The 72,089-nt window shown below is 37.9% G+C and overlaps 2 protein-coding genes across 2 annotated transcripts; one reads left to right on the top strand and one right to left on the bottom strand.

Annotated features, from left to right (window-relative positions):
• Nucleotides 1-23,274: 23,274 nt before the first annotated feature.
• LOC111887133 (NADH dehydrogenase [ubiquinone] iron-sulfur protein 4, mitochondrial) lies at nucleotides 23,275-25,235 on the top strand. The gene is made up of 5 exons (XM_023883297.3): nucleotides 23,275-23,510; nucleotides 23,989-24,077; nucleotides 24,170-24,299; nucleotides 24,706-24,735; nucleotides 25,035-25,235. Exons 1-5 carry the CDS (start codon nucleotides 23,337-23,339, stop codon nucleotides 25,092-25,094), a joined length of 483 nt encoding a protein of 160 aa, XP_023739065.1. The 5' UTR covers nucleotides 23,275-23,336; the 3' UTR covers nucleotides 25,095-25,235.
• LOC111887132 (uncharacterized) lies at nucleotides 25,156-26,479 on the bottom strand. Its single transcript, XM_023883296.3, has one exon. It carries the CDS (start codon nucleotides 26,377-26,379, stop codon nucleotides 25,306-25,308), a length of 1,074 nt encoding a protein of 357 aa, XP_023739064.3. The 5' UTR covers nucleotides 26,380-26,479; the 3' UTR covers nucleotides 25,156-25,305.
• Between the last annotated feature and the right edge of the window lie 45,610 nt (nucleotides 26,480-72,089).

The raw sequence follows: 72,089 nt of genomic DNA, 5'->3' as shown, positions 1-72,089 counted from the left end.
GGACCACACCACCTTTTGACACCATTTTGAGAGATCAAGTTCTAAACTTGGTGAAGTTTCATTTAGAATTTATGTTGGAATGGTTTTTGGTCCTTTTTATCCCAAATGTGGAGATTCATGAACATAGCATGTTCTCGAACCATTAAGTTGTCCTTTCAAACCTTTGGAAGGATCTTGGGTCATAAAAATGGGTTCCAAATGGTTGGTTTTTTTCAATGCATCCTTTAGAAGGTCTTAATGGATTAAGAAGTTGAGTTAAGCACTTAATCGACATGCAAAGTCATAAAGTTGGAAATTTATGACTCTTGATATTATTTTAGCCATGGATCTGAAAGATAGACATGAGAGCTTAAGCCATTAAGCTCTTAATGATGACTTTGGAAATCTAGGAGTACGCCCCGCGTACCTGGAGTACACATCGCGTACGAGCTCAACCACCCTGATGGTGGTCAACGCTCGAGTACGCTCAGCGTATGTTTGGAGTACACCTCGCGTACTCACTGTGTGTTGACTCGACTGGGTTGACTCAATTGAATTAATTGGTTTGACAAGTTTGAATTTGACTTTGACCAAGTTTAACCAAGTTTGACTTAAGGGTGTTTTGGGTATTTTAGGATTTTTATTGATACTGGTCATTTGGATGGATAGCTGACGGTTAGAGTTGAGATTCGGAGTCGAGACCTCATCTACTTTTGTCCAGTCTGTTAGGTGAGTTTTCCTCACTGTACTTACGGGTCGAAGGCACCAAGGCCGGCCAATTGGATTAGAAATCATGTTATGTGATAGTATGTTATCTTGTTGTAGTGACTTGTTAGATCGGTATCCTGGTATATAGGATGATGTTATGATTAGTGATTTGTATATCTGCTTGATTGTCTGTTGACTAGTTATATGTGTGTTTATCTGTTATGTGTGTGTCTGCATATTGTGTGTGGTTAGGTTGAGGCGGACCAGTGTAGACTAAAGGCCAAGAGATCTAGGGTGACCCGGATAGACTAAAGGCCTGAGAGACGTACTAGTCAGGACGAAGGCCCAGAGAACGATTCAGATAGGTTAAAGGCCCGGTGAGGCGTTCCAATCATGCCGAAGGTTCTATGAGGAGTCTAGATAGTCTGTAGGCTAGTGCGACATTCCAGTCAGGCTGAAGGCTCTGTATGCATGTTATTTGTTATTTTGTTTATATGGTGATACTTTGGGGGAACTCACTAACCGTTGGCTTATAGTTTTTCGGTTGTGGTTTCAGGTACATCGGATGATCGCGGGAAGGCGAAGGCGTGACCGTACACATCCACTTGTTTATGGCTTATGATTTTGGGAGACTCTGACGTTTGGAAATATTTTGAAAACTATGATTTGTAAATAATTTATGATTTTGATTGATTTTAAAAGTTTAAATTTCGTGTGATTTTTATGGATGTTACATGGTAGGAAAGCTGATTTGAAGATTTGGAAGCCAAGGAAGATTGGATATCCGATTGACAGAATTCATTCAGTGTTACCTAATCTTGGCGAAACATATTTCTTAAGAGTTCTTTTAAACAAAGTGAAAGGACCAAAATCATTTGAAGAAATTCACACAGTCAATGGTGAAATATATCCTTCCTTTAAAGATGCTTATTATGATCTAGGCCTCTTAGATGACGATAAAGAATACATCGACGCCATTAAGGAAGCAAGTCAATCTAGACCTGTTATTATCTAAAGTTCTTATTCGCTACAATGTTTTTTAGAGATACATAGCGAAACCAGATTCACCCTCTAGATCCGATCTGATCCAAAAACCGGATTTCGTCAAAACTGGTTTTAACCGAACCAAATCAATTTCAAACACCGGATTCAAACCGATTTTAGTTTTCGGATACCAAATCGGATTTACCGTCAGATCGTAAACCGGTTTCTCGCCGAACCGAATCATAAACCGGTTTTTTGTTACCTTTAAAAGAAGGGAATTTTCAAAAAAAAAATTATATTTGTTAGAAAACGGTAATAAACGGCAATAATGCCATTTGTTTTGTCTTTTTTAACCCCCTTAACACATATAAATAGATGGTATTTGCTAGATTTCAACCTACATATATTATCAGATATTCTTAACAATAAAAAATTGAGTTCAAGAAATTCTACCACCGCCGGTGGTCAAGAATCGGATGTATTGGTGGTGAAAATCTTACCAACCGGTCGAAATAAAGAAGTGTGAGAACATTTTGATACGTTGCTATTTTCGAATGGGAAGGAAAAATTAATGCAAGTGCGAGTAGTAATCGTTAAAGATGGCAATAGTAATTTTAAGAGTCATGCAAGTAAAACTTGTCCGATTGTAAAATGTCAAGGCGATTTGGATCAACCGAATATTACTCCTCGCAGGGCGATTTTTATGTACAACAATGATGATATTCGTCAAAGATTTTGCAAGTTCGTGATTCAAGAAGGATTGCCTTTCAACCACTTCAACAACCCACGGTTGACATGTATTTTGCAAGAAAAAATGCAACCTTAATATCCGTAAGTAAGTCGCACTACTCTTAGACGTGATGTTATAAAGTATTAGGGTATAGCCAAAAAAAGATATGCAATTGAGATTTTTAAATATAAAAAACGGTGTTTCTTTAACGTGTGATGTTTGGTCCTCTACCGGAAGTTATCCCAAAAGTTATCTTGCCGTCACGACATTTTGGATAGACCCCTCTACTTGGGTAATGAACTAATGAGTTATTGGTTTTGAACTTTTTGTGCATCCTCATATGGGGGCACGATCATTTTCAATTTTAGTAAGCGTTATAGAGACTTATAATTTAAGCGAAAAAAATCTTCTCTATTTCTTTTGACAATGTAAGTAACAATACCGTCGCCGCAAAAGATTAATTGCAAAATATAAACCTATTTTGGATGGCTCATTTTTTCAAACTCGATGTGTTTGTCATATAATTAATTTTGCGGTACAAAATAGTTTAAGAATGATAGATTCTACGATTGAAATTTTCCAAAATGTGTTAACAAGAGTTTTTAGAAAAAATAAAGCGACAATGAAAAATATCGACATTTTGTACTTTCCATCAACGTAACTGTCCTCATGGGGATGTTGACACTAGATGGAGTTCAACATGCATGATGTTTGAAAGTTTGACATGTCAAAGAATCTCTTTGAAATTATTTTACGATACAATTTCAAAAGGAAAAAACCGGGTTTGAGATTTTGATTGGGACTTGATGGAAGAATTTGTGGACATGTTAAAAGTTTTTAAACAATCAATAATTTTTTTTTATCGGGCATGTATTATCGTACAAGTCCTTTGTTACTAAATGAGTTATGGTTGACGTCCTCACAATTAGAACGTTTTGAACAAAGAAGTGAAATATTTCTTTTGGTTACGAAACCAATGAGAGCAAAATTAGTCAAAAATTTTAAAAAGATGCCACCACTTTTTATTTGCGCCGCGACTTTAAACTCTTGTATCAATGTTACGGCGTAGAGGATTTAGTTACCAAAATTTCCATCTCTTTAATTTTGCAAAAAGAGGATTCTAACTACATTCGTAACCAAATCAATGATTTCAATAATATTTTTACTAATTTGTTTGACATTTATGCAAGAATATTTGGCGAAATGCCAAACTCTTTTACCGATGAATCTGACACTACTAGTGGTGCATCGGGTAGTAGTGGAGGTCGAACAAATTTTCATATCGACCTCTATAACTACCTTTTGGAGGAACAAAACAAACGAGCATGCATATTAACCCCTAGTAGTGAACTTGGAATTTATATGGGTTTAAACTTTTTAAAATTCATGAGTGTACCACAATTTAAAATCTTGGATCTTTTGGCTTGGTGGGGAGAAAAAGAAACACACTTTCCTATTCTCTTCTTCATGGCCCACGATTTGCTAACCGTCCAACCTTCCATGGTAGCTTCAGAATCCACTTTTTCTTTTAGTGGTAGGGTTTTATCAAAGTTGAGAACGAATCTTACCTCGGTTGCGGTGGAGGTTTGGATTTGCTTGAAGGATTACATAGATTCGGTGGAACGTATACAACACTTGGCATCACTAGAAGGCCCACTAGCGGATAATGTTGAACCGGAGATAATGGAACAAGAATATGAACAAGGCTTATAACCGCCTCCAGAACTAAACAAAGACGATGATGATAAAGAGAAGACGAAGATGAAGAAGATGGTATTGACGACACCCATATCTATTTACATGGCGGTTGAAGAACAATTTAGTGAAGGAGACACGAAATAGAAGACCACAAAAATTGAAGACTATTTGGTAAAAATGTTATAACTCCACCTTATTATTATTATTAGTTAACTAGTTTGATATGTGATATCAAAACTCTTTATATTTCAATGTTTGATGTATGCTTTAAGTATTCTAATGAATCTATGTTGCATTTTGTGTTATATTTGAATGTTTAAAAATGTTTTTTTTTTCAAATTCAAATTCTGGATCAGATTCAAAACAAATCGGGTTAAACCGATTCGGATCAGGCATCTTCAAATCCGGTCAAAACCGGTTTGAAACCGGTTTGGATTAAGGTCAAAACGGATCGATTGTGACATCAACAAAACCGGATCAGATCGGATCCTATTTAGCCTTTATACATCTGTAATATTATTATCTAATAGCTTGTGTAGACTGGATTTTGTTTGGGAAAATACATGTGAATACTTGTTGGATGGAATTCTTTACACTCAACAACATAGATTAAAATCTCCAGGCATTATATTATTGTCTATTTACTTTCACCTAAATATTTTTATTTTAATATACACAATTATTTTATAATACTAGAAAATGTATTTTTTAATCTATTGTAATTATTCTACCATTTTCTTACCGGTTTATACTTAATGAAGATCAAATGAAGAACCTGATTTATTTTGAGATTGAAAAATTTTACTTCATAACTATTCAAGTCTCAAAAATTATACAAGGATGCCTTACCTTAATGTCGATTCTATGTAACACCCTGTTCCGAATCGTTACCCATTTGGGTGTGGGTGATGAAATGTTGATGTTCCGGGCATTCGGATTTGGGTTTGGAGCCAAGGGGTATTTTGGTAAATGGCAACGGGTTGTTATGGAAATTGGAATTCGTGTTCCGAGAACTTTAAACCAAGTATAAGTTGATAATGGTGTTGAGCTTCTCAATACCTTTTCATGGATATAAGGATGGTCGGAATCAGAGTTGTATCAAAGAAGTTATGGCCTTCGGAATAAATTAGGGTTTGAGGGAAGACCCTAGTATGCTAGTATGTGGGGCGTACCAAGGGAGTATATTGGGCGTACTCAAGCGAAGGGGACTATGCCATGCGTAAGGGGGAGTACGCCATGTGTAAGGGGGAGTACGTGTAGTGTACTGCGAGGCTAGGATCGGGGTGTGAGACCTCGTACCTAGTACGTTGGGCGTACGAGGGTTAGTTTGAAACCCTAATTGTTAGGGATGTACCCTATATAAGCTTAATCTTAGTCCCTTTGGTTCATTTCGAAGCTAGCCTCCACACCCTAAAAACCCTAAATCGACCTTGTAGCCTCTTGGTGGTGTTCTTGAGCTCTTGGAAGGCATTAGTGCTCATTTTTACCATTGGGAAAGAAAGAAGAGAAGTGTGAAGTTGTTTTACTTTTTGGGAAAGCTTTGGATCCAGAATCATCATCTTGTGGGGAAGCTTTTTGATGTATCAAGTTCTCATCTTGGCTTGTGTATGATTAGATCTATTCATGGCTAGTTTGTTATGATTTTGGTCTCCTTTTTGGGTTTATGGATGACTTAGGTTACTTATGAGTTTATCCTTTCAGATCTAAGTTTGTTTTGGTATCCTTGAGCTTAAAGGTGCAAGCCTTATGTATATTACGGAGTCATTCATGCATTAAGTTAACCATTAAGTCCCTTTTAAGCTTCAGAGCTTCTTTTAGCCATGTATGAACATAAAGTTGGCAACTTTACGTGGTATTCCAGCTCAAGGAGATCAGATATGTGTTTTGGAAGCTTTTTCTTAATGGATTTAGTGAAAATCAAGTTTGGGATGAATAAAGGTGAGTATGATGGGCGTACAAGCTGGTACGCTTAGCGTACAATCCTTCAAGCGAGTAAGCTGTACATACATGCCTGTACCCCCCGCGTACTCGGTCTGAATAGGCTTGGTGTCTTTCGGCTATCTTTTGGGCTTGGTTGCTTGGGGATTTTTGTTGGACCATCTGAGAATATGTGTTTTGGATTAGGAAAAGTTAATGGGCTTTAAGGTAAGGCCCATGTAAGGGTTTCGGCCCAATTTCGAAAATTGGGCCATAAGTGGGCTTTGGATGGTTATTAGTTGTAGGCCTTTATGATTGGGAATTTTGGCTTTAGTCTTGGTCCAAAATAAGGGAAGGGTAAAATGGTATTTTTAACCCATATATGGACTATTGTATTTGGTTTGGAACCAAATTATTAATTGGGTGTTATTTGCTTGATAGCATGAGGATTCTTGCGGATCAGCAGCCAAAGATTTATTCATGGGTTCAGCTGTCGTGGTGAGTCTCCTCAGTGTTTAATGGGTCGAAGGATCCAATGCCGACCCATTTGGTTTATGTATTATAAGAAGACCAAGGGGTTCCCCTTGGCATTTTCATGAAAGACTAGGAAGTGGCTCCTAGCAGATCTTTATGCAAGACCTGAGTTTGGACTCTGGCAGTTAGATAGATAAGTAGATGTAGATTAAAATGCTAGCTGTCTTTGTGATGCTTGCATGGAAGACGATTAGGTGGCTCCTAGCACTTGTCTGTAAGACCCATGGTTTTGGTCCCCAACTTGGCAAGGAAAGACCATGATACGTCTTGTGGCATAATAGCTAGACTATGGTTGGCACATAGCACCTCCTATTGAATGTGGGATATGCATGTTACGTTTGGCTCGTATGTTATGTATGGTATGTGGTATTTGGTGAACTCACTAAGCTTTGTTCTTACAATTTGTGGTTTATGGTTTCAGGTACTTCCGGTTCGAAAGGGAAGGGATCGGCTTGATCGTTGCGCAAACACCCATGTTTTCTGCAACTCGTGATTTTGGGAATGTACTATGATAATTGTTTTTATTTGAAATACTTTTAAATGTTTGAATAGAGTATAAATGGGTGTTTTGATTGTATTAAAAAAAAATTTATATTGTGATTTTCGAGACGTTACAAGCTGGTATCATAGCCTTGGTTTGAGGGATTCGGGCATACTCTTGGGTATGTATGGACTCAAACTGAGGGCTTGGAGAAAATTTTCATAAAATAAATGTTTATTAAAAGGGGTTTCTAATCAAGGAAAGGGGTGTGATGCGTGCAATCGGCCGAGCACAAGTAATTGGTTCCCAAAATACCAACACATGTTTATTATGATATGTGATATGATTATAAGAAATGTATGCTAGATTAGGGCTAAGGATCTACTCAAGATTTTATTATGGAAGAGATACCTTTATATGCCTAATTGTATGAGCGTTTAGAAGTGCATGCTTGTTTGGTTTCTAGATAGGTGGATAGAATGGCCTGATTAGTGTATGTTGCTTGCTTTGTGCTTTATGGGACTCTTAGTGATGTGAATTGGCTGCTAAGTGAATATGCTAAGTCACAAGTGGCACAAGTTAAATAATCTAAGAGTGATGGATTTGACCCTATTAAGCATCTCTTGTTTGAGTCCATCCCTTCTAGGGTTGAGTCTTTTACTCGAAGGATTATCTGATCTCTGTTGCATGTGACTATATTCATGAGGTAGATAATTGACATTGGTGGGAATCTTTTAGTAACTAAGGGTTGGGTGAGGTCGGGAACCTAGGAAAACCTAGGATATGCTTCAGTGGGTTTGGTGACACTGTTTAGTGAATTTTTGGTGCATCAAGTTGGGTAGGTGACTTAGAGGATTTAGGATGATCCTTGAGGAAAGTATGGATAGGTATGGAAGGTAGTATTGGGCCCTTACTACTCAAAGTGCAGGATCCATACTCGAATCGGGGGGAGGAATCTCGGGTATGTTCTGATCATTTGCATGTTGTATTTCAGTTTGTTGATGAGCACTCAAGAAGGAGGTTCTGGTTCTGGTTCCGGCTTAGGTGCAGGTATTGAGCCGATTAGCGAGAAGATGTGGGAGTTCATCTCATTGGAGATTACATGCGGTATTTTGGAGTAGACTGCTGTGATATTTGATTCGGTCAAGGAGGGGATTCTGGAGATTCTGGATGAGCTCTTGGGTGCGTTTCGTATTGAGGTTATGGCTATCGTTTGAGCTCTCACTCTTTCTTTCCGTGTGTTTCGTGCTTGTGGAGCTCACACGTTCTCTGGGGAGAAGGACCCCATTTTTAATAGGATATGGGTAACGGATATGGTTAACGTGTTCAGGATGTGTTTCTACCCCAAGGAGGCGAAGGTCAGATATGCTTCCTACCTTTGAAGGACAAGGCATGTGATTGGTGGGAGGAGGTAGGATGTGACGTCGGTGATGATGCAGTTGATTCCATGTCATGGGATGATTTTTCGACCAGGTTCCAAGCTGAGTTTGCACCGGTGATTGAGGTGCAGCATTTGGCATGAGAGTTTCAGGATCTCTGTCAAACAACTGAGACTATGGAGGAGATCAATGCCAAGTTCCGGGAGAGGGATTTTTTTGGTTCCGCGGTATGCAGTAGATGAGGAAATGAAGAAGGTGAGGTATTATGATATGTTGCAGGATGATATCAGGGAGTTTGTGAATATTTCAGGGTGCAAGACCCTAAATGATATGATTTCTAGAGCCCAAGAACAGGAGATCGATTTGGAGCACATAGGGAAGAGGGGGCCAGATCAGGTGCAGGTAGTGGAGGGTCCTGGGTAGAGACCCAAGACTTCAGATCAACGATTGATGGGCTAGTAGGGCCAGAGTCAGGGCATCACGTGCGAGAAACTACATGATGGGGTTTGTCATTCTAGGGGTATGGGATGCTACAAGTGTGGCAGGGTTGGTCATGTCAACAGGGATTGCCCTTAGGGGGCAAGCCCGTTATGCTTTCACTACAACCAGGTGGGCCACAAAAATGTCGATTGTCCGATGTTGATGGGAGGAGCAGTGATTGCACCTGCTTCGGCTACTTTGAGATATACCGATGGACATGAGGGTAGGTTCGGAGCCCCAACAGAGAGGATTCAGATATTATAGTGCCAGACAGGGGAGGTCAGGACTCCAGTAGGCATCATTGTGGGTATGTTATCTTTTTCTTTCTTTTTGGTTATTATCAGTATTTATGATGTTTGGAAATTTTTGTATTGGTTTGGGTAAGCGTCATTTGTGATTTAATTCCCAGTCATTGAATGAGTTGTATCATTAAGAATGGTTATATGTCGTTTGCATGCCATGAATGATTATTGGGTCAGAAGGGGGTTTCATCTTGTTGAGTGGTTTTCAGTATGTTCGGTTGTTATTGTGGTTCTTAGTCGAGATCGGCTCAGGGGTATTGTGTGGAAGGTTTATGGTCGGGTTTGTGACAACCCAAGTTGTTCCGTTATGTTTCCCTGTTACCATTAACAGAATATTCCACTGTATAAAAGTTCCGTTAATTAGAGGGCGTCAATTTAATAAACATTCCAATTGTTTACATTTAACATGCCGTTAAGTCGTGATAAAAAGAAATAAAAACAAATAACATACATTTTCCATTTAATTGGAAAAAGTTAGTTTTTATTATCACAACCACTAAATCAGGTGCGACCAAAAGCCCCGTTTAACGGCAGTATCGGGTAAAATTTCACTGAGCCCCGACTCGGAAACCTATATAAAGGTGAGTGGAGTCCATTAGAGACTTTTTACACTCTCTCTCTATACTCTCTGACTAGACCCGTTTTCGCCCCAAATTCGCAACCAAACGCTTCCAAATTGTAAGTCCGCTTACCCTAGCTTAATCTAAACATATGGATTTGTGTTTATAGCTAAAAATCCGGACTTACAAGCTGTTAGAATGGATTTTACGGCCTAAGCCCCTCATTAGGTCGTAAACCCCTTAAACAAGGCCAAAATGACCCAAACTTGTCTCTAATGGCTTGGAAATAAATAGAGGAATTAGCCTAGGAGTGTTTGCACATTTAAAACATTCATTTTGGGGCATAAAAGAGAGTTTACGGCCCAAGCACTTGCTTAGGCCGTAAACACCTCTGAACCTTGTCTAAATGTCCCAAATACACTCCAAAATCACCCTAGGGCTTAACACATAAATTAGGGGCTTATCCTTTTGGGTTTAGAACACTTAAACATAAAGAATGAGGGTGTGAAATGGAGTTTACGGCCCAGACTCTTTCCAAGGCCGTAAACACCTCACTAACATGCAAAGGTGCCCCTAACACACTCCTAAAACACCCTTAGACTTCATACATAATTTAGGGACTTAGTATTTGGGGTTTGGATCAATTAAACTCAATAAAATAAAGGAGTAAAAGGAGTTTACGGCCCAGACATGTGTCAAGGCCGTAAACACCCTTAAACATGCTCAAAACATTGATTTAATCCCCCAAAATGGCATCATACTTCATTATAAATTACTAGCAAGGCAATAAGGGCTTGAAACTTCACCAAACTAAAGGGATGAGAGTTTACGGCCGTAAACTCCCTTAGGAGTTGTCCCTAGGCCGTAAAATCCAATATAATGCCCTTAGGAGCCTTAAAACCACTCATGCCTTTTTGGAAAAGTACTTAGAATAATCCCATGAACAAGTAGAAGCCTTAAAACACACTAGATACCCTCACCATGAGTTTACGGCCGTAAACTCATGGTGAGATGTCCCTGGGCCGTAAACACAACTTTGGGAGTTTACTCTCGGATAATAAACTCCATTCCTTAGCCATACACACCTTTAGACGCTACCCGGGACACCCAAACACTTAACCAAAGTGTTTTCCGCTCCTGTGAGCGCGTATATTTGTTTAATTAGTATTAAATATACTAATTGTATGTGAACATATGTTATCATATGTTAAATAGGTCATTGTGTGTGTTCAAGTCCTTGCATGACACCGAACGCCCAAACGGCACCTTCGTCGGACCTACTTACACCAGGTGAGTTCATACCCCTGAATGAACCTTTTAAATGTTTTTACATGTTTTATAGGGGGGAATACAAGTTAAACATGCCAGTTATCATATCAATCACATGTGATTGATAACCCGCATGCACAAGATTTTACCACTGTACGCTGTTTTACTGAGTAGGACACTATAATGGTTTTCAATTCTTTCAAAACTCTTACTTATACTGTTTTATCTAAATTCATTCTAAAATGGTTTATGAAAGATTTTCAAACATATTTTACAAAAGAATACAAATTGTGATTTTCTCCGGATATAAAGGTTTTTCATCAAAGTTTCCCTTTTTCGACGTATACTTTTACTTGTTAAGTACTGCTGCTTCGCTTATACTTATTTTATACTCCTACTCTGTAACGCTTTCACTTATACTTGAAGTCACTTATGCCTGATGGACGCTTATACTTATTCACACTCTTACTTAGTGATACGATTCTATTTCGCTTATACTTGATATCGACTCTACTTCACTTATACTCGATAGGCGCTCTTACTTCACTTATAGTCGTCTCTACTTCGTGATACGCTTATACTTGATCGACACTCCTACTTCACTTGTGACCGTTTCTACTTCACTTGTTCGGCACTCATACTTCACTTGCGACCGCTCCTACTTCACTTATTAGACACTGCTACTTCACAAGAATCACTTCTACTTGATACAAACTCAGTCGTAGTTAGATATATGTTTGTGCTTATATAGGTACATATAAGTAATGATTGAAAGACTTAGGAAGGCTCGTCCGCCCTATTTCCTTTTCTTCGTTGAGATGTGGTCTGGTGGGATCGGATGGCCGTCCGAAGGTCGTTTGAATCATTAGTTATATATTATGTATATGAGTAGGGACATATATGAATTCTCTATTCAGTTCAGTTAAGAGTCTCTACCTCTAGTCTACACTTACATTAGAAACCCACTAGTTGGAAGTCTCTACCCACTATTTGGGATGCATCTTCAGGACACGGCCTTCTCCGTCGTCTAGTTAGTAACCAGAGTCTCCTGTAGGGAGAGTGGACATTGTGTGTATAGATCTATACGGGATTGACAACCCCGCACCTACACTGCTAGCTACAGTCCCGGCCTACCAAGCCAACGGGTGACAAATGTCACATTATAGACGCTTGTAGGGCGTCTGGTACTCTAGTCAGTATGGTTACGAGTATCCCGGGTTACCTTATAATTCATTAGCTTTAAGGTAACGGTATTTCGCCAGCAATTTACACTGTATGCTGGTAATTCATTTTTAGAGTCACACTGTTTTGACCTTACAAGACGTATCTTTCATTTGATACTGTCTGGGGTCTGTCTCCTCTGTTTTGACCTTACAAGACGTATCTCTCATATGATGCTGTCTGGGGTATGTATTCACTGTATTAATTGAATTCACTGTATTCATGGTATTCACTGTTTAGACCTTGCTAGACGTATCTTTCTTTTGATATTGTCTGCGGTCGGTATTCACTGTTTTGGACCTTACCAACTGTACCTTTCATTTGGTACCTTCTGGGGTCTGTGTCTCTATTTGTTAGACTGAACCAGGCGTGTCGTTCGTTCGATACTCTCTTGGAGTCTATGATTCCTGGCCTTAGTCAGCAGTCCTCACTGCTGAGGCATATGTTATTCCTTGATGTCATTTGCTTTCCTCGATAATCAAATTCAGTATTTTGATAATGATAGCAATTTAGGGAAAATAACTTTTTACCACATAACACTGACCAGTTTTGGTAGAAGGCTGCTTTTATTAAAGAAAATATAGGATTTTCTGCAAAGGACTCTAATACACTGAAATCTCTTAAACTACTACTTTTATTAAAGTTATTTGAATGAAAACGTCACTAAATGCTTATGAACTCACCAGCATTTGTAAAAATGCTGATACTCGCTTTTCAAATAACTTGTATTCTCAGGTTAGCATTAGACAGGTACATCTCGGAGCTGTTGATGAAGATAGCTTAGTATCATGTTGTATTTATTCTATTACTTGTATTACTTTGATGTATTAATGTAACCATGTAAAACTATTACTATTAATGCAATGTTTTTTTTGTACTTTGATTACTATAATGCATGTGTTGTGATACTTGACATGACGTCATCCACCTCAGAACGTTTCCGCCATTCCGGTTTTGGGGTGTGACAGGGTTCAACGAGTTAGTTCTCTGATATCGTCAGGGTTCCGTGGTATTAGCTTTTATGCTTGGTTGTCCACTAGGAGTGCCAAGGGAAGCGATCTATTGCTAAAGTTTTGGGTGCTGTCATCAGTGTAGTTATGTCGGGATTTCAGGGAGTGTTCATCTGGTCTTCAAGGGGTTGTGCAGTTTTTGGGTTTGGCTTGTATTAGAGCATTAGCATAGGTAAGTGCAGGTTGTCAGCGGTAAGATGGATTGGAAATCCTTCAAATCTTATGGGTTGGAAGAGGTTTGTTAAATCAAGTAGGGGAGAATTGTCTGGATATTCGGGAGTGGAATCAGGTGTGAAACTAGGATGAGTTTCACTTCCCCGTCGGGGAGGACGACGGCTCGAGTGGTTGTCTGGGTTGAGGATTGTGCGAGTTGGGAGTTTGGGAAACATCCCAATAGTTGGTTAGTGCCTTCTTGGTGATGGGTAGTAGGCTTTTGGTGGACCCAGGTTGGGGATTCCAGTCATGACTCGAGTTCAGTTTGGGTGCATGGTTGAGTGCATGTTCGAATCTAGATGTCTTCGGATTGATAGATGAGCGGTAAGGCCATAGGCGATGGTAAAGGAAGTTAGTGTGGAAGTGTTGTAAGACTGTGGGGTGGCCCGTAGCATTCAGTTGTTGGCAGTTAGAGTAGAGTGTTGTAAAACTACGGGGGAACCTGTAGCATTCACTAGTTGGTAGTTAGAGTAAAGTGTTGTAAAACTGCGGGGTGGCCCGTAGCATTCACTAGATGGAAGTTAGTGTGGGAGTGTTGTAACACTGTGGGGTAGTCTGTAGCATTAAATGGTTCCTGTGCAGCGGTGAGGTTATGGCAAATCCATGATTGGTCGTGGGTTCGTCCAAAGGATTCGACCAGGAGGGTCCGTTCGTAAGACTGTGGGAGGGCCACAACATGCTTGGAATTAGGAAGTGGTAGTTCGTTGGAGACCGGATATGATATAAGACTAAAGTTGGTCGCGTAGCATTCACTTTTAACATTGGATTTGGAGGCGAGACGGTTTAGGCAATTGTTTCCAGCAGAGATTTTCTTTCAATAGACGCGTGGGGAGAATGTGTGTGTGTGTGTGTGTATCATTTAACTCGGAAACCGGGAAAGAGTCCGGTGTTTCAGATAGTTGGTAGACAAGTTGGGATCAAGGAGGTCTTAGATGCTTTTGGAAAGCAGCTAGGGGCAGCAAGATGAGTTGGGGGTGGTTTCAGTGATTTGGGATTTGTGTGTGGAGTCGCTTGTTATTCGGGGCATATGCTAAGTCACTTGCAGTTGGATTAAATAATCTTAGAGTGGTTGATTTGACCCTGTTGTGCAGCTCTTGTTTGAGTCTAACCGTTTCAGGGATGGATCTTCTACTCGAAGGATTATCTGAGCCTTCTGTTAAGTATAGGTGTTCTGCGACAGTATATGGGCAGTGATTTTGGGTTCCCCATGGAAGCCTCAAAGGTTGGAAGTGTTTTGTTTTGTATGGAATTTAATGTGGAAATGGCATGGTAGTGGTTCAGTGTGGGCAGTCTGTCGGGGAGTCTGACCAATTTTAGATTTCGGGTTTCGGGAAAGGTTGAAGTGGTTTTCTACAAGGGTTTAAGGTTCATTCTTCTTTGGGTTAGGTGAGTGATGTTAGGGTTGGTTTTGGTTGCCTCGGGAAGGGTGTGGTATTCTCAAGATTGTGGTTGTGTTGCTCGGGATGTTGGCATGTTGGGAAAGGTAAGGGCTTATTTCGAGGACAAAATATAATTTAAGTGAGGGAGAGGTGTAATACCCTGTTCCGCATCGTTACCTATTTGGGTGTGGGTGATGAAATGCAGATGTTTCGTGTGTTTGGATTTGGGTTTTGGAGCCAAGGGTTATTTTGGTAAATGGCAATGGGCTGTTATGGAAATTGGATTTTGTGTTCGGGGAACTTTAAGTCAAGTATGAGTAGATAATTGTGTTGGGCTTCTCGATACCTTTTCATGGATATAAGGATGGTCGGAATCGGATTTGTATCAAAGAAGTTGCGGCCTCCAAATTGTCACACCCCAAAACCGAGAACGGCGGAATACGTTCTGGGGTGGAGGACGTCATGTACAGTATCATAACAATTTCATAATAGTAAAAACAAGCGACAACAACCATTGCATTCATATAGTAAGTTTAATTACAAGCGTGTTCTGTATAAGTTAATAGACACCAAAAGTATAATAAAAATAAAAGATGGGTCTTGTATATGCTCCATCTTCTCCAAAAGCTGCACCAGTACCTGTCTATCTTTGACCTGAGGATACAAGTTATTTTGAAAACGAGTATCATCATAAAGCTGGTGAGTTCATAAGAATTTAGTGTCGTTGTCTGTGTAAAAGTGTTTACAAACATGTAATATAAAAACTAAAATTTATGTTTGTGAGTAGTAGAAATCCCTAGAAAATCCTATATTTTCCAGAAATGTACATTTTAAGTTAAATCCTTTGAGTGTGTATAGTATTATTATTGAAACCTTCAGTTATAAAAATGAAGTAATAATCTCATTTAAGTAACATAGATGAGAAAAAGTTATGCCAACTGACTGTAGTAGTGTTGCAAACTTCAATTAGTAATAGATAATTATTTACTTCGGGATATTATCTTAGACTTTAAGTCTTGGTGTGTTAATTTAGATATGGGTGTAACCCTTCATGTAACCAATTGTATGATAATAGAGAGCCCGATGACCTTCCCGGTCATACGTAGTGTAGTGATGTAGTGCCACCCCTGGGCCTAGTCGGCTCGGACTGTAGTTAACAGTCGGGATGTAATAGCATTCGTCCTGTATAGATCTATACATGTAGTGTTGCTTTCCTTCCGAGAAGCCCTTGTCACATGGTGTAAGCGCGGTAGAGTGCCTTATAGAGGGATAGTGTGTTATACTCTGGATTAGTGTCTTCTCTTGTGTTATAGTATAGTAGACTTTCAGTATAGTACATAGAGTGTTCTCTTATACGTACATTAACTTGTAATTGTAGCATTTATAGTGAGTATAGTAGTAATAGAGTTAACGAGCAGTTAAGATAACTACACCTATTATAGTTAACTAGAGTGTGTGAATTCCTGCCTTTGATCGACAAAGGTATTGAATACGATGAATACTTTCATATCTAACACAAATATATATGATATATAACTAAGAAATCAACGACAGTCGGATGGATAACAGATACCCTAAGACCACATCAAACAAGAAGAGGAAATAAGGCGGGCTATCGGTCCTAAGTCCTTCAAGTCTTACTTATATAAATATATTAGTGTAGATATATATTTTAAAAGAAAATTGGTTTAAACACGGTTTGAAAATAGTTTAACAACAATTTAATCTTAAAAACGCATTTGATAACTATTTAAAACAGTTTTATTGGTATGTAGCTAAAAGTATAGAAAATCCCTTTTTGATGGTAGGTTTTCACATATGATTTGATAATAAAACTTGTTGCATTATACTTGTATCCCCCCCTAAAACATGTAAAAACATTTGAAAAGGTTCATTAAGGGGTATGAACTCACCTGCAATTGAGTAGATCGGGTGGAAGTGTCGGATGAGCGTTTGGTGTCAAATAAAGATTTGTACACCCTTTATGACCCTAGTAACATATGAAGACATATGTTTGCAAGTAATTAGTGATTTAAACTCTAATTAAACACATATATACATCCTAATGTTAATAAAAGCTCTATGGTTGAGTGCTAGAAGGCTAATGGGTTGCTAGGAAGGAGTTTTAGGCCTCACTATGGAGTTTACTCCTCACAAACCCACCTTTGGTGAGTTTACGGCTGGGAGACCACCTCCCCCATGATTTTACGCCCGTAAACTCATGGGAGGAGTGTAATTGAGTGATTTCAATACTCTTGTGGTTCTAGAAAGGATTCCAAGGCAATATACAAGGCTATAGGGGTGTTTAAGGTTCCAAAAGAGGACTCCCTTGGAGTTTACGGTCCTAGGACCACTCCTTGGGAGTTTATGGTCGTAAGCCTCATGGCTTAGGCCGTGAACTCTTGGACACCCTCCATTCTTCGATTTTGAGGTCCTTGGCTCATTCCTAACAATTTCTAGTGAAGGTATAAGGCTATTTAGGGGCTTAAAGGTTCATTTGGCATGGTTTATGGGTGTTTACGGTCTAAGCATATGCTTGGGCCGTAAACTCTTGTTTACCCTTCAAGTGATAGGATTTCGGTGTTCCAAGTCCGAAATTGCAAGTCCCTAAGTCATATCTAAGCCTAAATGTGGTTTGGGAGGGTTTTGAGGCTTGATTTGCATGTTTAGAGGGAGTTTACGGCCTATGGATGTTCTTGGGCCGTAAACCTTTCAAGCCCTCAAACTTGTTGATTCATGACTCAAACACTTCAAGGTTTAATCCTAAACTAGTTTCTAAGTCAAAAGGGGAGAATTCGGGCATGTTTGGCATCATTTTAGCGGTTTACGGCCTAAGGATGTTCTTAGGCCGTAAACTCCTTATCTATGGCCTTCTTGAATGATTTTTGAGCTATAATGACATGCAATGGGTTGTAGAACAAGTTAGGGTAAGGGAACTTACGTTTTGGAGGCTGAAACTTGCGGTTTTTGGAGAAAATGACCTTGAGGAGAGAGAGTAAAGAGAGAAAGAGTGTCTAGTGTGGTAAAAAGGTCCAAAGGAGTGTCCACTCTCCCTTATATAGGGCTTGAGTGTTGTACCCGGTATACAACTACCCGATACTGATGTTTAACGAGGTTTAAAGTTTTACCCGGTTAAATGGTCGTAATTAAAAATAAACTTTTTCCAACTAAATGGAAGGGTAATTCACGTGTTTTTATTTATTTCATTACGATGATAATAACATGAAATGAAAATTAAATAAAACATTTATTGATTTTTCTACCCCAAATTAACGGAACGTTTATAAAATAGGATATTCTATTAACGGAAACGGGTTATAACGATGGAATAAATTTTGGGTTGCCACACAAATGAAGTAGGGTTTAAGGGAAGACCCTAGTATGTAGGGCGTACTCAGGAAAAGGGGGCTACACCATGCATAAGGAGGAGTACGCGTAGCGTACTACGAGGCTGGGATCGGGGTGCGAGACCTCGTACGCTGGGCATACGAGGAGTACACTAGACGTACGAGGATTAGTTTGAAACCTTAATTTTTAGGAATATACCCTACATAAGCTTAATGTTAGTCCCTTTAGTTCATTTGTAAGCTAGCCTCCATTCCCTAAAACCCCTAAATCAATGTTGCAGCCTCTTGGTGGTGTTCTTGAGCTATTGGAAGGCATTGGTGCTCATTTTTACCCTTGGGAAGGAAAGAAGAGAAGCTTGAAGTTGTTTTTCTTGGTGGGAGAGCTTTGGATCTAGAATCATCATCTTGTGGGGAAGCTTTTTGAGGTATCAAGTTTTCATCTTGGCTTCTGTATGATTAGCTCTTCATAGCTAGTTTATTATGATTTTGGTCTCCTTTTTGGGGTTATGGATGAGTTAGGTTGGTTATGGGTTTATCCTTTCAGATCTGAGTTTGTTTTGATATCCTTGAGTATAAAGGTGAAAGATTTATGTGTATTATGGAGTCATGCATGCACTAAGTCAACCATTAAGTCCCTTTTAAGCTTAAGAGCTTCTTTTAGCCATGCATGAACGTATAGTTGCCAACTTTACATGGTATTCCAACTCAAGGAGGTCAAATTTGTGTTTCAGAAGCTTTGTCTTAATGGATTTAGTGAAAATCAAGTTTGGGTTGAATAAGGGTGAGTACGCTAGGTGTACAAGTAGGTATGCTTAGCATACAAGCCTTCAAGCGAGTACGTTGCACATACACGCCTGTACGCCCCACGTACTCGGTCTGAATGTGCTTGGTGTGTTTAGGCTTCGTTTTGGGCTTTGTTGCTTGAGGATTTTTGTTGGACCATCTGAGAATATGTGTTTTTGATTAGAAAAAGTGAATGGGCTTTAGGGTAAGGCCCATGTGATGGTTTGGGCCCAATTTTGAAAATTGGGCCATAAGTGGGCTTTCGATGGTTATTAGTTGTGGGCCTTTATGGTTGGGAATTTGGGCTTTAGTCTTGGTTCAAACTAGGGGAGGGGTAAAATGGTTTTTTTACCCCATATATGGACTATTGGATTTGGTTTGGAACCCAATTGTTAATTGCGTGTTATTTGTTTGATAGCGCGAGGATTCTAGCGAATCAGCAGCCAAATATTTATTCGTTGGTTTAGGTGTCAAGGTAAGTCTCCTCACTGTTCTATAGGTCGAAGGCACCAATGCAGGCCCATTTGATTTATGTATTATTGGAAGACCAGAGGGTGACCCTTGGCATTTGCGTGAAAGACCATGAGGTGGCTCCTGGCAGATCTGTATACAAGACCATAGTTTAGACTCTAGCAGTTAAGTAGATAAGTAGATGTAGATTAAATGCAAGTTATCTTTATGATGCTTACATGGAAGACCAGGAGGTGGCTCGTGGCACTTGTCTATAAGACCCATGGTTTTGGTCCTCTACTTGGTAGTAAAGACCATTTTACGGCTCGTGGCATAATGGCAAGACTATGGTTGGCACATAGCACCTCCTATTGACTGTTGGATATGCATGTCATGTTTGGCTCGTATGTTATGTATGTGGTATTTGGGGAATTCACTAAGCTTTATGCTTACAGTTTATGTTATGTATGGGTGTTTTGATTATATTAAAAAAATGAATTTTATATTGTGATTTTTGGGACGTTACATTCTAAATCTTAGGGGTGAGCGCTGTGCGGTTCGGTGCGGTTATTAGACAAAACCTCACCACTAACCGCAAATGCGGTTAATCCATTTTCAAAACCGCTTGGTGCGGTTATTTTTGCGGTTCGGTTTTGTTTTTTCTGTGTTGCGGTTATTAACCGCATGGATCTGGTGCGGTTATTTTGTGTGATTTTTAACCACAGTTTATAGCTCAAAAAGTTTTAAGAGTTCAAATATATTACTTGTAATAATAAAAAAAAACCATAATGTATAAGACACTTAACTTAAATCACAAACAATTAATATTTTAAAAACGTCAAATCAATAGTAATTAACAATAGATTTCTTAAAATTGTCTAATTTCATCATTTTTCAAAGCTAAACATAACAAAAAACCATACTTTTGTCTTCTAGTATTTTATTCATTTTTCATCCATGAAACTTGTCTTATTTTTAATATTTAATATATTAATAATTAATTAAAAAAAAACTTGTATATAATATATGCAGTGCGGTGCGGTTTTTTTGCGGTTATTGAAAACTAATAACCGCACCACACCGCAAATTTGCGGTTTTTGAAAAACAGGAAGCCTCACCATCGGTTTTTATTGCGGTTGCGGTTTTTGCGGTTTACTTTAGTTGCGGTGCGGTTTTTGCTCATCCCTACTAAATCTTCTTCAAACAATCGTCCTATCACTTAGGAGCCAGATTATGGCATACCAAATTTAAAGAACAAGTTTGATCAGGTATCTATTGCATTAACATATGAACAATGACACATTTTTGATGATATCATGACTGCAAATAGAATAATAAATGAGGTGTTTTCTTTGTCTACAGTTATGGTGGAACATGTAAAACCTATATTTGGAAGACATTATCTTTTGCAGTTAGATGTAATGCTGAAATTATTTTAAATGTTGCTTCAAGTGGGACTGATTCTTTATTATGAACTGAAGACTGGACGACACACTCACAATTTATAATTCATTTGGTTCTTTATTGAGGATTATGTTTGTTCCATAACACCAAATGGTGAACTCGTCAGTTTATTATAAAAAAAAAACTCATTGATCATTTGGAATGAAGCACCCATGATTCACAAACATGTGTTTGAAGCTTCAGATCTAACTTTGAGATATATTTAAATGTCATAATCCTAGAAACTCAAATTTTCCATTTAGAGTAAAGGTGATTGTTTTTAGAGGAGATTTCACACAAATTCTACCTATTATCCTAAGTGGTAGTAGACAAGGCATTGTTAACGCTTCTGTAAGTTCATCATACTTATGGTAACAATGCAAAGTCCATTAACTAACCAAAACCATGAGGCTAACTATCGGAAGCGATACATCTGTTGTTCAACAAACAATATGTTTTGCAAAATGGCTTTGGATATAGGAGAAGGCAAACTTGGTGGTTCTAACGATGACGAAGCAAATATTGATATTCCACGTGATCTTCTCATTAATGATCCGTGTGATCCTATAGGTTCATTAATTGAGTTTCTATATCCTTCAATTCTTGAATATTCCAACATTCTAGGATATTTTCAAGAAAGAGAAATACTTGCTCCAAAAAATGAAGTTGTCAGAAAAATAAATGATCGATTGCTATCATTATTTCCATGAGATGAAATCGAATATTTAAGTTCAGATAAACTATGCCGATATGAGTTTTTTCATGATCAATTTGATGTCAATTTATACTCACCTGATGTTTTAAATGGTCTTAAAGTCTTATGTCTGCCTAATCATAAGTTAGTTTAGAAAGTCAGGGTTCCAGTTATGTTACTGAGAAACATTGATCAGAAAAATGACTTATATAATGACACTAGACTACATATGATATCTTTGGCAAGATGTGTTATTGAGACAATTATCATATCTGGAAGTAAATATTGGAAATCAGACCTTTATTTCAAGAATGTCGTTGACATCATCTAAAAAAATCTCATTCAAATCCAAAGAAGACAATTTTAATTAATCGTTTATTTTGCAATGATAATTAATAAGAGCCAAAGATAGTTCTTATCTAAGGTTGGTTTGTTTCTCAAACATTCGATTTTTACACATGATCAATTGTATGTTGCCTTATCTCGAGTTCAAAGTAGATAATGATTAACATTGTTAATTGTAGATAATGATGATAGACTTACAAATAAAATTTGTAATGTTGTGTATAAAGAAGCTTTTAGAAATTTATAAATAATTTGTAGAATTTTATTTATTATAACATCTTTTATTATTATTGTAATAAAACTTTATTGTTAACTTTTATTTGTAATTTGTTATATTTTTTCAAATATATTTATTTTAAAATTTTAGTTTTCCAATTCGTCATATATCAATTTTCATTTACTTTACTTGCGGTTGTTTTATTTTTATAATAAATTTAATATTTCATTATATACTATCATTATTATTTTCATTGATTCATAAATAAAAAAATGTCTTATATATCTTGAAAAATAATTTCATATATTTATTTGGATAACCGATTATAAATTTACGCAACTAAAAAAACATATATTTCTTAATTAATAATTTATTATAAAAATTTAATTAATTTTATAACCATAATGATTTCTATAGGTTATAACCTAATAATCATTATATTTTAATATTTCAAAAAAAATGACACTTTGATAACACCGTAATATTTACACAAATCAACTCCTATAATACTCTTCAATCTATATAGCAAGATTATATTTTGTTATTTATAAAATTGATGTTGCACATGTACAAAATTAACAGCCAAATATATATATATATATATATATATATATATATATATATATATATATATATATATATATATATATATATATATATATATATATATATATATATATTGAGCTTATACATAGAAATATATTAACTTAACCCTTTGTAGTGAAACAAGACATTAATGGTGTAGCTTTTATTTGTTATATGAGTGTTTGACAAAAGTAGGTGAAAGCTTTTGAAATATATAAAATTACATAAAATGATAACTGTTTAAAAATAAATAAATATATAAATAATTTTTAAAGGTAATTATGAAAATTGATTTCAAAAACTCAATACCGTTTTGTTAAACGCTACATAAAATAGCTTTTAAATTTAAATCGTTTTGTTTAAAGTAAAATCTGAAAGCTCGTATTCGTAAACAAAGTTTTTTGTTTAAAGTTTAATACACTTTCAAAAATTTGGTACCAAACGCGTCTAAATAAGTACTGCTTTTGATGTGAGTGGTCGATTGATCATGTCATGGATCGGTCCCGAAAAAGAAAGACTATACAGAGCCCAGGAATTGAGCCCAACGATATGAATATACACTAGAACTTTCCATCAAAGTTGACAGTTTGCAACCAAAAAAAAAAAGAAAAAAAATCCCAGGCAGGAAATGGCGAACATACTACGACGTGGTTTCGGAGGTGCCCGGTGCCGGTGGGATCATGGATCGGTGGTTGCCGCCGCGCTGGGGAGGAGATCTTGCATGTCTGACGCTTTGGTGGAAGTCAAACCCGGTGAAGTTGGAATCATCTCCGGCATCCCTGAAGAACAGCTTCGGCGAAGGGTCTGTTCGTTATCACCTTCTTTTTAATTATTAGAATTGCACTCTATTCATCATACCTTTTTACTCAGAACATGTTTACCTGTAGATGTAGGCATCATATACTTGCTACTCATTGCTCAATTGAGAGTTATGTGATTGATATAATCATAAATCGAAAATCCGTGAAGATTTATTCCATTTGAGGCCTTAGTAGAGCAAAATCACATCAACGTAGAACTATTTGCGACAGATATTTTGTATTTTTCAAAATTTGGAAGGGATTTTTTGTCGGTTTAGGCAGTTGTTTGTCAAATTGGTATTGCATCCTGATTAGTATTCCTCATTCTCATCTAACAGTTAAATCCACAGATTTTTTTTTATGTGAAATTGGGATTTCTATCAAATATAAAGATCTAATTTTAGTAAAAACCTTCTGTTAATCTTAAGATCTGCCTCAAACTTCCCTAAACTGCTTGAACTTTTTAATTATGCCTTTCAGGTCTTGATTTATTCACCTGCGCGAACTGCATCTCAACAAGGCTCTGGCAAAGTCGGAAAGTGGAAAATCAATTTTTTATCAACACAGAAGTATGTATTTAAGAATATGGATATCTCTCCTATTCTAATTCACCTATAATTCTTGATATATGACTTTAATTAAACCCTAAACCCTATTTTAGGTGGGAGAATCCATTAATGGGGTGGACATCGACTGGAGATCCGTATGCTAATGTTGGTGAAGCGGGACTCAGTTTTGAAAGTGAAGAGGCAGCCAAGGCATTTGCAGAGAAGCATGGCTGGGAATATGTGGTATATATATATATATATATATATATATATATATATATATATATATATATATATATATATATATATATATATATATATATATATATATATATATATATATATATATATATGCTCTTACCATTCTTCTTTTACTCAAAACAGAAAAATATAAAAGTATAATTGGTTGATAAATGTAAAAAAAATAACAATTTACTTTTGTTGATATGTTTATTATTGGATTTGGATCCCACTTGCATTTCTGTTTTGTTACAGCATTATACTTTGAAAATTCCATCCAATTATAGCAATGTCAATTTTAATGATTATGTAAATTTGACATTCTTAAGTGATGATTCTGTAGATTTGTTAAAGTATTATAAGAGAAAATGAACATACAATGCTGACATATCTTGTATCGTTTATACAGGTCAAGAAGCATCACACTCCCATAATCAAGGTGATATTTCAAAATCAATTTGTTTTTTAAAATTATGATTAGTTAAATTGTTATACATAAATTTCCAAAACGTTTTTTGCTTTTAGATGTTGGTAAGTTAAAAAAGTAACGTGTATTTTTTCATGTTTTCAAGAATTTCGACTTCAAAGAAAAGCCCAAAAACCAAAAATAGGTTTTTAGCTAGAAATCATTTTTTTATGGCATCATGGCTGCTTATTTTTTTTCTACTGTTTATATCTGAAAATAACCATAGATTGGATGATAGCTGACTTCTTTTTCAATCCTCTTTCTCATTGCAGGCTAAAGCATATGCAGACAATTTCAAATGGAAAGGACCACCAAAAATCAACCAAAATTAGAACTCCTCATATTTCTAGCTAGTACTTTCAGGCTTCGTGAAATAAAAAAACTATCGACAAAAATAAAAGCTGTACCCTTTTTGATGTAACAAAAAAGTATTTATCATCATCCTCTAATATAATTATAATTATAATATATAATATATATATATCTACTTTTTATAATCTAATATAATATACACCCTACATAGATACTGTCTTTGACTTTGACTTATATCAAGTCTCTTTCAGACTCCGAAGCTTTGAGTTTGAACCTCCATGCGAATGCATAGTCCTTTGATTCGCATGTTAACCTCTTCGCATCACCAAAAGCATTCACCAAATTCTTCTTCCCATTCACTCCCCATTCGATCCTCGCCCAACACGAAAACCCACTTGACGAAATTGAAATTGGATTCCGACCATCGGAATCTTTCAAATTAAGCACCACCTCGCCGCAGATGCTCTTGCATGTATCACCGCCGCCGGCGCCGGTCATGATGGACTCGAGCCACGGGCACTCCGGTTGCCCTACCATTTTCTTGTAGGCTGAATTCACTAGTCGGACTTTGTGTTTGGAGTCGGAGACGAAGGCTGGTAACACCTCTGATTCCAACTCTTTCTCGACTTCCTCTGCTTTTTTTACTCCGGTCGACGGAGACGGAAACCCGGTGTTGTTTTTTATGGTTTTGATACTGACGGTGGAGGAGATGAGTCGGATTGGCTTTGGGGAGATGATATTTGTGGTGGGGTTTTGTAATTGTGCGAGGAGGTCTTTCTCTTCTGGGATTTCCGCCGCCGTGTTGAGGTCGATGACATTTGGTCGCTGCATGTTGTGGTGGTGGTGGGGTGAAGAACAAGGGAGAAGAGGGAGGGTGACGAGGGTGGGGTGGGTGGTCGGAAAATTCGGAATCGGAGCAAACCCTTGAATTGATAGGCTTCTGGGGGTGGTCGGTGCAGGAGCAAGCCCTTGGAGGAGAGTCCTAGGTCTTTTAAAAGCAGGCGGCGGCGGTGGTCCAAGCGACGTCCGCCCTCTCTTCCTGGTTCTCGTCGGCCTTGACTGCAAATGAGGCCAGATGTTTCTCAGGTAAGGCGACTGCCTGATGGTCGGAGACATTGCCGTCGGCGATGAGGAGGACCCAGGACCTGAACCAGAACCAGAACCAGAACCAGATCCCGATCCCGATCCCTCCGCCTCACATCCACCAGCACCGCCGCCATTCGGCCTTGGTGCTATTGGCCGGTATCTGGCCATGATTTGGGCGGTTTTGGCGGTGGAGTTGTAAGGATTCAATGTCTGCAACATTTTTTTTTTCCGGTGGGTTTGATTTTGGAGTTTTGAGTTTTGATTTGGTTGGTGAGGATGTGAAGGAATGAATGGGGGGTTTGTTTTCTTTAAGGGTGAAGGTAGGCCAATAGGATTAAGGCAACATAAATAAAAGGGAAAAGGAGAAGGTGACACTTGGAAATGTAATGTGGGTACGTGTTTTCTAAAACTTACACATGCCTTCATGCTCTCACTCTTACTCTTCATTCCTTCGGTTACATAAATTACACTCTCATCGCATCCATCCAACCAGATTAAAACACGACCACTTTAATGTTTCTTCATTAACTCCGTACATGCATTTTGTCAATACTTTCTAAAAAAAAGAAATCTAACTTTTTACTAATTTGTTTTAACATTTGTATATCCATCTTGGATATAATCTCATACGAATTTTGATTGTCAAAAGACAAACACAAGACAAGTAAAATCATAAAATAAATAGATAATGAAATGTGATTTAGTTTTTGGTGTTTGAAGAAACCAAAAATTAAAAAAGAACCAAAATGGAAGGCCCAAATAAACATTGTTTATGGTAAAATAAATTAGTTATTTGAAATGTGATTTATATTTCCACTTTCCATTCCAATTGTCATAATCCTATTGTAAATTAAAACGAATGAAACTGTAAACATGAATGAGAGTATAAACATTTGTTGCATAGTAAATTAATTAGTTTAGAATGCAAATGTATTTTATAGGTGATATCCTTGACTAATTTGTTGATGATTGAAGCAAACATCGAAAGATTGAGAAAGAAAATTGAATGATGGAACAAATTGGTTTTCGTGGGTAATAGAAATTAATTATTTTATTTATTTATTTTAAATTGGGTTTTGGTTTTAGACAAAAATATTGAAATGAAATGGGTTCACTGATACTCGAGAGGATAGAACAAACAAACTGAGAAACTTGTCAAAAGAATTCGGTTAAAACTATATGTTGCGTAGGGCAGCTAGAACAAATATAAGTTGTACACATAAGTAAGAATGTGGAGTTCATTTCCTATGTTTTCTCTTCGTATGTTAAATTGCGAAGTTTCATGGTTGCCCGAAGATGTGACCAACACGACAACTTAAGAATATGCACAATAAAAACATTGATAATAATGCATTGGCTTATTGAATTACACACAAAGTACAATCCAAGTTTTATCCTGGAGGTAACTGCACTGTAAGTCTCATTAGAAAGAAAACAGAACAAATATTGGGTCCACAACAAATGCGTTCGTCTTTTAACTGGAGTAAAGATGCGTCAGGTAAAGTAAATTGCTTCATCTGGCGTGCAAAACAAGACAAAATCTCTTCGGTAGTTGCTTTATTATCAAAATGAATTGTTGTAAACTCATCGTATTGTAGTGCATGCATTAGGGGGAGGAGAATGCAAACCATATTTTGGTGCAGTGTCCGTTTGCCCCAGTGATTAGAGAGAAATTGTTCTAATGATGCTGAATACAACATACATCATATAACTCGATCAATGAATTATTGAATTTCGTGGAGTCATGGGGTGGTAGTTTGAAAAAACGTAATCGGTTCCTCACAATATGCTATGGATTACTATGGAATGTATGGAAATACCGTAACGATTGTGTATTCAAAGCAATGTTTATCAATCCTACAACCGGGATGGAGCTTATCAAATCGATGCTGTATTTCTGGATCAAATTTCCCCTTTCGATAATTTGTAGCATTGTACCTGTTCTGTTTTTTGTTTTGTTTTGTTTTGTATTTTTTTTCTTTGTTTTTCTCTTTAGTACTCTCGTTGTATTGTTATGTTCGGTCCTCTTCTAGTTTCTAGCTAGTTTGGGGGACGTTTTATTAATATATTTGTTGTTAAAAAAAAAAACGAAATAATTAAAGTATGGACTAATTTATTAGTTCCTCGATAATAAGACGCTACTTAATTAGAGACCAAAAGTCGATGGATTTAATATGTAGTTAATGATATAGTTTGGATAGTTACCATATATTAATTAATATTTATCATATTATTTGAATTTCAAATAATTACTAATCAAGGGAACAATAAAAATAACCCCCCCCCCCCTTGCTCCATTGTTCACACGTCACCAAAAGAATAGATACTTAGAGAAACAAAGAGCAAACTCCATTTCTGGTTATCTTGCAAATTCAACAATCATATCGTTGTTTCTATTTTGTGTTAGACAACAACCTTAGTGTGGATTTAGTGTGCTTAACTTATGAGCGTGGACTAGTACCTACAAGAAGACTGATTGATATTTTGGTGTGCATGCATAATAGAGGAAATCTATTTTGGGTTCGAGAAGATCATCCTCTAAGCGTTGATGTTTATAGTAAATATTTCTATGGCCATTTTGTTGCAAGTTATTTGATGTACATAGATTTGTGATGATATATATATATATATATATATATATATATATATATATATATATATATATATATATATATATATATATATATATATATATATATATATATATATATATATATATATATATATATATATATATATATATATATATATATATAGTTTTGTTGCTATGTTCTGTTTTAAACTATCACCATAATTCAATAGTGGTTTCAAAGCCACCTACGTATACATGTTTCTTACGCTATGAAAATGTTGTTTTTAGAAACGTAGATATGATCTTGTACACATAGTTAAGATCTTGTACACACGTATAGATGTTTCTTACACTATAAAGAATTTGTGTATATAAAATATACACACTGATTTCTAGGTTTTTAAACAAAAAATGATTTTGTTCAATGAGTTTGAATTTTGTTTATTTTGTTTTCCGGTATATTTAGATTCACTTGTATTTCCAGCTAGGGCAAGCCCCTCGGATCCCGCTAGGGGCGCTTGTTGGGTTTAATAGTATTGTGTCAAATGTATGCATAGTTTACTTTATTCCGGTTTGGGCCTGTCAATTCTTGGATCCACTTTGCAGTTCAGACTATATATAGTGCATGCATGTCACATTAGGGTTAACGTTTTTCAACCCTAATTTCCGTTTGTATGCTCTTATAGAGAAGTTCTTGAGAACTCTTCTAGAGTTGATTAATCAAAGCATTAGGCACACTTTTGATCTTTGCTTTCTTGTCATTTAATTCACATTCTTTATTATAGAATCTATCGATCATATTTATTGTTCTCATAGTGTTGCCCTTAGACCCCGCCAAAGGGGGCAATGCCCTTTTGGAAACCCGGACCCAGGAGTGCTGCCCCCGGACCCCCGACTTGTCGTCGAACCGCCTTCTAATTCGATCTTATACATGCGGGCATTTCGCACAAACCTTACATATATTAGAGTACAAATTATGAAGCCCCATAGCTCACATGTTAGTTCCAATTACATAAAATTACATGGTGACACTAAAATCACCAACAATCAGAAATTGTTGCCTTTGGATTTTGTTGCAACATTAACATTGGGGTTTCTTCGATTTTTGATGCAAAATTTTTAAAACATTGTTGTAGTAGTAATATCTAGGGATGAGATTTAAAACCGGAAAACCAGACCGAAATCGAAATCAGACCGGAACTGAAATATATAAAATCGGTTATGGTTCCGGGTTTAAAGAATAACTTTATTTGGGTTTCGGGTAATCCGGGTTTGGGTCCATCGGGTCTGGGTAAACCGGGTTTAAGAACTGAAACCGGTGTTAGGAACCGGAACGACTTTTAGAGGCCGAAACCGGTTTCTGTGAAAAGTTTAAAACATACATATCTCATTCGTTCCAAATTGGATTGACATGCCGTTTTTTCCAATGTGTAGTTTAGACTTGGTACAAGACTTTAGACTATAAAATTGTCCATTTTAGTTTTAGATTCATTGACTTACACTCCTCCAAAATCAAGATATCAAAGCTGGAAATTTTTAGTTTTTTTAACTTTTTTGTATTCTATGAAAATTTTAAAACATACATATCTAATTTGTTTGAAGTCGGATTGACATGTGTTTTTTCCAACTTGTAGTTTAGAGTTTGTACATGAGTTTAGACTATAATTTTGTCATTTTTCATTTAATACTCAATGAATTAAACTCCCTAGAAGTCGGGATATAAAAACTGAAAATTTTCAAATTTTCAACTATTTGTTTTTGTACTTTGTATTTTGTGAAAATATTAAAACATCTATATCTCATTCGTTTAAAGTCAAATTAACATACTGTTTTTTCTAGAGTACAATGTAGAGTTTATACATGATTTTAGACTATAATTTTGTCAATTTTAGGTTCATATTCAATGAGTTATAGCCCCCAAAGTCGAGATATCAAAGCTGAAAATTTTTAGTTTTTCAGCTTTTTGTTTTCTGTGAAAATTTTAAAACATGCATATCTAATTCGTTTGAAATCGGATTGACATGCAACTTTTTCCAACTTGTAACTTATAGTTTGTAGATGAGTTTAGACTATAATTTTGTCATTTTTGATTTTGGTACTCAATAAATTACAGTCCCTCGAAGTCGGGCAATCAAAGTTGAAGGTTTTCAACTTTTCAACTATTTGTTTTTGTACTTTGTATTCTGTGAAAATGATAAAATATGCACATCTCATTTGCTTAAAGTCGGATTGACATACGATTTTTTCCAGAGTATATTTTAGAGTTTGTACATGATTTTAGACTATAACTTTGTCAATTTTGGGTTCATATTTAACAACTTGCAGTCCCATTAAATCGAGATATAAATATGAACATTTTCAAAGTTCAACCCACTAAGTAGCAAGTAATTACCAAAAAAAATCTGGTTTTTTCGGGATTTCTAGTTCTAAACCCACTTTACTCGATTCCACCCTACCCACTTTGATGTTTTCGGGTTTTCCGGTTCTAGACCCACTTAACCTGGTACCGTACCTAGAATCGAACCGAAATCGTTTCTTATATACCAGTCCAGTTTTCGGTCCTACAAAATCATGTTACTGGTTCCTGGTTTTCCCATTTCGGGTCCATCCGGGCTGGGTTTCGACCCACTTTCATCCCTAACACTATCCAAGGTAAAATTATTTTCTATAGTGTTACATTTTATAATTTTTTTTTTATATTTAACATATAAACTTGATTGGAAAGTTTATCATATAAGTGTAGGTTACTCTTCTGAATCAATAAATATAGTTGCATGATAAGATTAAAAATTTTACATCATCAACAATGATAGGTTTTTAGTATTCTTACATGATAGGCATACCCCCCGGAGCTCGAATAAGAGGTGAAGTTATGAAAGAATCTTTCATTTGATGAATATATATATATATATATATATATATATATATATATATATATATATATATATATATATATATCTTATTATTGTCTTCAGGTATACAACTACAACTTCTAGCCTAGGTATCCAAATTGTAACATCTCGATGATAAGGTACTTTTAATTTTAACCCTATAATTTAATTGTGTTGCATTTTGGTCCATAAGCTCAAGAAATTGTGCAAAAAGGGCCCTAGTAGCATTTTCGTAAATTAGCCTTGGGGGAGTACGCCATGCGTATGCCAGTACGCTAAGCGTACTGGGGCACGCCCTAGTACGCGGGGTGTACTTTCCAAATATGGAAACCCTAATTTATAGGGTTTAGCTCATATGTAAACCCTATTATAGCCTCATTTCCCTTCACCTCATCAACCACCATTCTCTTAAAACTTACTTGCAACCCTAATTTGCCTTGTGAAGCTATTCCAAGCCTAAGAGTGTGTGTTTTTGTGCTTTGAAGAAGAAGGAAGGGAGTAAAGCTCACCTTGGAGGAGTGAAGCACTTTGGATTCGGGATTTGTACCTCATTCACAACCTTTTGAAAGTATAAAGCTTGCAACTTCATCCCTCCATAATATAGATCTAGAAATGGGTGTTTTAATGATGTTTTTTGGTCCTAAAATGTTAGATCTTGAGCATGGCATGTTCTTGATTCCTTAAGTGTATTTTTAGATGTTAGATGGAGTCCTAATGGTTGGGTTTTGGTCCCATGCATATCATTGAGAGTCTTAAGGCATTAAAATGTTGGGTTTCCATGGATTAAGCACGTATTGAGCATGTAAGGTCATAAATTAGAAACTTTCTGACTCATAATGACGTTTTGACCTTAGATATGCATTTAGACGTGTTAAGTTGTTATATTAAGCACTTAATGGCAAAAAGAAGAAGACTAGGTTTATGCTGAGCGTACATGGGAGTATGTCGAACTTACGCGATCAACGGCCCTGATATGGTCAATGGAGGAATACGCCCATCATATGTCTAGAGTACGCCCCGCGTACTTACTCTGAGTTGAATCGGGTGGGTTGACTCGCTTGACTAAGTTGATTTGACTAGTTTGACTCTGACTTTGACCAAGTTTGACCTTAAGGGTATTTTAGGATTTTGATTGAGATTGGTTATTTTGTTGGAATAGGTGTCGGTTAGAGCTGAGATTTGGAGTCGAGACCTTATCAGCTTTTGTCCAGTCTGCGAGGTGAGTTTTCCTCACTGTACTTACGGGTCGAAGGCACCAAGGCCGGCTCATTGGTTTTATATGATGCTATATACTGATATGTTGGGTATGGAATAGATATGCATGCTTATGCTAGTTAGCGATATGCTAGTCTGGTAGCTCTGTAGGATTACCTGTGTTTCTGTCTGCATGATTATCTGTATATATGTTGTTATATGTTATATGTCGATATATTGTGGTGGGTTGAGGTTGTACTGCTTCGTGTGGTAGCCAACAAACCTTAGAGAATTCCGGATATAAGCTGAGGGCCAGGTAGGGCATGCCAGACTCATACTTAGGGCTTAGGAGCATTCTAGATACGAGATGAAGGACTAGGTGGTATGACAGACTCACACTGAGGGCTTGATGGTATTTTAGTCCGATGACTGATTTGGTTAGGGAGCAAGCCACACCTAAGCTGTGAGCCCGAGGGCAAGCCAGGCTTATGTTGTAGGCTCAGGGGTAATCCAGTCTTTTAGTTGTAGACCCAGTACACGTTGTTATTATACATGTTATCTGTTTATGTGTTGGTACTTTGGGGGAAACTCACTAAGGTTGGATTACAGTTTTAGTTTGTGGTTTTTGGTACTTTGGATGAGTGTGGGAAGGCGAAGGCGTGACTGCATTCAAATCATATCTTGATGGCTTTTGTTCAACCATGCATGACTTATTGTTTATAATATGAAGTTAGGAAGTTAAAGGTTGGTTTTGGGCTTCTTTGAGCCATGAAAAGGCATCAAGTTGTCCACTTTATCAGTTAAGACGTTCCTTAGGTTGAGATCCCTGAGTTGGACATAAAGTCTTTAAGCATTAAGAGCTTAATAGCAATTTTTGGGCAGCTGACAAGTACGTTGGGCATACCCTCTAGGTACGCACGACATAACAGGTTTAGCCTATGTCTCCTTTCGGTGAATGTTCAGTATGCTGGGTGTATGCATGGTGTACGCATGACGTACTCACCTGAAGCCTATTTGGTCCATTTTGGGCCTTGGGCCATGGTTTGTTGGGTCCAGATTGGGAAGGGTAAAAAGGTCTTTTACCCTTTATAAGAGATATTAGTATTTTGACCTTTATTTATGGGTTGTTACCATGAATAGTAATTAGGGTTTGTTTGAATGTTTTCAGTGTGAGGAATCGTTGTAGCAGCACCTTGCATGTGTGATTGTTTATCATCAAATTAAGGTGATTCTTCTCACAGTGCTTGTTGGTCGAAGTCACCAATGCTAGCCCACTAAATTTGTTATGTAGGTTGTTAGTTGTCTTTGTGTGAGTACTAGAATTAATGTGCAAGGACAAGGTTTGAAAACTCAAACCCTGAGTTAATCTTTAAGATCAATATCTGCTCTTAATTAATGGTTTCAGTCGAGTCTGGTAATACCATTCAAGACTTGAATGAAATATTCAACAAAGTACTCAATATTAAATGAAGTAAACTAGGAGTGTAATCAATGTAAAGACATTTAATGAACAAGAAGAATGTTGTGAAAGATCTTGACTTGAGAGAGAAGTGAAAGAGAATTAAAGAGAATTTTAGCTATCTTTGGAGTAATAATACTTGTATTTCTTATCATTCAAATCACTTGTTAAATAGAGTAAGGAGGAACATCGTACAAACTTGGAAACATTCCTAGGACTGGTTAATAATCAGTCACTGACAATTGATTATCTAAAAGATACAAAAAGGAAAAGTCTTATGAAACATTACATCACTAATAAGATAAGAAACATTAAATGTTTGAAAAGAAAACTAATCTCGGATCTTCACTACATCTTGTAATGATCTCCATCTCGTACTCCATCTCTATCTTAGATTTCATCAATCTCGAACTCTGCTGACTTCGGATATTTATTACTTGTGATTGCTAGAAGTTCACTTTTTATGTTCCAACAATCTCACCTTAAGTGAACTTAGCAATCAGGTTAGCTTAGTTGGCTTCTTATTGGATGAACACATGAGCTCTATATAGCTAATTTCGGACTTCTAGATACCCTTGAAGTTGGCTAATAAACTTTGTAACGACCATAAAAATTCAACCAATTTTAACTTTTCAAAAACAACCCATTTGCTCAATGTTATTACAAAAAGGTTTTCAATACAATTATTATCAGAGTCTTCCCAGAATCACATCATAAAAGGTAATCATGAGGAGCGGTACGATCACGCCTTTGCCTTGCCACGGTCTCCTGAAGAACTTGAAAAAAACATTAAACCACAATTGTAAGCCCGAAAGCTTAGTGAGATACCCCCAAAATACCAACCACATATACCATACATGCATAACATGCCATATCATATCAGAACACAGAACAGCCATGCACTTCGGGTCTACTGTCTGACTGGTCCGCCACACCGGCCAACAGTCCACCTGGTCCACCCTCTGAGTCTAGCCATATACATCGAGTCTGCAGTGTGATTGGTCCGCCCGTACCGGGCCTTCAATCCACCTGGTCCACTCTCTGAGTCTACAGTATGACTGGTCCGCCCGCACCGGGCCTTCAGTCGGCCTGGTCCACTTTCCGAGCCTCGGCACGTCTGGTCCACCCTCTTAGGGCCTACAGCCTATCCGGACCGCTCGCTGGGCCTTCGGAACAACCGGTTCGCCCTGGGTATCTTGGCTTATAGCACAAAGCAGGACCCGCCTCAACCCAACCCCAGTCCAAACAACCATGTGCACATAAACATACAATCATATGACAATTCACAGTCAACAAGCCGATCTAGCAGATCACATAACATATCATCATCCTAACCAGGATACCGACCTAACCGGTCACTAGCATAGCATCATCCTACATAACAGGATACCGACCTTAACCAGTTCTCTAACATATACCATCCTAGCTACCAGGATGCAAACATATCAAAGCAATAACATAACAACAATACCCAGATCTCAATCCGATAAAGGGCCGGCCTTGGTGCCTTAGACCTTGTTGATATAGTGAGGATAACTCACCTTGCCACTGCCGAAACTCTGAACTGAAGAAGCAGATTCTCGAATCACCGACTCACCGAAAATCCTGAACTAGCCAACATAGCACAAATAATCATTAGGCTAAGCACAATACCCTTCCAAGGGTAAATTGACCATTTTACCCTTAACTCAATCTAGCCCAACACTAGGTAAGCTCTTAAGCCCACTGATGGCCCAAAGACCAAAAGTCCGAAGCAAAGCCCACTATTGGCCCAATTTACTAAATTGGGCCCACCACACCAAATGGGCCTAGACCCATGGTCCATAACAAGTAATGGGTCCACAATACTTCATCCATAATGTCCAGTCACGGCCCAAAATTCAGCAAGCCAATAACAGCCCAATCCCTAAGGCCCAAAATGAAAAACCCAACAGAGGGAGTACGCTGGGCGTACACATTGATTTGCGATTGGGGATTGAGGCACTGACCCGCTACGCGGGGCGTTCTCCTCTGTTACGCGGGGCATAACTTCGCTGCTCATTAAGTCCTCATAACTTCTTAATGGCTTAAGCTCTTAAGCCCCAACTTCAGATCCTTAGGCCAAATATGCCTAAGATTCATAAAGTCTCAAACTTTATCACTTTGGACGTCCATAAAGCTCTTAATCCATTAAGACCTACTTATCTCACACATGGAGCAACCACAGCCCTTGGGACCTCATTTTTCTCACTCAAGACCTCTCCAGAGGTCTGAAAGGATAGATAATCTCGACCAACTCAAAACATGCATCAAGATGAGGACTTTTGGGACAAGAATGATGTCAAAACTTCACAACACTTAGATCTATGCAATATAAATGACAAGCAAGAAGCTTTATACCTCAGATAGGCTCCAAAGGATGATATCTTTCCAGATCTATAAGCTCCAGCCACTCAAGTCCTTTTTTGACAGCTTCCTCTTTCTTCTTCTAGCCTCTCCTTTGCCAAAATAAGCTTTCTAAGGCCAAACACACCCAACAATGGAGATGGAATGGCTATCTAGGGTTTTAGAGGTTAAGAGAGAGATTATGGAGGCTAGGGTATGAACCAACATGTTCCTTATATAGTGGCTGACCCTAATTTTAGGGTTTTAGAACTCTAAGAGTACGCTGGGCGTACTCGACCCTGCACCCGCGTCCATTTATACACTTACTCTAGGCGTAACCCAGCCTACGCTGGGCGTACTCGGCGTGTCCCAACTTTCATATTTGGCCCTCTCTTCCACTTTTCCCACAAAAGGACCAAAATTACCCTTCCTCTTAAATCCCGGGGACTCACAAATAAGTACTTTTAGGAACGGGGCGTTACAAACTTGGTCTTCACATGCTCTGGGGCTTCTAACTTGGCTGCATTTGAGATAAACATTTGAAGAACTCTTGAGGGAACGAGATGCTTGTCTAGGACTTGGAAGAAGTCCTTTTTGTTTGTCTTCTTCTGCAAGTTGACGTATGCCAACACAGGTTCATCAATTGGCCCTTTTGCCAAAATTTCAGTTTCAGACAACTTGTAGTCAATCTTTGCCAAGAACTTTTCAGTTCCGAAGAAATAAACAAGTTCGAAGTCACATCTACAAAACCCAACAACATAATCCTTGAGATAGTTCATTGCATCATTGTAGGAAATAATGCTCATTTGACTGTCTTGACGAGTTCAGAAATGAGAATCAATAGTCAATACGTCATTTGGATTAATGGAGTGGAATTCGGTGTTCGTGATGGTGAGTTGTGTTGGCTTGTTCCGATAGATGTAGTAGCTTTGCAACAGACAGTCTAAGTCAAATTTCGTTAAGACTTTTCTTTCGAACCCATATGTCTTTGTAATCCTCTTCCGAGACCAAACTTCTTTTTGGGGACGTGCGTTCAAGGAGTAGAATGTATTCAATCTTTCTCTTTCGGTTCTGATGATCATTTGAGGATCATCTTCTGGGTGGAGAGGAGCAAACTTGATGTAGAACTTGCCACAGGGAGAGATAGGGAGATAAAGATGGTCTGAGTCTTGGGTTGTTAGATCATAACACATGAATAGAATAATGTCCAAATCATGAATTATTCCTTCACGAAAAAGTGGGGGGCAAAGCACTAGCATTGGATTGGGGTTATCTTTGAGAGCTTAAATCTAAATGCTCTCTTCAAGGGCCTGATCTATTTGTGCTTGAGACCAACCATCGAACTTTTTGGGGGCCTGTTTAAAGTTGTGGAATGCTGAGATAGGCTTTTTGCCTTTGTATTGTTGTTTGTTCAGAACAGAGATGACATGCTACATATTCTCATCGATGGTGAGCTCTAGAGGTGGAGGAATCAGAGGCTCTTCTGGAATTTTTTCAGGTTTCCAAAATGGAGAACCTTCATCAATTGGAGCTATTTTTAGTTAGGGAATTGGGGTCAATATCGACTGGGTAGCTCAGAATGCATCAGTTATGAGCTTAGTCTTTGCGTTATCCATTTCACGGCTTCTTTGTAAAACATCAGCCAAGGATGATGGCCATGAAACAACAAACCATATCCTTTGTTCTTCCTCAGAAAGAACTTTCGCAGGAAATTTTCTCGGAGCTTGAATTCCTACCACAACATTTGTGATGTACTCGACATCATCATCATGATCATCAGATGGAATACCTGTGGAAATAATTTGAACAAATTCATCTTGGAGTTTGAACTCCGAGGCAGGCTTCGAAGAGATAGTATGATCTCTTTTTCTTGGTCCTTTTCCGCCTCTTACATTAGATGGCCCGACAACCGAGGCAAGTACAGCTGAGCTTTGAAATTCCAAGATCCTATCAAACACCTATTGGAAACAGGTGTTCGTCTGCAAAGTGAAGGCATCATAGGCTTCAGCGGTTGGAGCATGAGCTTTCAAGTGATTGAATAAAGTGGAAAGAATTGAAATCATTTCATCAAACTTGTGGTTCGGAACGTCCACTATATTCCAGCAGGCTCGGAGGAGTTTGTTGAGGACTTATTGCATGATGAGATTCATTTCATCTTTCTTTTTAATCTCTTTCTCCATCCTATGAATTTGATTTTCATCCCTGACATTGGTTTGTTTTATCAGCTCATTGGTGGCGCTGAACATGTCATCATGAACCTTGAGCATGGTAGTAACTGTGTCAAGGTAGTGGTCTAGACTCGAGTTAAATTTTTGCACAACCTCCTCAATGGTGTGCTTGAGTCGGAGGGAGATGAGTTGATCCATCTGTTCTACCCTTTCGGCATCCGAGGGCCCTGGTTTCTTGACTTCGGATAGGGAGAGAAGAATGACATCAAGCTTAGTGTCAAGACTAGATACTTTGCCATCAATTTTAGAATCAAGATGGGCAACTGACTTGTCTAAGGATTCCACTTTAGAGACTGTAGCAAACACGTTGTCTCGGAGTTCCAACAAGGAAAATGGATTAGCATAATTTCCAACTGGGTATCTAGTGTCCGAGGTGGAACTCTCAGACTTAGCTTTATCACTCTCTTGATTGATTGGAGGTTCGGAAGGGCCATGATTGTTGGCAGTGGCTGTTTGATTATCCTAGGGAGGATTCATTTCTGTTTCACCTCCAAGTGTGTGTTGTACTTGATCATGAACTTAAATCTCTTCATCAACCAGATCTGATGAAGATGATGAAAGACCAAAGTCATAGATGGTCCTTGATGATGGCTTCTATAGAGTGTGAAAAGAAGAGAAGACTCGAGGAGCAACAATGGAGACTCTGTCATCATCCAACAAGAATTTAGACGAATGTTAGTCATCAAGATCTAGTTGTAATGCATCAAGGAGGGGAGACTTCAGAATGTTGTCTTGATGGGTCTCTCCTGATGCAAATTCTTGATCGCTGACATCATCAGATGGAGGAACAAAAGGTTTGTTGCTCTAAATATCTTGATTTCTCATAGAGATGAGAGTTGATTCAACTTGTTCGAGTGAGCTCTGGATGCCGTGTGCGAGCCCTGCTAACAACGTCTAACCAATTGGGATCGTAAATACCTGTCATTCTTTACCTGATCCAGGTATCAGAACAGTTGTGGCTTCCGAGGTTGGAGACTACTCCAACTTCAGAAATCTTAGGATCCAAGACATGGGTCTCAAATCGTGCTTGTGTAGAAGAAGAAGGAGGGATATCTGAAATGACTCGTAGGTGTGCTCCAGGGGGGGTGTAAGGAACTTTGTTTAACACTAACATCACCTTGTTGGGAAGGTGAGAGTGGATTATGTGGAGACTCCCCATGAGTGTGTGCAGGTGGTTTTGAAACTCTGAAGGGTACTTCGGAAGAGTGGACAGGTCGAGTGAGAGGATGACCAAAGTCATTCGAAATGTCTTTGATAGATTCCTTTTGAGAGGAAGTATCGACTTTAGCTCTCTCTTTGGATTTTGGTTTAGAGGGAGAAGTCTTTCGCTTGGCTACCTTCTTTTTCTTTCCACCAGTCGAGACTGGCTTGGCCACATCCGAGGTGGGCTCAGTAGAGACTTGGGTAGACTGTGTAGGGCTATAGACAGTCAAGTTCTCTAGATGATATTTCAAATGAAGTGACTCGGATGGTAGAATAGGCAACATATGTTGTGCCAATCTACGTGTAGGTCCGAAAGATGCTTGGTCTGGAAGGCGATAAGTTTTAATAAATTTCAAGGTCAGAAATACCTCTTTTGGAATGGCATCAACAGGAATTGGTTGTCACCTTTCTCGGTAGAGTTATTGAATGGTAAGAGCCCAGAATCTCAGACTTAAAATCTCTTGAGGCTATCTCTTCACAGCAAACTTCCGAAAGTCTTGCCACAAGACTTTAGTTAGGTCAACCGCATTTGTCTTCCCAAAGTAGATGCTACAGAAGACGTAAATCCAATCTTTGCTTATAGTGTCTGTTCCTCCATGTTTTCCTGAGAGACCTCGAAGGATGAGGAGCATGAGTACTGTCCAAAGGCCAGGAACAACTGATTTCTTGAACTTTTTCTCCTTGAACTCTTCTACATACCCAATGTGGTTAAGGAACATCTGAAACTCTTCAGACGATGGTTGTTGAATGGTAAAACCCTTAGGGTTTTCTGGAATCACAATAGTTTTTAGAAACGTCTGTTTTGAGACAGGAACATTGTGATCTCCAGGTATTTGGATTTCTAGAACTCCATCTTTAATCTTGATTCTATCAAATGCGGTGCGAAGGGGACGAAGTGGAATTGGTGGATCGGGGATTTTTCTGAGAGGAATGGTGATGGGATGACGGGGTATGAAATCGATCATAACGCGGATGGACTCATCATAGTTCATGGGATCCAGAGAAAGCAGTTGTGTGGTATCACGGAAAAAGGTTCAGTCGAAATGGATGAAGCAGAACCCTTGGAGGATTTCTTCTTAGGAGCAGTTTTGGAGATCTTATGGGCATTTTGGGAGGCAGCCATAGTTACAGGTTTTGAGAGCTCAAAGAACAGTTTTTACAAAGAGAAAGTGATGAAGATGATGAGCGCGTAAAAGGTATCAAGTGGATTTTGTGAGCCTTTTATAGTTTGAAAAGAAAGTGGGCCGAGTTTAAAAAAGTTGTAATGATTATACCCTGTTTTGGAAATGGATCACATTAAATTTGTTGCCACATCTGGTATGAGTTGACCGACAAGGACGAAAGAATACAACGACAAGATGTGCAAAATGGAAACCGCCATTTGATTTGAAAATATGGTTACTTTATTGAGACATGTGCAAAAAGTGCGATTTTCAAGAATTAAAGGATAATCATCATTAAAAAAAATAACCAATTGAGTTATTAAGAGAAATGTTTCAAAAAAAAATAATAATGACAAAACCTTTAGAACTTCTTTTCAAGAAAGTGATCTCGGAGCAAGAAAGTTCTGAGATGAATTGTCAAAGTGATCTTGGAGCAAGAAAGTTCCGAGATGAATTGTCATAAGATGCTTCCGAGATGAAAATGAAAATACTTGTACATGATATAGAGTTTGAGATTGCACAGACTTAGATTGAATATCAGAGGTAAAAGGTAAGAAGATCTTAGAGGACATATTTTAAACATATTTTGTGATTCCGAGACATGAAGGAACATATCTCGGACAGATAAGAGGCAGATAAACATTACCGTTTCAGACTTGAATTCTGAGATGAACTTCTTAACACACTATTGAAATAGGTTCCAAGATGAGTTCAACCAAAATACCAATGTGACTATATTGGTCATGAACTTAAAAAGACGAGGTAAGCTAAAAAAGTTAAGACTAAAAGAAATGGTTAGACAAAACGACATGTAAGGTGATCTTATTTATTCCGAGATGAAAAACAATTTGATAAGTTATAAAACAAACGTGAAGATCGATTAGATCTTTGTAACAGGTATTGCAATGAACACAAAACAATAAATAAGACAAGAGTGGATCAAAATATGTCGAATGATTAGATCAAACAATCCTCAGCAGAGCTCGACTAAGAACTTCCGTTGTAGAGGATTTAGGGTTACAAGAACGATAATAAACTTCTGAATTAAGCTTTGATCAATCTATTCTATCGTTTTCCTAAGATGCATGCAAGCACCTATATTTATAATAAACCCTACTAAACTCACGGATGGACAGGCCCATACCGGAGATACAAAAATAGACTAGCTAACGAGCCCAATAGACGCAACATATTACAAAACATGACCCAACAATCTCCCCCTTTGCGTCAAATTGGAGCGAGACTACTTTTTCTTCTTGCTTGGGAGAGCAGCGGAAACTTTCTTCGTAGTATCAAACAGATGAGAGATTAGCGCGAGAATAGTCTGTCTGAACCGAATGTACCATTGAATCATGTCATCGAAGTACTTGACATCATCCGCTGTGTTTTGCTTGCATCTGTGGATGATCCCCAAAACATGCTCTAAGCAAGCAGTGGTGTAGAGGTGTTGTCAGCCAAGGCGAAGAGACATTTCTGTCCTTCGTTCCTGGTGAACTTGACCGAATTCCTTCTCGAGTCAATTTTACCCATCTGCATTTGGTTAAGATCACTGGCAGAGCCAACAGGAGATATTGTTGGTTTCTTCTTAAATACGCTCGCTATCTCCTGATCCATCAGTGCAACTTCCATGATGTAGCACACGAGCATCCTCTTGAAATGGTCGATGATCGGACCGTATTCAGCTTCGTTTTTGAGTAGGATGTTGTGCAAGATTATCCAATCATGGGGATTAAGGTTGGGAAGATCTGCCGGGGAAATGGCATGTTCGGTTTTGGCAGATCCCCGAAGTACCTTGAACCGAATGTTGATGAAGTTCCCTTCACTGTACGGCTTCAAGACCTGGACGTTTACAATTTTCTGAGCGCTCCAAGTCTGATACTGAGGTTGAGCGGCCTTCAGATAAAAATTGATCAAGTCCCGATCAACCTGTGGATGAGGATGAGGGAAATCTGAAACGTTGGAGAAGGCGTGAAAGATGAACGCCTTTCGGGTCAGTGGCATGTCGAACTGTGAGTCAACAGTGTTAGAACAATTAAGAGAGATTACAGGTTCCAGCCACAAGATACTCGGTGTGTCAATGGCTTCCTTTATCATCCTCTCGAGAGTCCAGGCAGGAAAAAGAGTTTTCCTACTCTCAAGAAGGTCGTGGGCTTCCTTCTGTTTTCTTTCTGCTTCTTCAGCCTCTCTAGCCACACGAGCACTGATATCAGTCTCATCGTTTCAACTTTTTCGCTTCAACAATTCAGCGATTGTTTCTTTATCTTCATCTTCATCCTCCTTAGCAATCTTCTTGCCTTTATCTTTCAAACCAGAACCGGAGGCTTGGCCTACTAGAGGAGGTTCGGTTGTGTGAGTTGCCTTTGAGGTAGGAGGTGGTTGAGACATTGATTCCTTCTCTCCCCCTTGTTTCGGAATGGACACGAAATCAAGTAGCCCTTCGATTTTGCTGAGCAGGGAAAGGGCGGGAGCGAGCTTCTCTGCAAGGTCACGCCTCACAGTGTAGTTTAGAATGGGATCATGTGCCTCGAGGATGTTGGAGATTGCAGAGTGGACATCCGAAACACACGACTTTATCACCTCCCTTTCGGACCGAAGAGAGTCAATCTCCTGTTGAGAGTTGGAGAGTTGAACACTCTTGACCTTCAGAGCGGTGGTCTTCCTGGCTAGAACATCAATAAGAGAGTTCTCGGCAGCCAAATCTTCTTGTAGCTTCGAGAGACGGTCGTCAATGGTTGTGCGAAAGGCTGAGTTGTCATCTGAAAGCGTTTGACGAAAAGAAGCGAACGAATTCAACTCAGTGGAGATTGACGTTGCCAGCTGATGGACAATTGGTTCCAACGTAGTCTTGGCAGCATTCACACTCTCCTGTAAAGACTTTAACAGGGAAGAGGCATCAGAAAATAGTTTATCGACTTTTTTGGTCGCAGCCTGACAGGCTTTTGTTGAGGCGTCGATGGCGGAGGTTGCAGAAGCAATGGAATCTTGCTGAGCTTTGGAGAAAGCGTCCATAATCGTCTGAACTGCATCTTCAGAAAGGGATGACTGAGAAGTGGAAGAGGAGGCGATGAGCAAGTCAATCTTGTCATGGAGCTCCTTGAGATGTTGCTTGGTTATAGGAGCGTCGTCATCATCATCACTCTGCACTTGAAACGGACTATAATAGACCGAGTCAAACGTCATATCCTCCCCGCCAAGGAGTGGTTCTTCTCCCTCTGAAGCATGACTTGGAGAAGGTGGTGGTGGTGAAGCTGGTGGTGCAGTAGTATGGGTAGGTTCGGGTTGGGTTGGTTCGGGTGTTGGTGTAGGTTCAGGTGCTTTTGTGGTTTCAAGTGCTGGAGTGGTTTCGGGTGCATCAGTATGAACCCCCGTATCAGATACGTTGGCTCTAACATCTGCAATGGATGTTGTGGTTGCGTCGGTGAATATTGGTGGTGGTATTGGGATGGAAGTGGGTGGTATTGAAGTAGTGGAAGTTATGGGGGGAATAGAAATAGGAATGGTTTTAGGTGGAGAATGAATTGGAGAAGTAGATGCACGAACTTCTGGGGTAGGAGATCTGGGTGGAGTGTTGCCACATGGAGAGTCGTCAGAATCTGAACTCTCACCCTCAGACTCGCTTGAGGAGGAAGCGATAATCAGCTTTCACTTCGGCTGAGTTTTTCTTCTCTTTTGCTGCGGAGATTGAGCAGCCTTGGTGGGTTTCCTCTTCTTTGGAGACGGGCCTTTTGCTCCTTTTGCCACCTGTTTCCCCTTATCAGCCTTCTTGCCTCTTGGAGCAGGCTTGTCGGCGTCATGTATGGACTTCAACATCTCCGGAGTAAGATCCCTCAGACCAGAACGCCTGAAATCCTTGTATGTCCTGATAATCCGGCTATCAGCAGGAACATCACCATACATAGTTTCCAGAATAGAACCGTTGAATGGAAACTTTGAAGCGTCTGACACAATGATCTTCGTGGTATGGAAGGTACCAATCGAAGACATTGGAGCACCAGCGACAATGGGGACGTGGTACTTGTCCATCACCCATTTCGTGATAAGAGTCCAGAACCTAGCGTACGAAATCTCGGAATGTCAGGAGGTAGAGGAGAGACTCTGGATGAGTTGTTGCCATAGAACAAACCCATAATCCATGTTGATGCCATTATAGATCCCATACATGATGGAGAGAAATAAACGACTGGCACCATCAGATCCAACACTTCTTTCAGATAACCCCTTGAATAGAACAGTGAACATCCCATTCCATTGTGGAGGTAGGCACGACTTCTTGAACTTCGTGACCGTAGTAAGCACCTCCGTATAACCCATGTTATAGAACATGTTGAACAAGTGACCCATTGGAATCGTTTCAGGTTTAACCCTCGTTGAATCAGGTTCAAACCCTAACAGCGAGCAAAACCTTTGCTTTGAAATTGATGCCTTGTGCTCAAAGACATCAAAAAAGATTCTGTCAACGACCTTGTCATAGTGAGCAGTCGCAAAGATTTGTGACAAGAAATCCATCGGAACAGATTCAGCTCTTGTAAGTGCAGGAGCGATCGGAGAAAACTTCAAACACTCGATGATGGGGAACATGAAGGCGTCGTAAGCATGAGGGGTTAAATCGATGATTAGGCTTTGTTGTGGGCGAATGGGCAATATGTGGGATGTTGCGTGAACAGAAGATGAATCTGCCATTGCTTGAAGAAAGTGGAGAAGATGATGAACACGGAAGGATTAAGGAATTTTTGCTCTCTAGGAATTTTAATTGCAGTAAAGAGGTAAATGAAGGATTATGTTGCCTTTGATACTGGGGTTTAAGGAGAGAGAAAGATCTTCCCAAATCTTCGATCGAAAATTGAAGGGTTTTTCGGAGTTGACTGATGTGTGACAGTTGGGGTTGCCGATGATCACGCATGAGAGAGAATGTCAGACCCCTAATAACATGCCTTCCCATCAGACGCCATTTGGAGACGAAACGGTTGAGATTCACACGCGCCCCTCTTGCGTCGTTTGGAGATGAGACGGTTTCGATTCGCACGCTTTCCCTTTTCGCACCGTTTGAAATCAAATCGATTAGACTCCCGCCTGAGTCAGCATGTCGTCATCTTATCTCTTTAAATTGTAACGACATCTTTTGGAAAATGCTCCCACGTGGATTAAAATCAACCACAGCCTTTAATCAACCGCCAATCCAAGTAAAATGCCTTGTAATTAATAGAACCTGAATTTAGGAAAATCAAAGATTTTCGTGCTTAGGGTGTAAAAGAAAAGAAATAAAGAAATATTTTTGGGAAAATATGTGATGTCAATAAAGACACGAGACAAATGATCCCGGGCACGGATCTCTTCCTTCAAAGTCAAGAGAGACCTTAAAGTGTTTGTGTGGTTTCCCGTTGAATAACGATCAAACACTTATTAAGAAGTGTTGAAAGGCTTCTTTTAACTAGGCTTATTAGGGTGGCTTTGGTTTCGATTCAAAATTCCTAATCTTGATATAAGATAGAAAGTGAACGAAGTACTTGTGAGACCGGTGTAGTCTATTGAACAAGTTGGTTGGAGATAATTTAATTTGGCTATGAAATATATATATATATATATATATATATATATATATATATATATATATATATAAAATCTCAACAAAAATTTAAAACTGGATCCCAAGGGAAGAAATGTTATTGGTTTTAACAATTTCATAGGAATCACACAAAAGAAAAATTTGAGATTTCATGAAGGTACGTCCGTCAATTCATTAGTGAAAACTAGAGCAAATTAATTGTTCACCGTCAATTCGTATTGGGTATTTAATTTTTCGGTTTCACTTAGCTCGTAGTGGCATGAAACTAAGATCATGAACACAGTAATTGTGTAACCATAAACCTCAGTGGTAATTTCTGAGAGTCTCAAGGGTTACGTTTGTGAAACGAATGTGATGGAGAAATGTAATGTAGATGGTGTAAGAAATCAAAGTACCTCTACTGTGAAAAATAGGACCAAGAAGAAAACTCTTATCTCATGTGAGAAGAGAGTTAGGTAGCTCATGATTAGAATAAATGTGATAGCCTAATTGGGAAGACAAGGTTTGTGTATACCAAGTCATTAAGGCTATTATTCAGAATCAAGTGAGGCTTCGGACACATACAGCAGCATGCTTCTAGGGACACTTAGCTAATTCAACAATTTCCCCATAAACGAACACACAAATAAAATTAAAGCCAAAAAGAAAATAAAGAACAAGTATTTTTGGAGTTTTTGAATTTATATAAAAAAAATATTTTTGGAATTTTTGATAATAAAAAGAATAAAAAAAATAAGACATAAAAAAAATACAGAGAAAAAAAATTGGAACCGAACCCGAGCGTTCGGTTTATTTCGGTTGTGAAAAACTTTGGAACCGAACCCGAACGTTCGGTCTGTTTCGGGTGAGAAAAATTTTGGAACCGAACCCGAATGTTCGGTATATTTCGGTTGCCAAAGAAAATAGGTTTTAAAAAGAGACAATAACTTTGACAATAAGATAAATGTATTTGGAATAATTATACATAAGATCTACAACCAAGAAAACTACCTTTGATTGATGAGCGAAAAGCAGAATATTCAACCGAACCCGAGCGTTCGGTTCATTTCGGTACATTAGTACAAGACCCAAACCTGAACGTTCGGTCTATTTTGCTTCTTACTTTTGAGTTTGAGAGGTAATTTTTGGTACTGACTCCGATTCCATCATACCTAGCCCTTGTAGAATTTTGTTGAACGACGCTTCAGGAAGAGCTTTGGTGAAGATGTCAGCCAGTTGATCAGTGGTTCGAACAAAATGAATTTCGACGTTCCCATCTTCCACATGATCCTTAATGAAGTGATACCTCAGTGTTATGTGCTTAGTCTTGGAGTGTTGCACTGGGTTATGACAGATCCTAATTGCGCTTTCAGGGTCACAATATAGTGGGATCTTTTTCATATTGAGTCCATAGTCCCGGAGTTGACTTTGGATCCAAATCACTTGAGAAGTACAGGAGGCAGCTGCAATGTATTCTGCTTCAGCTATAGACAAAGACACACAAGTTTGTTTCTTTGATTGCCAGCTAACTAACTTCCCGTCAAGGAATTGGCAGCCTCCCGTGGTGCTTTTCCTGTCTAGTCCACAACCTCCAAGGTCTGCATCTGAGTAGGCTTGAACGAAGAAGCCTGAGTTGGATGGATACCATAGGCCTAAAGAGGTAGTTCGCTTGAGATAACATAGTATGTTCTTCACTGCAAGCATATGAGGTTCACGTGGATTTGCCTGAAATCTAGCACAGTAACAGACAGAGAACATTATATCAGGCCTGCTAGCAGTAAGATACATCAGAGAACCGATCATCTGGCAATATAGCGTAATATCTACTGCTGGCTTATCCAAGGATGGATTGAGCTTGGTGCCGAACGCCATTGGAACTTTAACCTTTGAATCTCCCATCATGCCAAATTTTGCAAGGAGAGTCTTCGTGTAAGCTTCCTGATTAATAAAGATGCCTTCGGGTCCCTGTGTAATATTTAAACCAAGGAAAAAGTTAATTGGACCCATGGAGCTCATTTCAAATTTAGTCTCCATCAGCTTTCTGAATTCAGCCGTTAAGCTAGGATTCGTTGAGCCAAAGATGATATCATCCACATAAATTTGAACAATCATAAGGTGGTTACCTTCCTTCTTACGAAAGAAGGTTGGGTCAACCGAACCTTGTTTGAATTTGGACATCTTTAAAAACTTGGTTAGCGTTTCATACCAGGCTCTCGGAGCTTGTTTCAGTCCATATATGGCTTTGTCCCAAATGTAACAGTGATTGGGGTACCTTTCATTGACGAATCCAGGAGGTTGCTCCACGTACACCGTTTCTTCAAGTTTTCCATTTAGAAATGCGCACTTGACATCTATTTGGTAGACTTCAAAGTTTTTGTGTGCAACATAGGCAAGAAATAATCTAACGGATTCCAGCCTAGCTACAGGAGAAAAAGTTTCTTCATAGTCGATTTCTTCCTCCTGACAGTATCCTTTCACCACCAGACGTGCTTTGTTTCGAATCACGTTGCCTTCCTTGTCCATCTTATTTCTGAAGACCCATTTGAGACCAACAACTGAGGCATCTTGAGGAGTTGGAATGAGGCGCCAAACTTTATTCCTTTCGAATTCATTCAGTTCGTCTTGCATAGCTTGAACCCAATCGGAGTGATCAAGAGCAGTGTTAACTGTCTCTGGTTCAACTTTTGAGACGAAGTAGTTAAACATACAGAATTCTACTTTTGAAAATAAGGAAGTTTGTTTTGCCTTTAGTTGTGATCGGGTCAGAACCTTTTCAGAGACATTACCGACAACCTGAGAAACAGGATGATCTCTGGTCCATTTGACAAGAGGAGGGTAATTTGGATCATAAGATGGATCCAATTCAGCGTTTACCATCTCTTCTAGTTCAGATTGACTGTCATCGTCATAAAGCATATCGGCATTCTCCCCCTCGACAAATAAGCTTTCAGGTGTGTCTTGAGTTTCCAGAGCTACAGGGGTTTCGGGTGGTGTCGAGCGTTCGGGTGTTGACGCACCTTCGGGTGTTGTAGCACTTTCGGGTGTTGTAGTGTGTTCGGGAGCAGCTTGAGAACTATTCTCCCCCTCAACATGTGAGCCCGACTGTGGTGATGAAGAATATGGATCCTCCCCCTCAACTGAAGCATCGTGCTGTGGAGGTTCATGGGAACTTGATCCTCCTTCATTCATTTGATTGGCAGCATCTTCGATGAGTTGCTTCAGATGATCTACTTTGTTGTCTGCCTCACTGACATCCGAGAGAGTAGCCTTCTCTGGTTCATCGAATAACTCGACAAACTTTTCAAATAGGTTTGCGATCGAGGCTGTGACTTGGCCTGTTTGAGAAAAGATTTCTCCAACTGTGTCTTCGTTGGCCTTTAGCTTTTTGACATAGCTATCATCAAAAGTCACATAATAAGTCTCTTCTATTTTCCTCGAGCGCTTGTTTAATACCCTGTACGCTTTAGAAGTTAGAGAATAACCCAGAAATATCCCTTCATCGGCTTAGACATCGAACTTGTTATGATGTTCTTTAGAATTGAAGATGAAGCACCGTGAGCTGAATACATGGAAAAATTTGACATTTGGCTTCCTGTTGTTGATGATCTCATAAGGAGTGAGAGTGAATCACTTATTGAGATATGACCTGTTCTGCGTAAAACAAGCTGCAACAATAGCATCAGCCCAAAAATATAAAGGTAAAAATGCAAAACTTAGCATGGTTCGGGCCGCCTCACACAAAGATCGGTTTCGTCTTTCGACAATCCCGTTTTGTTGAGGGGTGTAGGGAGCTGAGAAGTTGTGACTGGTTCCTTTGTCGGCTAAGAATTCTTCGAATTCTTTATTTTTGAACTCCAGACCATTATCGCTCCTGATATTACGAACGGCTTTCTTCAGCTGTACTTCAACCTGCTTGATAAACATCTTTAGCTTGAGAGTCGCTTCAGATTTGTGCTTCAGAAAGAACACCCATGTAAAACGCGAAAAGTCATCAATGATGACAAGAATATACTTGCTACCGCCGATGCTTTCGATAGATGATGGACCACACAAATCAACGTGAATTAACTATAGTAGTTCAACAACTTTAGTGTTTACAATTGATGGGTGACTTTGACGACTCTGCTTCCCCATTTCACATGCAACACAGAAATGTTCTCGATCGTACTTGAGCAATGGAAGACCTCGAACATGACCTCTAGTGACAAGTTTGTTGATATCTTTAAAGTTGAGATGAGAAAGTCTTCGGTGCCACAGCCAGCTTTCATCAGATTGTGCTTTGGATAACAGGCAGATAGCTGAATTCCCTTTGATGGATTTGAGGTTCATGGGAAACATTTTGCCTTTGCGCTCCGATTTGAGAATTACTCTTTTCGTTTTCTTTTCAATTATTTCCGAACCCTCATCATCGAATGAGACTTTGAGACCAGTACCTCCAACAAGCTGAGATACACTGATGAGGTTGTGCTCTAGTCCTTCAACGTATGCGACCTTCCTAATCTTAAAATCACCATTTGTTATCATTCCATAGCCTTTTATTGTGCCGAATGAGTTGTTCCCGAACTTGACATTTCCACCGTTTGAAAGAGACCGAAATTCCCTTAGCTCTTCCTTCCTTCCTGTCATGTGACGCGAGCAGCCACTGTCAATATACCATGCTTCGTCAAACTTCTCGTCACTGATAACCTGCAAAAATTAAGCAGATTTAGGAACCCAAAGTTTCTTGGGTCCACGTGAGCCTTTCACAGGAACAGGAATAGTAAGAGAGATGTCAACAAGATATGTTCTTTTTATTAACGTTGTTTCCTCTTTCTTTTTAATGGTGAAAACCTTAATTTTATTGGGATTTGTTGCTTTCGGTTTGGATTCCGGTTTAGGTATTTGGACTTTGGGATGATTTTGATTTGTATCGACTGATGAAACCTTCGATTTTCCTTTCAGATCTGTTGAGGATTTAGGTTTTTGAGTGCGAACAGAGTTGAATTTAGAATGTGGTTGAGAGGAATTCGAAGAATTAGAAGAAGTAGAACGAGAGAATTTAGACTGAGAGGTTTTCTTGGCTTGAGGTTCTAAGTGACCCTTTTGTTTTTGATCATTAGTGGGACCGAACCTAGAACTTTGGTTGCTTTTGCTCTCAGAACCGAACTTATGCTTTCGGTAGCTTGTGTTTTCTGAACCGAACCTTTGCCTTCGGTTGTCATAATTTTCAGAACTGAATGTATCCTTTCGGTTGTTATGACTTGCTTGCGATCTAGCAGCACTTTTCTCTGACTTTGAATTTCTGTCATGATAAGAGAAATGGGCATTTTGAGATTGCCAAAACTGTTTTCGTTCAGAGAGATTCTTCTTGTATCTTTGATTCCTTTGTTGCTTTTGATTTTTCACCTGCTTCGGCTGACGATGGATATTCGCTTTTTGTTTTTGCTTTCTGTCAGCTGGTTCACTTTGAACTGATAATGTTTTGCTTGAAGGAGTGACTTCTTTTGCAGAAACTTCTTTTTCTTCAGGAGCATCTTTTGTATCGCTAGTACTTGGCACGTCGAAGCTATCAGGTTTGTTCAATGGCTCTGGCACATATCTGCCTTTGGTTTTCCATGACGTCCTTTCTGATAGACCAATGGTTTCGTCAGCATTGTCAATAGGAGCGGACCAGAAGAACTCATCACAACCATCAGCATTATCTTTGTTTACAATGGCTGTGAGTTCGGCTGTCTGATGTTCGGTTACACCTGTGACCTTATACACCTGATTTGGAGTGGTTCTTACCTTTTGGTATACTACAGCCTTTTCTTCAAGGATCGGGGACTTTTGTTGTGACAGTCGAGCAAACTCCACAAAATTTTCTGAAATAAGATTCTTGTGGTTTTTGGGTTCGGTCTTGACAAACTCTGAACAGTCAACTACATCCTCTACAAAAATTTCACTCATATCATCGTCCTCATTAAGCTCAGGTGCATTTTCAACATCAATTTTATTTTCTGAGCTCAAGTTGGCACTCAATGAGTCAAACTTTTGTATGGTTTCGGTCCTTAGTTTTAGTTTATCATTTTCATCCAAAAGATTTTTCAGCATGTCCTTATGGTCCTTGGACTTTATGAAAGATTCGATTTTGTCTAGACCATACATATATGTCGGATTTACATCCTTAGACGAAACTACACTTTCACAATTATATGCTTCAGCGTCGATTTCATCCTCCTTAAACTCAAGGAAGGGCAAAATCATGCAATGAATTTTCTGCCCTATTTCACAGTTCAAATGAAGTTGAGTGATATTAGTGTAAAGACGCTTAGCAATTAAACAAAAGACATTTCTCTGTTTTAAAAGTTTTAAATTGTCTCTTTGTAAATAAATGTTTTCGTCCTTGGATTTGATTAACTCCGACTCCTTTAGCTCGATCCACATCCTCCGTTCCTCACTCTTTGAAGACACCCTGCTTATTTGGTCAGTTAGGTTAGAATTGGTGACCCGTGTTTGAGTTAAACTGCTGTCTAGATGAGAGATTCTTGAATTTACATTTTTTAATTCTTTTTCATATGAACTTTGTGGGACTTCGAATGAAACAAAAACGGATTGTACCTTCTTGATTAATTCATTAAGCTCGTTAAACTGCACGCTGAGAGGTTTTGCTGTGAAGCACAAGTCCTCTCGCTCCTTTGTGTCTTCATTCGCACCGTCTGTGTTGTATCCCCTCATTTGAGATACATCCGACACCATCAAGCACTTTCCACTGCTTCCTTCATCTTTCGCAACATAAGCCTCTCCATGAGATGGCTTCCTTACTTCATCATCCTCAGAGTCGGTTGACCAGACCTCCACGCCACCGAACTCATCATCTGCTACCGAACCCTGCACAATTAAAGCATTCATTGAAGGGTTAGTGACAACTTTCGTTTTCTTGATCTCTTCCAGCTTTTTCATTAACATAGCTTCTTCATCTTTCTCCTCATCCTTTTCTGCCATTTTCTTGAGGACACAATCTTTGGCATAATGGTTCTTTCCTCCACAATAGTAGCAGTTCACACCCGAATCTCCTTCAGCTTTCAGTTCCTTCTTTGGTTCTTCTGCCTTCGGTTCTTCCCTGACATTTTCAGAACTATAACTTTCCTGCCAATTTCGGTTCTTATTGGTAGGAAACCTTTTCTTGATGAACCTCTTCGGGTTTGACACCATCATTGCATAGTCTTTAGAGGTAAGGTCATAATCCTCTAAGTTAAGGTCTTCATCTTCCATCACACCTTTGCTTTTGGACAGAAGGGCCAATGATCCCAAGCTTGAAACCACATTTTTCTCCTGCAAGACAATCTTTTCTTGGGATTTCAAAATCCCTACCAGCTTTGCCAATGAGTAAGATTTGAATTGCTCATGTGCTTTAACAGTGGACACAACCACTCTCCACTCAGATCTAAGACCGTTTAAAAACGTAACCTTTTGTTCAATCAACTTCCTTTCAATATCATGTTTAATCATCTTACTAAGAAGATGATTGAAGCGATCGAACGTCTGAGTTACAGTTTCTTCAGGACTTTGCTTGAATTCACCAAACTCGGACAAAAGTAAGGTTTGAATGGAATGCTTGAGATCTTCATCTGTGGAATATAACTCTCGCAGCCCATCCCATATTTCTTTAGGAGTGTTGCACGAACTCACTAGCCTGAAAGTATCAGATTGAAGAGCGAATCTAATTAGTCTCAATGCTTTGATATTGCACTGAAATTTATCTTTTTCGTCTTGAGCAATATCTTTTACGTCATTCAATAGATCATTGTACTCTTTCTGAGTTTTAATGATTCTTGATGTTGCTGAATGAGCGAATGGTCCAGGCACGACTGCTTCCCAAATAAGATATCCGTTGTCCTCAGATCCAATGACATAATCTTCAAAGTGATGTGCCCAGACTTCGTAATCTTGGGTGTAAAGGATGGGAATCTTCGTCGTTGATCCAATGCTGTTTGAGATGTTAATGGGATTTGACTGAGACTCGTCCATGCTTGATCAAATAACTTGTTTAAAAGATCAGACTTGTAATATATTAAATTAGGGCAACACGAATAAATGCTGAGTTACGTCAATTATGGGATGACGGCTTAATAAATATTAGTTAATGCGGAATAACCCTAATCGCAACCTTTTTCACAGAAAAGATGTGTATGAATTACACAACCTCCTGCTTTGATACCAATTGATAAGTTATAAAACAAACATGAAGATCGATTAGATCTTTGTAACAGGTATTGCGATGAACACAAAACAATAAATAAGACAAGAGTGGATCAAAATATGTCGAATGATTAGATCAGACAATCCTCAGCAGAGCTCGACTAAGAACTTCCGCTGTAGAGGATTTAGGGTTACAAGAACGATAATAAACTTCTAAATTAAGCTCTTATCAATCTATTCTATCGTTTTCCTAAGATGCATGCAAGCACCTATATTTATAATAAACCCTACTAAATTCATGGATGGACAGGCCCATACCGGAGATAGAAAAATAGACTAGCTAACGAGCCCAATAGACGCAACATATTACAAAACATGACCCAACACAATTTGACTTTGGAATTATTTCACTTCGTGATGGTATCATCAGAGAGTGCAAGCCTCTTGAAAGAATTGAGGATCGGGCAACATCATACCCATTTTGTTCAGAAAACCATTGAATTTTGTTTTGTCTAATGCCTTAGTAAACACATCAGCAATTTCATCGTTAGATGTAACCAAAATAAGTTCAATGTTTCCTTTTAAGACATGATCTTTAATGAAATGGTACCGTATATTAGTGTGCTTCGTCATGGAGTGCAGAATTGGATTATATAAAATCGTAAGGGCACTTTGAGAATAACAATAGATTGGAATTTGTTGGAACTGGTAACCATAATGCAAAAGCTATGATTTCATCTATAGAAATTGAGAGGTGCAACTAGCAGCAACAATGTATTTCGCTTTGGCTGTTCAAAGTGCAATGCAGTTCTATTTCTTAGATGACCAACTAATTAATCTTCCACCCAAAAACTGACAACCACCATAGGTGTTTTTTTTGTCCAGTTAAAGACCACCATCATTCGGATCAGAATATGTTGTAGGAGGAAACTCTTATTTGCTGGGTATCTGATTCTGGTATTCTTTGTACCTTTGAGGTATCAAAATATTTTCTTGACCGCCAAGAGATGAGACATCTTTGGATTGACCTAAAATCTGGCACACAAACATGTAGAAAACTGTTGGATTAGTGTCTAAGTCCATAACTATTTTGGTATGTACTTGACCCGATGGTGCATGGTCCTTTTGGGTTGCCTTCACCAAAGCAACTTGATAGGATGAATTATGGAGAGAAAGGATTAATTATGATTGATTAATATATTATGAGAATAATATATTAAAGGAGAAATCATATTGTTTAATTAATATTAGTCAATAATTAATTAGGAATTAATTTTGTGGCTAAAAGACATTAACTAAACTTAAGGGACTAGAACTGTTAATTATATGATAGTTGAATATTGAGCTAATGGACTCCATATTAGAGGGGTGGACGAATTCTATGGGGAAACCCATTAGAAATTGTCCTAGGCCTTTAAGGAAGCAGTCTGTGGGTCGCTTAGGGCCTAAGCAGTCAAATTAGGGTTTCCTTGTTTGATAACCCTAATAGCCTCATTATTTCAAGGACCCTTGAGACTCAAAAACGTGGTGAACTAATTGATTAGGGTTTCCAACCATTTTTGGGTGTCTCCTCTCTCCTTATTCTTCATTCTCTTGCTCTTGGTGTTTGTGAACCATTAGAGGAGTGACACTTGTGACTTTAAGCTTTTTAAAGTCATTACAAGGAGGATTTGAGATTGTTATTACTACATAACAATGAAGGTAAGATCTAAAAACCCTCTCACATGTTAATATGATTAATTGTATACTAGAACTAGGTTTTAAAGTCTTGGATGAATTGCATGTACAATAGAGATACCTAGATACAAGCATTAGGGTTTGCATGAGCACATAGGATGTTCTTATGGTTAAAACCCATTAGTGGTATCAGAGCCTTGATTGGTTTCTATTCTATTGATGCCTTGTTTATTTGTTAAAGCTGTAAAATCGATTTTTGGCCCCCTGTCTGATGAACTCGGCGAGTTCCAATGTGGACTCGGCGAGTCCATAGAAGAACTCGGCGAGTTCGAGCGTCAGAAGGAGGTAGTTTCAGGATTTCTTGCTGTTTTACTTGACGGTACTTTCCTTAACTATTTTGGGTCATTAAAATCCGATTTTAAACATATATTTGAGTATATCCTTGACCAAACAAAAGATAATTACCAATTGATTAGATAATAACTTCCTTATATGCTTAAAGATTGATTATTTGTATTAATTGGGTAACTTATCTTGTAAGAAATTAAAATTAGGTCAAATATAGATAATGACCAAATTAATTGTTTAATTTCTATTATTTGTTATTTGATCTTTATGTTGTGAAAAAGTTTCAATTATCTACCTTTTAGGTTTTATAGTTTAAATTTGAACTTAAAGGTTTTGTTTTGAAATTTAAATAGTTAAAACCCTATTGTTTTGAAATGTTTCAAAACTTGCCCTCAAGTTTTGGAATTTAAAAGTTGATTAATAGTTTAATTTAGAAATGTTAAATTCTAAAACCCCAGTATTGTTTTGAAAAGTTCATATCACACCCTTATGGTTTTATTAATTAACGTGTATAATTATTAAATTAGACCACCTAGTATTTTAAAAGTGTAAAATACACCCTATACTATATATATCATTAAAAGTCTAATATTATATATGTATGAGTAAAGTGTCAAGTCTTACCGTTAGTAGGCCTCATTCACGAAGCTGGTCTATAAGGGGTGTTTAAGGAAATTGCCTATAAAATGGCGATTGAATGGGTATCCACTCTTACCCACCGCACTTTTGACTAGTGGAGGGTCGTTAGCCGAACGCGTAGGATAGGAAAGAAACCTTCCATTATAAGTATAATGAAGTACAAAAGTAACTAAATGATTTTATAAAATTCTCAATCTTAGTTACTTTAGGCAAAAGTGAATTGATGCAATTCCATGAAATTGCACTTTGTGCCCTTGCGAAGACGTTAGTGGAGCATGTGTGGTTAATCGGCACCCTAAATGATTCTAAGCAAAGCTATCAAAGGGTGACTCAATGTTTGCCATAGTTCGGTGGAGCGTGTGTGGTTAACCGGCACATCAAATAGATGACTGTAACATGTGGGGGCACCATGTAAGTTTGCATGGTTATTCACACCCGCTTTGCGAGTCACAAACTAGAGGGGCATATCGAGATTTAAACATGCCTTTGAAAAGTTCAATGAATCTCAAAAAAAATCTAGGAATTTTCAATAGATTTAAAACTTAAATTTCTTTTTCGTTTTTCATGGTGGAAATTAGTGAATCATCATTCACTTACCTTCAAATATTCTGCAACTAGATTATGACATCCCTTTTCTAGGTTGTAGAGTATTGTGTTGGGTCCTAGCGTTAATATCTCTTTTGGATGATTTATTAAGGACTCAATCAATCAACTAACTTGAATTTAATTTTTCTCCCATTTTGTAGATGTCAAAGTATGACAGCTATGGTCTTCCCAAATCCCGTGGAACAAGCTTTTCACATGAAGATGATATTCCACGATTCGATCGAGGAACACAAGATCATGCTTCACTTCCTCCAGCTCCTCCTATTATTCTCCCTAGCCCACAAGTTCAAAAGATTGAAAAGTTCAAACTCACTCAAGCCCTTTTGGCAAGTAAACATGAAGAAGGAAAGTCAGTGTGTGCACACATCCTAGAGATGAAGTCACACATTGATAGATTAAGAATGTTGGGATCTGTTGTGTGTGAGGAGCTGGCTGTTGACTGGGTTCTTCAGTCACTTCCTAACTCATATAGTAAGTTCGTAAGAGAGTACTATATGATGAACCACGACGTAACCCTCATTGATCTCACCTATATGCTTATTGCTGCTGAATCAGCAATGATTTGGCACACTGGAAAAGCAAAGTTGGTTGGTGGATCGGCCTTCCAGACCTCTATGGATATAGGCAATGGAAACAAAAGGCATGCCATGATCGAAAAGTTGATCATAAGAGAAAGGCAAAGTCAGAAGTAGTTTCGTGTGTTGTTCCAAAAGAGTCAATTTGCTTTTATTGCCAAGAGAAGGGGCATTGGAGACGAAGCTACCCTATTTACTTAAGAGATCTAAGAGATGGGAGAGTCAAAACGTATGGCTCTGCTTTAGGTAAAATCCATTAACTAACTCTCTTAAGTTCCTATGCTAGATTCTTAATACATGATGTGATAAGATTACATTTTGATGTCTTGTAGGATTGAAGAAAAGAGAGGTAGCTTAAGGGAAGAAGTGAGCGGAATCTAATCGTGAAGAAATGGATTTCGATCGCATTACTTGAAGATTAGAATCTTGAGCTAGTACTTGGAGTTAGAATAAGATTGCTATGAAATATGTATTAACATAGTTTTTCAATTGAATTGCATTGTAAGGATAGATTTTTTCCGCAGTAAAATAAATTTTGATTTTTATATTATTTATTTATCCTTGCAATGGTGTGTATGAAAAATTGATGTTTGAAAGTTTCTATTATTAGCAATAATGGATTTGATTCTTAATTATGTTATTTGTGGAAAGTTTAAGAATTTACCAAATAGGGAAAGTTTCTCATCGTGCAAGTTTCAATTGGGTAGAAACTTGGAATCATACAACAAGTATTGCATGATGAATGAGAAGTTTCATATTTGGAAATTAGACTAATTCGTTGACAAAGTGTCAAGTGAAGGACTAGGAGATCAAGTACACAAGGTTGTGTGTTGATCAAGTCCACCACAAGAGTAACAAAGATATTCGTCATGATTTACTAAAGGTTTAGAGTATATGATTATACTTATAAGATTAAGTGTAATTCCGAGTTGATTTGAAAGAGTTTAAATCAATAGCAGAACGAATAAGAAGAATCAAGTAGGCAGAAAAATAAAAGTTTCTCTATTCTAAGAAGAAGGGAGAGTACCTTTATTATGTTTTATGATAGGTCTTAATTATTAAGAACCATATCTGAATTGATCCTCTAAGTGAGTCTTAGTGCAATTGTATGTCTGGGAAGAGGAATCAAGAATTGAAGAAATGGTTAAATCAAGAAGTCAATCATACTTCGTTCCAAAACCAAGTCTTAGAGTTAAGATTGTGACAATGAGTGACAAGTCTTAAGAAGGTTTATAACATTCATCAAATGTGGAATTTGAAAAATGGTTTTCTTATTACTGCACATTTGAAATTGGAAAGTTGTGATGTCTTAGGTAAGACAATGACCAACTAGGACCAATTTTGTGAAGTGTCTTGTCTTGATAAAAGCTACACTAACTCTTGAATATTTGTTTGTCAAGAAATGTTTATTGAAAAAAGAATCTTATATGTCAAGGAGTCAGTGGGAGTCTTAATGGTCTCGAAAAGTTTCAAGAACTAATCAAGAATAAACCTTACCGATCATCACTAGCACACGAGTTGAGGTTTACAACCTATTGTGTTGACACTATCTTGTTTCTGTGCAGTTCCAATTGAGTTAATTATGCATGTGAGTTCTATGAGTTCTCATTTGAATGCATAAAAGGCAAGCACTTTGATCAGTGAAAAGTACATTGATAGGAAAGCGTGAGCTACTTAACTACTTGGAAGACATGGTGGGCAGCCGTGTTACCATAAGGCAAGAGATCAAGATTGAGAAGGTTCGGTCCATATGAATTTGGATTTGTCGCAACTTTGGTTTTGACGAATTCGCATGGATAGGAACACATACACCATTAAAATCTAAGTGTCATAAGATTTCCTCCTTCATGAAGAGGACTATGAGGAAATGCTTTCACTAAGAGAGATTTTAAGAAGATAGTGATTGTGAAATTGTATTCTCGAATTCGATTATGGTTACGGTATCCCTTTCCATGATTCGAATTGTGAGATTTGGCAGTTAGTCTGAATTGTTTGGACACACATATGAGCTATCTAAGGCAAAGGTGTATAAGTCTGAAAAACTTAGATAAAGGATTATCAAAACATTAGGTATTAGAAATATGAACTTAAGAAATTCAATAAGTATTGTTTTCTGAAAGTTAAGCTATTTTCTAAATACATGTCAAAGCTAGTGGGAGCATAAGTGTTATGCTTATATGATAATAATCATCATGATAGTGGGAGCATAAATGTTGTGTTTGTATGATTATTAAGGCAAGTATTGCAAGTTAGCAATATTAATTATAGAAAACAAGAGTTATACTTTACAAAGTCGTAAGGGTTGAATAGTTGTTTTGCTATAATTAAGGGAGAGAATATTATGCTTCATTTCAAATCTAAAGGCTTAGGTTGTGGAATGTTAATAAATTTAGTCAAGAGTACATAGTGCGTTCTCAAAATTTTGATTATGATTGTGGCACCCCTCTTCATAGTTCGAATTGTGAGAATGTGACACATAAAATATTATCGCAAAAGATTGATATAGTATCGTATCTTTATGTAAGACATTATGCATTGTATCCCACATGCTTCGGGTAAAGGATCGATTGCAGATGCTATAATATTTGACCATTCTTAAATTTTCCAAATGTCTAGCGCATTTAGAGGGAAAAAGGACAAGAATCGGTTTTGACTAAGATAATTAAACAACTATCAAAGGACGATCCAAAGTTCGCTGAGGATTGGTCGCTTGTGAGTAGTTGGAAGTATGGTATTGGATGGACCATATCGACATTATTATGAATAGATATGATTCTATTAAGAATGAGTTGTTATATGGCAAATATGGAAATGTTTCCATATTGGGAGTTGGATATTGAGAATCTATATCTAGATTAGAAACTTTTATGCAAGAAGGATGTTCAAACGAATGTACTTTGAGTGAGAGACATCATATCTATAGAATTGTTTCTGATAGAGATTAGCCAAGTCTTGATGATTTTGAGCTATGAGTTTACGAAAGAATCATTGCATAAAATGTTAGAATCTAGCATAAGTAATAAGAATTTGATATTCTTATATTTATGATAAGGATTGGGAGTTGTGAAATGAGTATGATTGGAAATGTGTTCATTTGATCTATTTCACAAAGTAAGGACTGTAGGTAAACATTGTGTGCATGCTGAGAGAATGGGACAAGTGTAGTAATAATTTAAGTGAGAAGTTGATTACCCGAAACAACAAATATTGAGTAATCAATATGGTGATTAAATAAAATGTTTTATTTATACCCAAAGTTTGTGGCCATATCGGATTAGTATTATTCTTGTGTTTCACTTTGTATGTTTTGACTTCCTGAATAATTAAATTGGTTCAGAACAATCAAATTATTCGAACGGACCACAGTCGTTCATATGTTGGAAGTAGGTATGAATGAAGACTGTCGTGAATTGGTGTGTGGATTGTCTAAAGTGTATTAGACATAAGCAAATGTTTGCTGTAACGTTCATGAGTGCTTATGAATATGATATGAGCATTGGATTAAACCCACGATCACTTGGATCACTTCATGGATTTTATCACGAGTGATTGGTGAGACGATAACATCTTATATTCTTGAAACCGAGATGTGAGAGTTGTATCTTGCGAGTCGGTTACACATTGATAATATGTAAATGCACTAGTAACTTTGTGTCATAAAACATATTATTGTGTGTGATTTGGTAAGTGAGTGCAAGCAAAAATTGAATCAAAGTTTATCGGTTCCTTTTATCCAAAGTGGGATAAAAACGATATCTGTGGGCCCCTCGATGATTTAGTGATGACATCCTAAGCGCTTGGCCAAGCCGGGACTAATTTGATGTGTTTAATTGTAGTCTGTTGTCAGTCATCATAAATCGGAAATCGGGAAACAACACATAGATGAGAGAATGATTTAAATCCATTTCTCAGTCTATACGATATCTAGAATGGAGGAATATATGATCCCTTATCTAAAGGACGTGTATCTGATAAGATCAGAGTTGACAACGGATTTAGAAAGCTACGATTGTAGATCAGGATCTGAAGTCATATGCAGAATAGTTATTAGACTTATCCAAGTGGGAGACTGTTGGATTAGTGTCTAAGTCCATAACTATTTTGGTATGTACTTGACCCGATGGTGCATGGTCCTTTTGGGTTGCCTTCACCAAAGCAACTTGATAGGATGAATTATGGAGAGAAAGGATTAATTATGATTTATTAATATATTATGAGAATAATATATTAAAGGAGAAATCATAGTTTTTAATTAATATTAGTCAATAATTAATTAGGAATTAATTTTGTGGCTAAAAGACATTAATTAAACTTAAGGGACTAGAACTGTCAATTATATGACAGTTGAATATTGAGCTAATGGACTCCATATTAGAGGGGTGGACGAATTCTGTGGGGAAACCCATTAGAAATCGCCCAAGGCCTTTATGGAAGGAGTCTATGGGTCGCTTAGGGCCTAAGCAGTCAAATTAGGGTTTCCTTGTTTGATAACCCTAATAGCCTCACTATTTAAAGGACCCTTGAGACTCAAAAACGTGGTGAACTAATTGATTAGGGTTTCCAGCCGTTTTTGGGTGTCTCCTCTCTCCTTATTCTTCATTCTCTTGCTCTTGGTGTTTGTGAACCATTAGAGGAGTGACACTTGTGACTTTAAGCTTTCTAAAGTCATTACAAGGAGGATTTGAGATTGTTATTACTACATAACAATGAAGGTAAGATCTAAAAACCCTCTCACATGTTAATATGATTAATTGTATGCTAGAACTAGGGTTTAAAGTCTTGGATGAATTGCATGTACAATAGAGAAACCTAGATCCAAGCATTAGGGTTTGCATGAGCACATAGGATGTTCTTATGGTTAAAACCCATCAAAAACATGATGTCCAAACGACTTGTTGTTAGGTAGATTAGCGATCCAATCATTCCTCTATACTTCTTTTCATCAACAGAAACACCTGATGGGTCCAAAAAGATCTTATGTCCAAAACCCATAGGTACCATTGTAGAGGCACAAGTGTCCATTGAGTATTTCTTGAGGAGCTCAGAAATGTATTTCTCTTGGTGAATAAAGATTCCTCTATTGGTTTGTTTTACTTGGAGACCAAGGAAGAAACTTAGTTCATGATTCATGCTCATTTGGAATCGACTAATCATTAACTTGGTAAAATCAACAACCATGGATGGATCCGTGGATAAAAAAAATAATATCGTACACATAGATTTGAACAAGCAAGCGATGTTTTCCATTTGATCTTCAGAACACGGTAGGATCGATAATTCCTCTTTGAAAACCAGAACGCTTGAGAAAGTCAGTGAGAGTCTCGTACCAAACACGAGGAGCTTGCTTGAGGCCTTAAACAACTTTTCGGAGTTTATAGCAATAATTTAGATAAGAGGGATTGACAAAACCGGGAAGCTGTTGAAGATACACTTCAATATCCAGTTCACCATTAAGAAAATCACTTTTGACGTCCATTTGGTAAACTTTAAAGCCTTTGTGATCTGCATAAGCAAGAAAGATTCTGATGGGTTCAAGATAGGCAACATGAGCAAAGGTCTCTTCATAATCAAGTCCTTCAATCGGTATGAATCATTTGGCAACCAATCTTGCTTTGTTTTGAACGAGAACTCTATCATCATCTAGCTTGTTTCGGAACACCCATCTCGTACCAACAATGGGATGATCCTGAGGAGGTGGGATGAGAGTCCACACTTCATTTTGGTCAAAATTTTCCAATTCTTCTTGCATGGCTCAAATCCAGTCAACATGTTCTAGTACTTCCTTAATGGATTCTGGTTCAATTATTGAGATAAATGCCGAAAAAGGACATTTATTTTGGATGTTGGTGGCAGAACGAGTTTGAATACCAGTGTTTGGATTTCCATTAACTTGGTATAGAGGATGATACTTGGTCTAGATGTGTAGTCTCGGAAGCTCTTGTGCATTAGATGATCCAACATTAACAATAGGGCTATGTTTCTCCCCATAAACAACTTAGATTGGAGGATGATGCCCCCCTGAACTTCTGAAACAGAGATATCAACGTCATTTTCGTCTAGAAAGTCAAGGAAGTTGGCGTTTCCGTCGTTGTCCAGAATAAGATTAAAATAAGCAAATTGATCTGTTGTATCATGGAATCCTTCAAAATTTCATTCAAGAGAGGGAAGAACATTCTCCCTCTCAACCTGAGAAAGTTGAATTGGTTCGGAATCAAGTAGAGGAAATGTGGGTGTTGGATCGGAAACATTTTGGAGCTATAGTTCATGAGGATTGTATTGATCGATATTCCAAATCAAAATCTATTTCAGATGGTCCGAATAGGGTTTCAAAATCGACTTCATGAATTATTTGAGGATTCGTACATCCTGGCAATGGAGCATCCTCCATGACATGGGTTGTGACATGGATATTGCCAGAATTCCGAACATAGTTGTCATCGAAGGTGACATCAAGGATTTATTCAAGAACATGAGTTCGATGATTCAAAACTCGATAAGCTTTTGATTTTTCTGAGTATCCAAGAAAAATTGCTTCATCGGTATTCAGATGAAATTTTGTGAGCTGATCATGATTGTTTTGATAAAGCATCGATAGCCAAGGACATGTAGAAAAGAGATACTCGGCCTACGACCATTCATGGCTTCTTATGGTGTCATATTGAGGCGTCGATTGATGATGCTTTGATTATGAGTGAAGCAAGTAGTGGACACGACTTCAACCCAAAGATAGAGTGGAAGGTTGGCAAAGTTAAGCATCGATGGAGCAGCTTTAACGAGGGTTATGTTTCTTCATTCAACCACACCATTTTGTTGAGGAGTGTAAGGACTTGAGAAATTGTGGTCAATACCTTTCTCGGATAGGAATTTCTCAAAGGTGACATTGGTAAACTCCGAACCATTATCACTTCGGACTCTTCAAACAGGCAGTTTTACAAGAACTTCAATTCCTTTGATGAAATTAATAATTTCAGAGGCGGTTTGTGAATTAAGACCGAGGAAAACCACCCAGGTGAACCTTGTAAAATCATCCATAATCAGAAGAATGTATTTCTTGTGATGTAGACTTTCTTAGTGGAGGGTCCACACAAATCTATATGAAGCAGTTCCAATGGTTCGGAGATTGATTTTTCGATGATGATAGGATGAACTTTCTTCGATTGCTTCCCACATTCACATGCAACACAAAGATGATTGTTTTCAAACTTGAGGAGAGGTAGACCTCTGACCATTTCACTAGAAACAAGATCATTCATATATCGAAAGTTTAGATTAGCAAGCCTTCGATGCCATAACCAACTGCCATCAAGAACTGCCTTTGATAGTAGACAGAGTTGAGGTTTGCTAATGATCATTATGATGTCAAGAGGATACATGTTCTTTTTGCGATTTGACTTGATCAGACATTCTTTCCGGTCTTCGGTCATAACATAGCTATGTTTCTTGTAGAATTCAACTTGACGATTTGCATTTGTAAGTTGAGACACGCTAATTAGGTTATGCTTCAAGTCAGCTATGTATTCCATGTTTGATACAGAGAAGTTTCCATTGGTGAGGATGCCATAACCTAAAATCTTAGAGTTGGATTTGTTGCCATACGTCACATAGCCATCATTTGGTGAGAGTTTGAGATCATGCAGAAAAGCTTTCTGCCCCGTCATGTGCATGGAACAAGCACTATCAATATACCTTATTGTATCTTGTTCCGAAGCACAGAGTGCCTGCAAAAGTTAGTGAATTTTGGAGTTTTTAGGCTCCGAGTTAAGTTTTGGGACTTGGGCACGGGCTTTGGACTTGGATTGTGATTTTGAGCAACAGATGTTTTGGAGGGCTTGTTCTGAGATCCTTTGGGAAAGAAGCAAAATCACAAAGTCTTTTCATTAATCTAGAAATCATATTCAACAACAGGGTGTTTCAGAACAACTTTTCTCATACCAATAATTTTTGGAGCTATAAGAATCACAACGTTACTTGGAGTTGCAATTTCTTTTTCAACACTTTTAGCTCTCCACTCAAATTTTTGTTTTGAATTATTTGAAAATTTTTGAATGTCAATGTTTTTTTGCAAATCGTTCTTTGTTTAATTATTTTGATGTTACATTTGGTTTTGAAAGTTGTTGAGGTTTAAAAATCATACCATTATATTTAGCAATGAACACTATGGAAAATGTCTGAGAAGAGTTAGTATTAGCAAGATGAGTATCAACAAACTTTTTTGGAGTAGGACTGACAACTTTGTTTTGAACTACTGAACTAGGAGGAATGGATGGCCTTTTGAGAATCTTAATAGGCGCAAATGTGTTATGGTTTCTAGGGATTGTACTGGCAGTCAAATATACTTTCTTATTGGAATTCTCAATGAACATGGAGCGTCTTGTCTTGACCTAATTTTCTTTTTGAGTGCATTTTTTGGCTTCTATCATACGATTGACTATATCTTTTCTATTTAATGAAGGTTTCTTCCTGGAGTCAGATGATGACTTGGAAGTTTGGCCAGCACATGGGTTGTTAAACTTGGGTTTGATTGGCACTAAGGTGGTTTTTGAAATCACTTGAGAATCTGAAACACAAGAATCAGATGAGTATTCTACTATGATTTCTTCTTCAACATTACTATTAAAAGATGCCCAGACAAAATCTGATATATTTGAGTAAGATCCAGTTGTCTCCGGAATAATTTCCTCAATAACATAATTGTGAGGAGGACTGTGGTTTGAAATTTGAACAACAGTTTTGGGAATGCTAGAAGAAATTTCTGAGGTTTGATTCAGCTCCAGGGGTATCAAAGGCGGAAGAGGCGTGGGATTCGGAATTTTGACAACTATTGGTTGAAACTCAGGAATCAGGGATAAGAATCAGTTCGTAATCTCAGGAATGGGTGACAATGGTGAGATGGGGGTATCTGAATGTTTGCAGTTTAGAATGTCTCCCATAAAAGTTAGATTTTGTAACTCCTTCAATGGACGAGCTATAGGTTTCAGAAACTCGCTTCCGAGACCAGGTACTTTAGACGAAGGATGACAAAAATTATGAGTCATCCGTTTATTTGCTTCAAGAATATCTATGACATTATGGAAAGCATCTATTTTTGCATTGAGACATTTGTTATCAGAAATTAAAACATTTCTTTCAGAATAAGTGATTTCGCATTTGTCCTTAAGAATGATACATTCATCTTTTGACATTACAAGTTCATGTTCTAAATACTGTATCTTAAGCTTCTTATCCTTGAAACATAATCTAAGACGACTTAATTCACTCTCCATCTTCTCACTCAGTTCAATCGCAGACTCATGGGCTTTATAAATGATGTTCATATCTTATTTGATCTGGGTTAGATATGGTTCAGAAAGAGATAAATCAAAATTATTATCAATCATCATAGATTTTACATGTTGAACGATCCTTCTGCCCGGTGGGTCGTTGGTTGCCATGTAGCAGTAGTTCGGTTCAACATCATCATAATCTTCCTCTAATGCATATGAATAGTAGCCTTCATCCCATTTGATTGTTTGTCTTGCCATAAGAAACATGTTTCTACCAGTACTCACATCATCTTCATCTCCAGATTGACCAGTATCCTTCCGTATCTCTCGACATAGTGATAGTGAATGCTTTCTCACTAGCAGCCATCTCTTGAGCTCGACGTGCATAGTATGTAGAGTCCTTGATCTTGGGTTTTTGTGATGTTTCAGCCAAGCAGTCTTGGGCATAGTGATTTGCATGACCACACTTGTGACAAATGATGTTTGGTTTTTATGAGTTCAGAGTCTCGTGAGATTCCAATGTATGATTTGGTGTAGAGATGTTGGGTTTATAAGCAGGTGGATTTTCTAAAGGTTTAGGAAATGGTTAGGGATTACTTTGATGAGGATCTTGGAGATGGTTGTGATATGGTTTGTGAGTGGGATTGAAAGGATGCTTATATTTCATGGAAAGTAATGCAAACTCATTTTGAAAGCGAAGTTCAGAGTCCATTGCTTCAGGGTCGAGGTCTTCATCAAACTGATAGTTTGAACTAGCAGGAGCAAGTAAAGCAGGTGGAGAGGGTTTAATAGGTGGGATAGTTGGGATATCAACTTTGAACACGTCTGAAATATAGGGGTTCGAGATATGAGGATCGAAACAACTAACAAGAGTAAAAGGACCTCTTGAGAGTTCCTAAAGTTTGTGCAACATTTGATTCATGACCTTGAAGTTTGTCAAATACTTGGTAAAGCTTTAACTTCTTCAGAGATCCATTGCTCTGAAGACACGATTTCACATTTCCCCATCCTTTACCAAGACTATTGATGAACTTGAGATTGTATTCTAGTGGAGTTCGGACAATCCCATGAGTTGTCATGTTGTTGACGACTATTCGATATCTATTAGTGGTTGAGGAAACTGATTCACCAGGAGTTGTGGTGAAAGTATCGAACTCGTTGACGATGGAAGTCAAACGCTTATCCTTCTTGTTTTTTGATCCCTCGAAAAGGTCTTGGAGTGTGTCCCAAATTTCTTTAGCATATTTGCACAACTTAATATGCTCAATGAGAGAAGGAGGAACATCGGACAACATTTCGGAAAATGCAATTTGATCTGCATGTAATTTTTCGATGTCTTTAGCAGTGAGAGGTGCTTGATGCTGTTCTTCCTGTCCCATGAGAGTTGCAGCAGCATCTCTCACATTTTGTCTTACTGTAACATGTGGAACTTCTTTTATGAATCTCTAGCTAGCTTCACCTTTTTCCTTACCAAGTACGAACCTTTTCATTCTGACTTTCCAGTGATCATACTCTTAAACAAATAGCAATGGGGCATGAGAAACGTAACCCATGATATTTGCTATTTGCATTGAATACATCTTTTGAATATACAGAACAACCATTGAAGTTATGATATTATAGCATAACCAAGTAATTTCAAATCAACTATATTATGTTCTTATGGATTCAAAGGACAACCACTCAAGATCTGATAGCAATTGTGAGTACTAGAAGTAATACACAAGGACAAGGTTTGAAAACTCAAACCTTGAGTTTATCTTTAAGATCAATGTCTTCTATTAATTAATGGTTTCGGTCTATTTTGGTAATACCATTCAAGACTTGAATGAAATATTCAACAAAGTACTCAATATTAAATCTAGTAAATTAGGAGTATAATCAATGTAAAGACATTTAATGAACAAGAAGAATGTTGTGAAAGATCTTGACTTGAGAGAAAAGTGAAAGAGAATTAAAGAGAATTTTGGCTATCTTTGGGGTAATAATACTTGTATTTCTTGTCATTCAAATCACTCCTTAAATAGACTAAGGAGGAACATCGTACAAACTTGGAAACATTCCTATGACTGGTTAATAATTAGTCCCTGACAACAGATTATCTAAAAGATACAAAAAGGAAAAGTCCTATGAAACGCTACATCACTAATAAGACAAGAAACATTAAATGTTTGAACAAACAACTAATATTGGATCTTCACTGTATCCCGTAATGATCTCTATCTCGTACTCCATATCTATCTCGGACTTCATCAATCTCGGACTCTACTGACTTCGGATCTTTATTAATTGTGATTGCTAGAGGTTCAATTTTCATGTTTCTACACTTTGTGACTCTTGCATGTTTGTATGATTGGATTGAAATAAACCCTAGGTATGGGCCCATTATTGTATGATTAGGTTGAAATAAACCCTAGGGTTGGACCCATGAGGATGTGATGGGTTGAAAGTGAACCTAGGGCTAGGCCCATGATTGTATATTTGGTTAGAATATACCCAGGGCTAGGCCTAGTTATATGTTTGGTATGTGTTATTTTGGGGATCTCACTAAGCTTTGTGCTTATGGTTAAAGTTTATGTTTTAAGTACTTTCGGTTCTAAGGGGAAGAGGTCGACTTGATTGCATGTTATCCACCGGTGTTCTGTCTTTTGTGACTTTATTGTATACTATGATGATTTGACACTATTTTATTATTGGATGACTTTGGTAATTAAATGAATGGATTGTTGTTTTGTGGGATTTTAATTGATTAAAAATAAAAATTTTACGTAGTATTTTTTGGACGTTACAAGTTGGTATCAGAGCCCATGTTTGAAGGATTCGGGCACACTACCAGGTGTATATCAACTCAAACTAAGAAATTGGTAATCTTCTAAAAGAAAGTGAATTTTATAAAATGATTTTTATAAAGAAGAAGGGGGTCTGATGCGTGCAATCAGCTGAGCTCAAGTAAATGATTACTAGAATACCCATCCATATGTTATGATATATGTTAAGAGAAATGCATGCTAGATTAGGGCTAAAGATATGCTCAGGATTGTATGATAGAATGCTATGTGAGATGCCTTTATATGCCTATTGCTTGAGCTTTTAGAATTACATGCTAGAATGGAGTTCATATGTTGGATAGAATGGCCTGATTAGGTGATGCACTAGTTTAGATTTCTCGATGCCTTAATGATGATTGCTTTGTGTGGCAACCCGAAATTTCTATTCTGTACAACATGTGAAGTCAATAGAAGTCAGAACAGTTACTGTTAATTTTCAGACTTTTTGGAATAAGTTTGAGTATTTCAGGATTAACACTTTAGGATATATCAGGAGAGAGGATGCCCTAGGGTTTATTGAGCAACAATAAAGTCCCGACACATCAAAAGTTTAGAGTTTACGACCTAAACAAGGAGTTTACGGCTGTAAACCCTAAAGGAAAGTGGTATAAAGGTAACACTTAGTTATTTTTACCAATTTTCCAACTTTCATGATCCAAATCTCAAACTCTCTCAAGTATCATCCAAGTTTTCTTCAAGATCTTCAACCTAGTAAGTGTTTCTAGCCCTTTCAAGTTAGTATATCACTTAATCTAGTGATTTAACACACTTCTATCCATGAAATCTTTCCAAAAGGTTGAATCTTCAAGTTTCACCAAGAACACCAAGAACACACACTAGTGTTCTTGGCCTTTTGGTACCTTTCAAGCTTCTAAATAGTAAGTACTCCTACCCTAGTGTATTGTAAAGCTTGTTACACTTTCATATATCAAGAAAACATCCAAGAAATAGCAAGATCAATGTGTTTACGGTCCAAGATGTTCTTGGACCGTAAACCCAAAATGGTGCCAAAATGTCCCTAGCCCTTTACTAAGCCTTGGTAACTTGCATAGAGCCATTCATTGATGTGTTAAAGACTTGAAAACATCAAAAGACCAAAACCCATAGGGATTTACTACCGTAAACCCAAAGGGAAATGGTCCAGGGACCGTAAACTCCATTTAGGAGTGAAATGGTGTCGTAAACACTTCCATAGGTTTAAGCATGAAGAGGGGATA

This window comes from Lactuca sativa, chromosome 9, assembly GCF_002870075.4.
Source record: "Lactuca sativa cultivar Salinas chromosome 9, Lsat_Salinas_v11, whole genome shotgun sequence".
In the NCBI taxonomy this organism is placed as follows: Eukaryota; Viridiplantae; Streptophyta; class Magnoliopsida; order Asterales; family Asteraceae; genus Lactuca; species Lactuca sativa.
The sequence above is the reverse complement of the archived record's forward strand: the minus strand, read 5'-3'. Positions and strand labels throughout refer to the sequence as shown.

Bases quoted from the DNA above. Each gene is read 5' to 3' on its own strand.
- LOC111887133 (XM_023883297.3), top strand. From the start codon at position 23,337: ATGGCGAACATACTACGACGTGGTTTCGGAGGTGCCCGGTGCCGGTGG. The intron at 24,078-24,169 runs GTATGTATTTAA...ACCCTATTTTAG, and splicing joins AATTTTTTATCAACACAGAA to GTGGGAGAATCCATTAATGG. The intron at 24,736-25,034 runs GTGATATTTCAA...TTCTCATTGCAG, and splicing joins ATCACACTCCCATAATCAAG to GCTAAAGCATATGCAGACAA.
- LOC111887132 (XM_023883296.3), bottom strand. From the start codon at position 26,379: ATGTTGCAGACATTGAATCCTTACAACTCCACCGCCAAAACCGCCCAA.